General features: G+C 35.3%; 4 protein-coding genes across 5 annotated transcripts; 1 reads left to right on the top strand and 3 right to left on the bottom strand.

The window, feature by feature from the left end:
- Positions 1-5,258: 5,258 nt before the first annotated feature.
- Positions 5,259-12,272, bottom strand: LOC111509828 (endocuticle structural glycoprotein SgAbd-2). 2 transcript variants are annotated; one of them, XM_023165658.2, is made up of 3 exons: positions 11,946-12,272; positions 8,118-8,245; positions 5,259-6,153 (listed from the first exon to the last, which is right to left on the bottom strand). In XM_023165658.2, exons 1-3 carry the CDS (start codon positions 11,955-11,957, stop codon positions 5,868-5,870), a joined length of 426 nt encoding a protein of 141 aa, XP_023021426.2. In that variant the 5' UTR covers positions 11,958-12,272; the 3' UTR covers positions 5,259-5,867. The 2 variants fall into 2 exon arrangements, with proteins under 2 accessions (XP_023021426.2, XP_023021427.2); XM_023165659.2 differs by having other exon boundaries at positions 11,949-12,037.
- A 13,812-nt stretch (positions 12,273-26,084) lies between these two features.
- On the bottom strand, positions 26,085-33,762 carry LOC111509827 (endocuticle structural glycoprotein SgAbd-4). The gene is made up of 3 exons (XM_023165657.2): positions 33,513-33,762; positions 28,753-28,886; positions 26,085-26,439 (listed from the first exon to the last, which is right to left on the bottom strand). Exons 1-3 carry the CDS (start codon positions 33,522-33,524, stop codon positions 26,172-26,174), a joined length of 414 nt encoding a protein of 137 aa, XP_023021425.1. The 5' UTR covers positions 33,525-33,762; the 3' UTR covers positions 26,085-26,171.
- A 26,841-nt stretch (positions 33,763-60,603) lies between these two features.
- LOC111509826 (endocuticle structural glycoprotein SgAbd-2) lies at positions 60,604-65,376 on the top strand. Its single transcript, XM_023165655.2, has 2 exons — positions 60,604-60,762; positions 64,704-65,376. Exons 1-2 carry the CDS (start codon positions 60,751-60,753, stop codon positions 65,127-65,129), a joined length of 438 nt encoding a protein of 145 aa, XP_023021423.1. The 5' UTR covers positions 60,604-60,750; the 3' UTR covers positions 65,130-65,376.
- Positions 65,377-69,863: 4,487 nt separating this feature from the next.
- LOC141481890 (zinc finger MYM-type protein 1-like) lies at positions 69,864-71,615 on the bottom strand. The gene has a single exon (XM_074174234.1). It carries the CDS (start codon positions 71,613-71,615, stop codon positions 69,864-69,866), a length of 1,752 nt encoding a protein of 583 aa, XP_074030335.1.
- Between the last annotated feature and the right edge of the window lie 474 nt (positions 71,616-72,089).

The raw sequence follows: 72,089 nt of genomic DNA on the forward strand, positions 1-72,089 counted from the left end.
GCAAATGCAAGTTTGAACAAAATAAAGTTGAGTTTAATTCATGAGTTTTTCAAATTCACTTCGAAAAGTATTCAAATTGATGTTTCAAATGTTGGATTTTAATTTTTAAAGGGATTTGTTTCTGATTCACATATTGGCAACAGCGCCTATAACAAATTGAAATAATTTATACGTACCTAGATATTCTACTTTAAAAAAGGAATATTATCGTTATAAATCAACAATTAAGGCAAAATATAAATTATAGTTCAATACCACCTCCACAAGCCACATAAACGACAGTTGTTTTGTTATTCATTCACATAGAGGTTAGGTGCACAAAATGTCATATGTCACAGAATGTCTCGGAACAATAGTAAACAGAACAGCACGCTTCTGAAATATGTCATCTTTGTTTGTAACAGATTCATTGTCCTTTATTAGGTATAACTGATGTTGCCAAATGGTGAAATAGAAACTAGTGTTGCCCAAATTCAGTCTTGGTCTTGCAGTCTTGGTCTTGTTCTTGCGTTTTTGCAAGACCAAGACCAAGAACAAGACCGCGTATTTTTAGCAAGACCAAGACCAAGACTGACCGTGCAAGACTTGAGCAAGAACAAGACATAGCCTGCAAGACTCTTGCGTCTTGCAGCTAGGACTTAGCGCTATTTCACTGAGTAGTTAGGTGTAACAGTTCGGTGTATAGGTAGGTACGCTTAGAAATTCTATGAGACGCAAAAAACTGTATCAAAGAATAGGTATGAAAAACTGGACCTATCTATTAAAATCAAACTGAGTGCATGCATAGTTATGTTTTAACCATCGGCACTTTGATAATGCGGCTTCAAAGGTTTTGTACTTACTTCTCAAAGAAATTTGCCGCTTTTCGGAAGTACATGGTTACGATACACGCGCCGGCGGCTTCTTTTGAAATCTAAAACAATCGTTGCCGCCACGCCGAAATCATAACATTTGACACTATTTGATTGCCGCCATAGGGCGTAGGCGTAGGTATACTCGTGTAAAATAATTTCGAATTTTAAGAGTACCTACAGGTGTTCCAAAGAATAAATAAGTTTCAGAGTGCTTAGAATGAAAATGAATACATTATACTGATCACGCAAGTAGTATTATGATTGGGATAAAATGGTAAGGATAGGTAGTAGATGTCAAATTAATTCATTCTAGTAAGTATATATTATAATATTGATTACTTATATGGTTTTAAACTAATTACTTAGGTACTATTATTGTACATTTAGTCATTATATTTCTTAAGTTTTTACAAGAAAAAATAGCAAAAAAGTGTTCAAATATCACCCCGCACCCGTTTAATAAATATTGTAGCCACTTTTAAATATACTTGAAACGTGTAAAAAAATTCTACAAAACTAATAAAATAATATAAAAAGCGTAGGTACTTACCTACTAATAAAATAAAAAGCCTGCGATAAGAGTTTTGTATTACTTACCAGCCCGAATATCTCTGAGAGAGATGATGAGAGTAAGTATTTACTAGCTGTGCCCGCGACTTCGTCCACTAGGAATAGTAACTTTGGAGGTATAGTGACGTTCAGGACTTATTTATTTATTTTAAAACTTCTGTCATCAAACATACAAACGAACTCTTCAGCTTTATAATATTAGTATAGATGTACGCCAAAACATTCACTTATATGTAAAGAATAGTGATTTTCACTAATTCTTTTCTATATATTTTATTCACGCGTCGCGTCTGTACAAGTAGGTAATATTTAGTGTGTGTTTGTACGCCGCACGCGGCATTATTTGATTTGCGGCGGCATCCTTTTCATAGAGCCGGCACGTGGCGAGGCGGCGCGGTAGAAAGCAAGGAAACGTACTATAAATAAAGGAATTATTTTAATTCCAGTCATTTCCAATTGAGCTGTGCTTCGAGTCTAACTTAATAATTGTTTTTACTAATTCTTGTTGTTTTCTAAAAACGTATCACGTGTACAATTTAATATGAGTGACGAAGATTCAAATTATTCGAGTCCGAGTAACGAGAGTTTGAGTCACAGATCTAAAAGACCCAAAAGCAAATTTGAAGAGTTTTTCGAAATAATTCATGCATCCCAAACTGCCTTCTGTAAATTGTGCCAACATAAAAAGATTGAAATAAAAATGAAAAACAGAAACACTTCAGGCTTAAGGAAACATCTAATATCTTTCCACAAAAAGGAATCAGAAATATTTCTTCCTGTTAAACCAAAATTAAGTGGAGATATCACAAGCTTTTTAGTAACCGCTGGAAGAAGTGGACAGGTAAGAATATTTTTTCAACTCTGCATAGCTATTCATGCGATACTTTCAAAAACGCCATTAACTTACGTAAGTATTTTTGAGTTAGTAGTGTTTTCATCTAGGGGTGCGACATATTAAGTATGTAATTATCGTCTTAAATATTTTTTATAAACACCCATATTTTCATTTAATCGGCCAGTAACAACTAAGTACTTTATTTTGGTAAATTACAGTACAGTGCAACCTTAATATAACAAATATCAATTTAACGATTTTCTCGATTTAACAACAACATACCTCCTCCTCTTATATGCTCAAACCTTGTATGTTTTAAATAATAACACAAGATTTATTGTTTTGTTTCAGTCGGAAAACAGCAGTGACAACATCACGACAGCTACAGTTGATTGGGTGGTGAAAAAATATCTTCCCTTCTCATTTTTCGATGACGAAGCTACACAAGTATATTTTCGACGTATTTGCATTTGCCCTAATATGGTGTTTCCTAAAAGGTCTACACTTAGAAGGAAAGTCAAAGAGCGATTTGAAGAGCTCCAATTGAATCTCAAGGAACGACTTCAACAATTATCATCTAAAATGTCTTTTACCATTGATGGGTGGACGTCAATTGCTGGTAGGAGTTACTACGGGGTTACTATTCATTATATAGACAACGAATGGAAGTATCAATCTGTAGTTCTTGATTTTATACCATCACGCGGTCGACATACTGGGGAAGATATTGCAACGATTTTCCATGAATGTTTATTGGAATATGGCATAATTGATAAAATACAAGGTATCACGGTCGACAACGCAACTGCAAATACCAAATTTATGTATGAACTGGGCAAACAGCTGCCGCCACACTTTGATTCAGACAATCAACATTTCCGGTGCTTTGCTCACATTTTAAACCTTGGTGTACAAGATTTATTAAAGACCTTAGCATTACACTGTGAGTCTGACACTAACGCGCAAGATCAGCAGTACGAAGACTATGCAGACGAAACTGAGGATGAGGAAGATGAAGAATCTGCACCAAATATTGCTGACTCGCGTACATCTGTAACAAAGTTACGCAGTGTTTCCAGTAAAATAAAAAGAAGTGAGATAGTGAAGAAGAAGTTTCAGTCTGCTTGTGAAGCAGCTGGCGTGCCATCAAATCTAAATGCCATTCTTGACTGTCCAACGAGATGGAATTCCACACATGATATGATTGGATTTGGTTTAAAAGTGAGAGCGGGCATTGACATATTGTGCAGTTCTGTCACCGAATTAAATGATTTTCAAATCACAGCTAATGAATGGCAGGTACTCGAAAAATTACATAAATTTCTAATAAACTTTAAACTTTTAAGTACAAAACTTGGTGGAGACAAATATGTTACATTACCGCTAGTCATTGTATCATTCAATCTTTTGCTAGATAAAATTGAATCTATGGTAAAACAGTTAGATGAGAAACCTAATCGATCTGAAGTGGATGAAAGGCTCATTCTAGCTTTCCAAGCAGCTCGAGACAAAATGCTTAAACATTACAAAAAGAGCAACTGGATTTATTGTACTTCTTTAATTTTAGACCCAAGGCATAAGGCTCAGACTTTTGACCTGACAATGTGGGGGAAGCAACTTAAAACAGAAAGTCTGCGCAAGTTCAATGAACTTTATGAAGAATATAAAAATCTACACTCACTGAACAAATCTCTGGAATTACCAGAAAAAGAAAATAAAGTATGTGATGAAGATGAAGACGTAATAGACTTTGATAAACTCTATGAATGTCCCTCGACGTCATCTGGATCTTGTCTTCAAGGCTTAGTGATAGACGAGTTGGAGGAGTACCTGAGAAAACCAAGAACTGCCAGCTCGGAAGACATTTTAGATTGGTGGAGGACGCATGAGACAGAGTATCCGATTTTATCGAAAATGGCCCGTGATTTTCTCTCAATACCTGCAACTTCAGTACCTGCTGAGAGGTTATTTTCTAAAGCATCATTAGTAATTAGAAAACATAGAAATAGGTTAAATGATGAGTCAGCCAGATGGTTACTTTGTATTAATTGTTGGTCAAAAAAATTGATATAAAGTATCATAACCTAATGATAAAGCTGTTGATTAGTGTTGTATTTTATTTTTTGTTCAAATAAATGATAAATCGTAAAACTCTTTTATTAAATTTCTTATAAGTTGAGGGTTCAATCTCTTTTTAGACAGATAAGTATTGTTCTTTAAAATACAGTCAAGTTATTGTAATTAATTTGTTTTTTTACATGTTTTAGCAAATGTAAGCTTATAAATCATAAATGTTTATTAAGAAACAGTTACTTCCATGGAAAACGACATATAGGTCAGTTAATTTTTCGAATTTCTTATTAAATCTTCAGTTATTTGTTAATCTGCTTGATCTTTACTATGGCTATGTTAATTCAAGCTCACAATGTTCCAATTCTAATACGTTTTTTTAAGATTTAAAGTAAACTTTAATAAATAGTAATAGACTAATAGGTAATTGCAAGACTTGCAAGACTCTTGCTGCAAGACCAAGACCAAGACCAAGACTGGGAGCGCAAGACCAAGACCAAGACCAAGACCAGGTGTATTGGCGCAAGACCAAGACCAAGACTGGCTAAGTCTCGTCTTGTTCTTGCATTTGGGCAACACTAATAGAAACGAATACCTTTAAATGTTGAATGTATTATTTTATTCCTCTTTTTAAGGTATTTAAATAAAAATGGCAGGTCAGACAATTCCGCGCTATCTGCTTTGATAAGTTTGTTGGGGGCTGAAATGGACTCCAATATGTCTTGGCACAATCATGTCGATGGAACTGAAACGGCTACTTCTAAAAAGCTTGGAACACTGTTCCGAACCAGAAAACTGTACACACCTCATTAAAATAGACGAAAGGTTTGAAACAACCTAATAGCAAAATTTCCTCATAACGTCATTTTAATGTAGCAAGAATCAATGAAGTGATACTCTGATGCAATATTTTGAAATGAAACTATGAATTTTCCATGCTCTTAAAAATATTTTATTGGAATTATTTTGTACATTTGAAACTGGTAATTTCTAATTAGACAACAATTCAATTTATTTAAAGTGAAAAAAGCGGTGGCAACACGTTAATTAGTAGCAATGCGTTTCCAATACCTTCCAATTTATGTTCATGAACCTCAAAGCATATACAGTAATTTACCTCTTGATATAAAACTATTTAGTAAATTTGAAGGTATAAACGATCTAGTATTATGTTACATTGAAAATCCTTCTTGAGACAAAGCGTACTTTACAAACAAACGATAATAGTTTTATTGTCGTTCAATAAATAACGTACTCTTACTCCCAGGTATTTTTATTTTTCCCATAAGAGGTCTATGGTTCTCATGGAAGGTCAATCAATCACAATTTTTTCTTCCATTTGATTGAAGTATACCTTTTCCCTATATGATGTTGATATAAAACTCATTGAAGGAATTATTTAACATTTTTGAAATATTTTATTCAGCAAGACTGCAAAATTGAACCAGTTTTTAATAAGAATGAATGAATATACGATTTCATTAGAATATTTTTTCAAATTTCAGATATCGTTTTCAATCCATCACAAACATTCCATTTTAGTATCTGTCTTGATATCTTTCTGGCTGATACCTAGGATCCGGATTACTTCTTATCCAGTCCAGAGCCCTTTGAATGGCTACAGGAATTGGTGGAGGAGTTGGTAGATGAGCACCAGTAGGCTGAAATCCATTTTCGTCAGCAACGTACGTTAAAGAAATTGGAGTGTTATCTGGAGCAGTATATCTAAAGCCGCCTCTTGCTTCGTTTGCTTCTAATTGCGGACTACCAAAGTTCTTCACTCGACCTGCTTCTTCTGCTGATATGCCGTTCTCAGTGTCATAACTGAAAATTCGTAATGAATGAAAATGTGAAATGACTATCAATATTTGAGATATGTTACTTTTTTTTTAGCAAACCACAAGTTAGATGACGTAGATTATTAGTATTATAATTGTTAATAGGGGGTTGTCCTCAAGGATATGCGCTTTCTGCACGGAATACAACCAAATGAACAAAAGGGTTACTATTTTTTATGTAAGATAATGAAAAAAAAATGTAAGGGGTTCAGAAAATGTATTGACCATATTATAGGGTCTGATTATAAATCCTTTTTGTATGTGCTTACAAACAACACGCAATCAAACCTCAGCCACTGTGTTCACCAGATTTGGCTCCCTGCGACCTTTTTCTGTTCTCATTTTCTACAACGTATAAGTTTCGTTGTTGTTTTTCCCACCTATTTTATGATAGTAGAGTCAATGTTGAGTTGTTCTCTGCAGCTTCGATTTTTTTTCTGCAGCCCTTTTGTTGTTCGGTTTGGATGTTGTGAGTGTGGACGTGTGTGACTGGTCGAGAGTTAGTTGCGTCCCGTGTCTGTTCGTTCTTTGGTTTTATAAGGTTTTGTATAATGTCGTTTATAGCATTTTCTAGTGGTTCATGAATGGTTGTTAGTTATTTGTACCAGCCACTGTAGATGCTGTCAATTCCTGGTGCCTTCCAAATGGGTATTCTCTTGATCAAACTTTGTATTTCTTTTAATCTTTTTGTTATACGAAGTGTTTTGTTTATGTGTTCCGAAACTTGTTATTCTGTTTTTATCCATGATACTGTATGGTTTTGTGTTATAAGTTTGTTCCGGATGTTTTACCAGAATGTTGTTATTTGTTTTCCACCGGATGGAATCATCGTTATTTTGTTTTCCAATATCATGCTATTGTAATATGTTCTCGCTGAAGTTTAATAGGTTACGAGTATTTTGTTGTTTCAGTTCATTTGATTCGTCGTATTTCTTCAATCTAGTACTCTATACTGCTAATTTTTATTTTGGAGTGCCAAAAACTACTCCTGTTCTCATTATTATCATCATTACCACAATGTTGTGTATTTAGTTTGAAATAGTGGACAATGAAATTTTGAGGCTTTACCCAGTATTTGTTTGAAGGTGGTCGACAATGTTTCGTAGTTTATCTCATCAGTTCGGGCTTCCATTGTCTAATATAATATAAATTGATTTGAAAACTCTGAAAAAAAACAATTAAAAAATTAATAAATTATCAATAACCCAGTTATCACCCGAAGACGATTGTGGATACTAACAATCGAAACGTCGTGACATAACTTGGTTTGAAATCTTTATTTTTTTTTTTCATTTTTTGTTAATAATAGTTTTTAATTTTCATTTTTCGGCTTTTATTGATATTTCATATTTTATTTGTTTGGTTGTTGACTTGTATGTTATTTCTTCTTAATTTCAGTTTTTTGTTTAATGAAATTGTTATTTTCGGTTTATCTTATTAATTTTTTAATTGTTTCTTTAGGATTTTCAAATCAATTAATATTATATTAGACAATGGAAGTCCGAACTGATGAAATACTTCACCCAGTATACTTTTTTTGGGTATATGTTGGCCATTTGACATATAATTATTATTTGAAAAAATCTGTATAAAATCTGTTTTCCTGTTAATCGGGAGCTGTCGCTCCCATTCGAACGACAACTCTCAGAAGTTGAGAAACTTGTGCAAGCTACGGACTAACGAGGTTTCACCTTTCAACGTGTGATTCCTAACACGGTTGCAGAATCCTTCCAGCTTCAACCAGAAAAATTATCTCGAGAAAAATGTCTGGTCGAGGCGGGAATCGAACCCACGACCTTCCGATTGTGAGTCGGGCGCACTACCACCGCGGACAATTCCACAACGTATTAAGAAAAAACTGTCTGTCCTTTTGTAGTACTGTTCCTTATATGAACAGATGAGTTATATTTTTCAGAAGCTTATATAGAGAAGTGTTATTGTATTTCTCACCTCCATCTGTAGGATCCATCTGAATTCGGACCTTCTTGTGTTTGACTGAGAATTCGAATTGAAGCTCCTGGAGAACTGTATGGCCTATACTGAGCGGCCGTTAGTCCAATAATCATCAAATTACAAATCTGTAAGATAAAAATGCAGATATTACTCTCTTACAAATTGATAGTTGTTTTCGAAATATATGAATTATCTGAGACCAGAACTGCGAGTGAACTTCAATTCAAGTTCCCACAATAGGGTTGGGATCAACACTATTATTCATTCGAATAACACGTGTTTCATCAAACAATAGCTCATACTGACTAAATTCCACGTGTTTTATATGATATTGTATAATTAAATAAAGAATAGGGTATGATCATATATTTATTGTTTCAAGGCGAATGTGCCTTTTAGCTATTTCCGAACATTTTCAGTCATATGACCTTCATCAGGGGAATTCTGAAAAGTGAAGAGCATTAATTGTGAAACTAAAAATAAAAAATAAAAATTGAAAGAAGTTTCACTGATAAAAATACGACATAGAAAGTTATAGATAGTATTATAAAGGTCACTCACTTGTCAGAATTTCTCACAAAAAGTATCGCTCCAAACAGAATGATTTTGTGAACATTGTTGTAGAAATGTTATATATCATATACAGGATGTAACTGAATAAGTGTAAAACATTTAAGGAGGTGATTCCTCATCGAAAAAAAGATTGGATCTGTCATATGAAGAAACTTCATTGAAGCATCCCTTGTTAAGATACAGCCCCTTGAAGGGGGTACATAAAATTTGTATAACATTTTTTTTCACAAGCACTGAAAAAGTTGAAATTAACCTGACGTTTTGTACTACCAAAAATACACTTAGCCAGTAATTTATTTGGTTTACCCTATGGTTGTAAGGGATGGAAAACGCAACCCCTAAAATGAATTTCCAATGTAACTTTTTGTCCTATTATTTGTTAACCATTTGAAAATTTATTTCCAATAGCTTGTCTCATTCTAAACAAAAACTCTCTCTTGGGTTTTTTGCCCAAAATAAACCAGTTCGCAGCAAAAAATTATTTTACAACAACCTGAAGGGCTAATCACCATATAAACGAATCGGCGGCTTTGTCGAGTGTGAATAAGTGTGAGCCACAATAAACCCTTGCAGGAAGCGGTGGAGGGTGCAATACAACCACTCACTTATGACCAAACCTAACCTACCCATAGGATATTTACATCTTTTGGTGAAGCGACCAGTAACATCGTTCGTTATAAAAAGACTTGAACGTGGCTAACAGAACAAATAATAATTCAAAGTAATTCATTAAGAACAATAAAAACAAAACTTCAGTGTCAGAAAGTTCAGAACTATATTGACACGTGGTTCTTGCTCAAAACTTTATATTGGTCAAACGGATGGAACCTATTTCCCAAGAACAAAAGAACATAAAAGTAATTTCTTGAATGCAAAGACCAATTCCACATTTGCAAACCATTTTATGGCAGTGGAGTATGAGCTCAACCACTCCTATGACGTGTTGCATTTATAAGATTTTAAAATCAGTATTTCAGAAAGCTAGGAAATTATCAAACTTGGGAATTGAAAAAAATCACCGAATGACTATTTGAAAACTGGTGATTAGTTCATTACCTGTCCATTTGCTGAGTTGCTGATATTTCTTAGTTTATACTTCAACTCTGGTAAAATGATTGGTTATTCAGTAGGCGGTCATATAATTGAAATTGGCATTTGAAGCACCAATTCAGTCAGCATAAATACGCCTGAGGAAGCTAATGTGATTTATAACACGTGTAACACTTTACTTGAATACGTTAAGGATTTTCATCAAGTTTTGGCAAATTCCATTACATATAAGGAGTATTCAGTAGTAACAGTAGTAACTAAGACGACAGCAACTCGAAGGGTGAGGAATTCAACCAAATCTTACTGAGCTATTCAGTATGAAGATGATTTTCCTACTCAGAATTGGTTAGTCCCCCAATAAAACTAAGTTACTCTTCCAATTCCACAACTAGCTTCTCATGATTATCTAAATCTCTCTGAGTAAGTGTCAAATTATAATAAAAAAATGATTTCGTGTTTCGAAAGTATTTTTCTTTCGTGTAATTCAATGTTTATATGAGAGTAGTTGTTTCAGAAGGGTTTTTTCTTCCAGTTTGTGTCTGGAAGTACCTTCTTTGCATGATCTACATATCTTTGTAGAGTTAATTTCTTGAAATCTATTTTTTTTCCATTCTTTGGAAGATTCCTTCATTTTGTTGTATGGAAATGGAGAAATGGAAAGCCTTTCTTTCCCACAAACATTTTCCTTTTCAGTTTGTAGTCCAAACTTTCGGAAAAGAAATAAATCAGATGAGGATGCTATATAGTGTATGAAAGAGGTTGAATTTCACTTGAATGGAACACTGTTGATGGCGGACATCCGATATTTCAGATGTCCGCCATTTTTTTTTTGTTTTTTTGGTAGTATTTAAAGAAATAAATCGTTAAAATTAATTTGTTCAAAACAAACTGTTTAATAAATGAAGAAAATATTAATTAAAAAACGGCTTTTTTCAGAATATCAAAGAGAAATTAAAATTATTATTTAAAAAAATCGTTCCTTAATATTCATATTCAGTAGCAAAAAAATTGTCAATCAACAAATGCGTTTTCAAGCCATAAAAAAATGTTCAAACAACGATTTTATTTTTAAAAATTATTATACTCATCACTGATGAAACTGCCCCCAAAATAATTCCAAATATCTTATAAACAATACATGTGTTTATAACAAATTTTTAAACAAATAGAGCTGAAAATTATGAAAAATAATTTTTATGTAACTTTGAATAATGAGAATACGAATAAATCTGAATAAACATTTTTTTTTCGTTGCTTTAATTGAATTTTTCACTTTTTAACGTTTTTTTTTTCATTTTCAAGGAAAGCTTCAAGAAGTGAACCAGATTTGAAGTTTTTAGTTTAAAAATTATCAGGGTTTGTATGTAAATTCAAAACTTGTAAAAATTTGTTGATTGACTATAATATGTCTAATAAAATAATCACGGAAAACATTTTTTTCCATGGATTTCCGTTTATTCAAGTGTCTGGAAGGTATGTGAATTTTGTTTTATTATTAATGTTATTTAATGGGTTAAAATAATCTTTATTGTTCAAATGTCTGTATCGGTCAGCGCGGCCGGGCATGGCCCGCTTTTAGCGCTATTTTCGCTTCCAAATTAAAATTATAAATATTTGTGATAGAGTTCCAGAAGGCCAGACTTTTTTTCAGGAAATTTCCTCTTCTTTAATGATCTTTTCTTAAATTTCAGATATCTTCAATATTTTCCAATATATGTGCAAAAAACCAAACCCACCTTTTTTTATCTAAACTGTTTATGACTTCTGCAATTCTTTCAAGCCCCTCTTGAAATTTTTCGAAAAGATGCTAGAGGTCATTTCGAATCAAATGAGCTCTGAATCATAATTTTCGGTGCCCTTGGACAGAAGTTCCAAAAAAAGGACCTTGTGACCCAGACTATTATTGTCTCTCCAGTACCAATATGGATAACATTATGAGATGAAGCACTCAAGTCATCTATGAAATTAGGTACGACGTCATGTCACGAATGAGTTGAAGATAACTGAGACTCAAACATATATCGATGATGCTATCTCGGCTAGCCAAGTTCTCGTTGAGAGACAGCAATTTTGTTCTGGTGAGGGAAAAGTGTTTCCAATATAATCCAAAATATTGATAGAACTCCTGAAGCCACCAGTTATGAACATATACTTGCAAAATATTTGTGGAAATATATTTTCATTTGATGTTGAGGAACTCACCACCGTTTTCATATTGGATTATCTGCACTGGTCACTGATGCACTAATTGAAATTGGTTCAATGAGTCTGGTTTATATATCAAGGCGTTCTCAGGAACTGCAACAATCATCTTTCCGTAACGGTAATATGAATTTTTCGACGATATTTTTCTAGATCTATTCCACCTCGTTCTGAAAAGGTCAAACCACGCAAGGGAAAGGTGCGTCTTCATATTTTACATAATTTAAACATTTTATGGTAATGAGTCCATCTTGTCTTCAATTATAATGTTAATTTGGTTGGGTTGATGAGAATGTGCAATACATGTCGATGCAATAATTGACATTTCAATGTTTCTAATTCGTCTGTAAGTGCTAGTAACGCCATTTGCATATGATGTTACGTGTGTAAGCCACTGTATTTTTATATTCGAAACGATTCTGCTGCTGAACTTTTGTTGCAGCCAGGAAGTTACTGGTTTTTGAAAATTTCAGGTTGAAATAGAAAGTGGATTGGACGCTCCAAGGAGGATTCTACCGATAAAAACATCAAAAAAACTAAAAATATCATTTTGAATGACCGCAAAATGAAGTTGATAGAGATAGCTGAACCTCTGAAGATATCAAAAGACTATGTTGGACACATCGTGCGTTAATATCTGGGTACGCGAAAGCTCAGTTTGAAGAAATTCAAAAAAAGAGAATATTTGCAGAGATTTTCTCGATACGACTATGCCACGACAATAGATAGGAAAAAATGATCCTATGAAATGGCCATCGTGTTCAACCGACCTGAACCTCGTGCACTCTTCATTGTGGAGCCTCATTAAAGACAATGTTATAGGCTCAACTTTTGACAATATTGACGAATTGAAAGAAATAATAAAGATGGTTATTACTCCACATATGCCAAAAAACTGACATTGCAGTTGTATTGCCAATTGCATAGGCAGGGAATTTTCTGTGAAAATTCCTGCACTGACGCCAGTCGGATATAATCCAACGCCCTTAGTGGTATTAGCCAGGGGAGTAGTTGTTTTCTGATAGGCGTCAGTCCATTAAACCTATTGTGTAGCTATATAGAGACTGGCTTGAAAGTTTTGAAGTTCATTTGCTTTTGATTTATTCCAGAAACATTTCAGACTATTCCTGAATATTTATAAATTTTACAGGATATTCTGAAATGTTGAATAATGTTGAAGATTAATCTTCAAAAAAATGCAGGCATAACTAACAGTATATTCGTTGAAATAAATAGTCATAGAGACGTCAACGCTAGATTTCTATCAACTCCACTATCATTCTAATCAAGTTTTATAGCAACAGTTCACATAAAAGTGTAATGTAAAGTTGTTGCTGACGAAACAATTTTCATCATTTGCTGAATTATTACGAGTGTAAAGCCCTTTTAATCCACTGTCAGATGACCGCCACCTTCACCAAAATCATTGTTGATTGATTGAAATTTTCAGAAAATTTTGAATTTCCACATCAAAAGCTAATTCTATGACGTATTTGAAAGAGGCCCGATCATGAACTCATGAATAATTTGCATCAGAATAACCAATATAAATGTAAGAAACCTATTAGTATTTCACTTCTCCTTCGTTCATAGACAGGAAGAAACTTTTAAAGAAATTGAGGAAAAAATTAACATTGATGTAAACATCATGCACACAATTTTCTTCTGAATTAAAAAGGAAAGAAGTCTATCTGAATCAATTATTTACTAAATAAATACATTCAGTTAGGTATACGTGAAGTGTAGTAGAGAAAAAGTGATTTTTATATAACTCAATATTCAAATTGGAAAGTAGTTGATTCGGATGCTTTTTTTATTCATTTCTGAAAAAAGGTTCCGCCATTGTGAATAGATCTTAGCGATAGAAACATATAAACAAACAAATACACCTGGCATATTTTTCGTTGAAACTTGTTTATGGACACAGACACATACTCACGAAGCAGACGAAAACAACTCTCTGTGATGCACTGGTTTTATCACGCTTCAACTACTCGGATACTCTATATGGGCCATGTTTAACCAAACAGTATGCTCAGAAAATACAAAAAGTACAAAACTCGTGTCTACGGTTTATTCACGGAATTAGGAAATATCAAAGAATATCCCATAAGTTACGGGATACGGGGTGGATCACAATGGAAAATAGAAGGACATTGAATGCTGCTAATTTATATAACAGAATTATACAAACCAAAACGCCGCCTTATCTGTAAGAAAAATCACTTTCCGTACTGATGTTCACAATCTGAACATCAGATTTAAGGGTACTCTTACCCCACCTAGTTTTAAAACTGAATTTTTCAAGCGATCTTTCAGGTAAAATATTTGCCAAGTGATCAACTTGTTACCAAAAGAAATAAGAAATTCAGAACTTTCTGTTTTACGGAAAAGATTCAAACTACCTCTGTTCGAAAACCAATTTTAAATATAAACTGCCCAACCCTATACACTTTTCATCATTATGAGACAATAATAAGTCTTAGTAATGGACGTCCTCTTCAGCATCCCAATAGATATTGGAACAATCCCAATTTTTTTTATTTCATATATTACTTTTTTTTTGTTTCAGCTTAGGTAGAATCTTTTTGAGGTTGAGTGGAAGAATAACTCAGTAGCACTTGTACTAACTGAGGTAAACTTCGCCTTTTGTTATGTCAGCAACTAGCTCTAATTTATTTAAATATCTGTATGTAACTACAGCTGGGTATTATTATTATTATTATTATTATTTTTTCACCGTAGTGTGCGCTGGTCAGGCCCTATCCCCCGAAGCCCCGATACATTCGGGAGGGCGCGCCAGCATAATCAACCAATGACCACTCCCCACACCGTGGGGTAAGTGATCATTGGGTCCGAGAATCATGTGCCCTGAGCAAACGCAGTGAGCCAAGAATGACAGCCTTCTGCATCAATGCGGCTAAGATTTCTGCCTTAGTGCGGCAAGCCGGTATGATTTTGAGATTCGAGAGTAGAGAAGACATCATTCCACCAAGGACTCCAATAATCAGAACGACCATCTTGACAGAGTGATCTGGATAGAGCGGAGTTCGAAGAGAAAATCTCGACATTTTATCCGTTTTTCCTCCTCTTTTCTGACGATATTCGTCTCGCCAGGAGCTGAAAACTCCACGACAAATATCGTTTTGGTCTGGTGGTCGAGAAGGACTACATCAGGCTTATTAGCTTGTATGAGCCTGAGGGTGGGGAACGAATAGTTCCAATAAATTCGGCACTTCTCGTTCCCCACAACGGATTCAATATCCCTCGGAGCGTAGGGCAACACCGGTGTCTCGTCAATACCGTAAGAGTGCCGTAGATGGTAATATAGCACTCTTAGGGCCGCGTTATGTCGATGGATATAGGCCGAGACCGCATATGCTGGACATGCTGATAGCAAGTGCATTAGGGTCTCGGGCGCCTCGCGGCAGGCCCTGCACCTTGTGTCAGGAACCTCTATACCCATCACGTGACTGCGGTAGACTAAGGTGTTGAAGACACCATCCTGGCAAGCCATGATGAACCCCTCAGTTTCCGACTTCAGCCCACTCGACCTGAGAAAAGCGAACGTCAGGCGCTTTGATAAGCCAAGGTCTTCAATATTATTGAAGAAGACACCATGCATTGGCTTATCCCTGTGTTTCCGCAGAAGCAAGGTGATCTCTGCGGCTTTTATCTGAGCTTTTTGCTGAACGGGTTCCAACTCGGTGACAGAGTTGTAGTCACCTCGTTCAGAGTCGAAAACTATACCGAGTTCATCAGCTGCTCGAGCAGCTGCCCTAAGGAGAAATGCTCCAATTCCTGCTCTCTCATGGTCACGGACCATGCAGAGAAGGGGATCCGAACTCCTGACGACTTTACAGGCTGTATCCAGTACCATTCTGTCATGTAGACACTCCAAACTCAAAAGTCCACGACCTCCCTGTTGTCGGGGGAAGTACAACCGTGGAACGGACGATTTGGGATGCAAACTCCTATAGAGATGCATCATTTTTCGGGTCCTTACGTCGAGTTGATACAGCTCCTCCCGAGTCCACTTCACTACTCCAAACGAGTAGAGTACGATTGGAACGGCAAACATATTTGTTGCAGCAACTTTGTTCTTCCCCGACAGCTCCGATGACCAGATCTGTCGAAGTTTGTGCTGATACTTGCCGCGGAGAGAGTTTTTCACTGCAGTTACCTCTTGTGAGTGGCGTTGTTCCACCCCGAGGTAAGTATACGTCTCTCCGGCATCCAGATGGTGTAGGATGCTTCCATCTACGAGCTGCACATCCTCTCCGTAGTCCCCGCATCGTCCTCTTTTGAGATGAACCATTCCACATTTGTCTATCCCGAATTTCATACCGATAGCATGCGTGTACTCTTCCACCACCCTCAAGGACTGATGGAGATCCTTCTCTCCAGAGGCATAAAGTTTAAGATCATCCATATAAAACAGATAGGTGACCTTGTGCCTCCTGTTTCCGGGGGTGCCACAGTTATACCCTCGAGTGTTTCTGAGCGCAACGGATAATGGCAATAGTGAGATGCAGAATAAAAGGGGACTGAGGGAATCACCCTGAAATACACCCCTTTTGAAAGTGACCCACCCTGTTTGGACTCTTGCTTGACCAGATGTTATGGTGAAGCGAGTTCGCCAAAGTGGCGGGTACCGCAAGGCATCTGAGCAAATGCAAGATGAGCTCATGCGAAATTGTATCAAATGCCTTACGGTAATCGATCCAGGCCATAGAGAGGTTACGCTTATATTGTATCGAGTCCTGCGTTACACATCTATCGATGAGCAGGTTCTTTTTACATCCAGCGACTCCTCTCTTCGACCCTCTCTGCTCATATATCCGTTCGAACACTCGGTCAGCTGCGGTGAGTATTCGTGTGTATAAGATGCTTGTAAACAACTTATAACACGAATTCAAGCATGTTATCGGTCTGTAATTCTTAGGAATCGACAAATTTCCGTTTTTGGGGATGAGAACGGTCCGCCCCTCGACAAACCAATCCGGAATCGGCTGCTCTCCGTCCATCCATAAGTTGAAAACTCTGGCCAGATGGCGGTGGGTACTTGGTAGTTTTTTCCACCAATAAGTGTTCAGCCCATCTGGGCCTGGAGCAGCAAAGTTCTTGGAACCAACAAGGGCCCTTCGAACGTCATCCGGGGTTATCGGGTTGCGCAGTTCATTGAGCTCAGGCTGTCGAAGCTCTCTGTTGAAAGCTTCGAACTGCGCTAGGGCTGGAGTGTCTAAGCTGAGTGGCTGCGGGTGTTCATAGATATCCTTCCAGAAGGATTCCACCTGATCAGCAGTCGGCGGATTATCCACAACACGTGGAGGCTCTTGGAACCTAAGATTTTCCGCGATACTTCTCGCTCGCCTCACTAGTGACTTCTTAGCAGCCACTAGCATTCGTATCCTATCAAGGCAATGCTGTTTGGTAGTCAACAGCACGCCTTGGCTTAGAGTATGATGGATACGTCGTAAATTGGCGGCTATTCGCCGCACTGCGGGCGTGAAAGGCTTATTGGCCGCCCTGTAGTCCATCACACATTGGATACGAGACGCATGTTGTCTCGCCGACGTGATCTTAGCCTCCATCTTGTGTACACGCCGTTCTTATTATTAATATTTTTTTTTTCACCGTAGTGTGCGCTGGTCAGGCCCTATCCCCCGAAGCCCCGATACATTCGGGAGGGCGCGCCAGCATAATCAACCAATGACCACTCCCCACACCGTGGGGTAAGTGATCATTGGGTCCGAGAATCATGTGCCCTGAGCAAACGCAGTGAGCCAAGAATGACAGCCTTCTGCATCTGTGCGGCTAAGATTTCTGCCTTAGTGCGGCAAGCCGGTATGATTTTGAGATTCGAGAGTAGAGAAGACATCATTCCACCAAGGACTCCAATAATCAGAATGACCATCTTGACAGAGTGATCTGTTATTATTATTATTATATGAGGTTTTTACCTTTCTTTGAGAGTTTCCCAACTTTCTATTTAATGACGAGTAAATGTAAAGTAAGAACATATTTCCTTCTACAATTAAATGTGATTTCGTCCTGTTTCTGCTCACTCATAGTTTAGTAACAAGATTTCGAAGGAATTTCATGCATACTCCAATTTTTGTACTCATGTTCAATAGTAATAATTCAGTATTTTTATTCATTCATTTCAAGGGTGGGGATGCAAAACCCTAGCAAAACTCTAAAGAAAACCGTTTTCCTCGTTTAATTGGTATTTTTGAAGTATCTCCTCTGGTGTAACTGAGTTTGTCTACAGTAAAAAGTGTTGCAGAGGGGTACAGTAATTCTAAAGATGGCGTTCGAATAAGAGCTGTTGATTTGGAAACCCTTTTCAGCCCTTGCCTCCACAAATCGAGATCTAGTCATTCCAACTGGGCACATGTACCGCTTTTTTGCTCTCGATAAAAAAATAAATGAAGAAACTTAATACCTATCATAAACATTACAGAAAGTAGCTATGAAGATCAAATAAAATCAGCATCTATCAGCAACATGGCTTTCGGAAACTAAGATGAAAAAGCGACTTTCTATTCTATGTCACCCATATTTGGAATAACGCAATCGAGAAAGATGGATAGTCAAGGGTTATTGAGCCTGATATTTCTGAGGCCTTTGACCGTGTATGGCATGAGTGTTTGCTGGCCAAACTTCGATGCTATGGTTTGTCGGATCATTTTTGTGTATGGATCTCCAGTTTCCTGAAAGAACGTTTCCTGCAAGTGGAAGTGGATGAATTGATTAATTTTATCATCAACGCTGATGCTCCCCAGGGACTCATTGGAAAAAACTAAGCAGCAGGAGGTTGCATATCTTAATCAGGATCTAGAAGTAATTTCGACTTAGGGTGAAAGTAACCAGTTCCATTTCAATGCCACAAAAACGCAGGCATCGGTTTTTTCACGAAGCTAAATGTCTCCGAGCCGGATATGATAATGTCAGGACAGACAATTCCGCTTTCTGCTTCTATAAGTTTCTTGGGGCTCAAATGGACACCAATTTGTCTTGACACAATCATGTCGCTGGAATTGCAAAGGCTGCTTCTCAAACCAGGAAACTGTACACACCTCAGCAACTGCTGATGCTTCACAAAGCTCAGATCAGACCTAGTTTGGAGTATTATAGAATAGAAATTTAGAATAGAAATTACTGAACAACAAACAGAATGGTTTCCACTTACATGATGTACAGTTTTTTTTAAAGTTCCTTACATATGTTATTTATTGAGTACCATTGATACAATTGAAATCGATATAAAATATAACAATATAAAACAACATCATCTGAAGATCTTGATCCAACAATGTTCTCTCTCTTATAAAACAAAATGTAGGGTGTCTCCAGAGGCTCCAATAAATTCAATGCATCGCCAGAATACTTCGTGACACGACTATCGTCAAACTCAAACCAGTCCGTTTCTTCTTTGACCAAGGCGTAATAATGACCACATTCAACGCCAGAACCACAGTGGACAATGACTGCATGAATATTATAACAGTGGTCTGCTAGGTTGAAATGTTCATCTATTTCGAACCTTCTAAAGAGTTTCTTGCTTCCGTTAGAGGTTGAGTCTTGTTTGAAAATCATCAGTGTTATTATTAGATTGACTGGTGCCTCAGCTATACTTGTTTCCTTATAACAGTCAGTTAGTTTGGCGCATGTTTGACAATACAGTCGATCATCACCTGTTAAAAATTCCATTTTCAGATGATTTAACAATAAGCTTTGTACGGACTGGTAATTAGTCGTATTAGGAAAAGCTAGATGAAGTTCCAGAAATTCACATAGGTTTTCAGTACTTCTTGAACATTTACCACAAAGTAAACAAGTGAGGATTTTTCCAGCAAAAGATTAACAAACACAAGACGAGATGGGTTGTACGGAATTATTCAGTCCAGAACGGCTGCGAATATTGATTTTGCTATTGTTTTGCTCAAGAAGAGTATTCAACAAGAACCCCAAGAATTTGGAACAATCCTCTTGTTGTCCTAACGAGTATTTAGTGGACTTCAAAGACTCCAGGAAATCGGTTGGAGGGAAAGATGATACCTTCTTACGAAACTGCAGCTGCATGAACAGTTATTTGAGTTTGATGAATAAGCAGGAAACATTCCCGTTCTCGTTCGTCATTAAAACTTCGTTCTTGAAATTCTTCGTCATGAACAACACTTGTAAAATGCTATTCATGTAGCAAGTGTTTCCTAAATTATCCAATCCAATTTTCTTCTCTAGATTTTTAGGACAACTCTCTACTGATTCGTATGGAAGAACACGTTTCACAGAATCTCCATAAGAACCATTTCTCAAGCTACGATCGATCCTTCCAAGTGAAAAAGGGTTTCGTAGAGGGATCGATTCGGCTCTTGCTTCAAGAAGCGCTTCCACTGAAATGGTACCAATTCTACGAGGAATGCAACTCATTTTTGGGGCCAAGAATGACCTGAGTCCACTGACCGCAATGAAAAAGAAGAAAGTGGATCAATCACTTGTGAATTAACCTTGATAGGAGACTGATAAATATCCACATATCTCGGCTTGTTTCGAAGAGGTTTCAGTTCCGTACTGAAATTAGGGCAATGCATGATCTCATCAAAATTATGTGAAGGAGGAATAGTTCCAAGTACTGAAGCAGCATTGCCACGTTGAATAGCAATACTAATTCTTTCTATCAAAAAAGAGGTAGAACGGTGATCTTTCGTTGCTTGGCCTATTCTCCTTCCGAGTTCATGAACGAATAACAGAGACTCCGGGCCATAAACACCAAACGTTTCAACCGCTACTGGATGAAACAGATAGTTGTTTGCAGGTTTTTCCGGGTTTTCCTGCAACTGAAAAAGCAAATGCGCCACTGGAATCAATGAAGTCGCCCCGGAGCGCCAATTAATTTTTAATGTTGTATTTATTTTATTTTTATCGTTGTCTTAACATATTATAATATAAAACAATAAATACTAAAATGACCGTAAAAAGATTCAGAAACATTTGAGCATTTGGAGGAGTTGTCCCTCTGTAATACTGAATATATCCAGTTCACAGTTCCTCACCATTTTGTTAACTGTTTCAAGATATTGTTGAAGAGGAGACACATTCTTTGAGATACGAAATAAATTGTCTCATTTTCTCAGTCTTACGTCAGCTACAATAAAATCAATAGTATAGAGATTTTCAGTTACTTCCAGTTTTCTACTCTAAGAATGTTAAAACAAAAATCACTTCCGAGGACTGACGGCGGCCTATCAATGGTTGCTTATTAAATTCTTGTAATTGGCTTGAATACGATATGAATAAAGACCAAACATTGTGTTTTCTGAAAAAGAGTGTTCTCAATGATCATTTCTGGACTTTTTCTATAGTGTCAGAAAATAAAAAGGTCTTTGGATTCCAAATGGAACAACCATATTCCAGCTTAGAACGAACAATGGAGTTGAAGAGTAACAAACAAGTATCGTGATTAAATTCACGGCTAGATCTTAAGACAAAGCTCATTTTTCTATAACATTCAGATACTAAGTATTCAATGTGCCGAGAGAAACTGAACACAGCAATAAAAATGATCCCGGGATCTTTCATCTCATTGATTCTCTGTAAATTGGTATGATCAATAGTAGTAATATGATTAATAGTAACGTTAATAGTAGACGACTTCTTTCGTGTGAAACTCATTATTTTACATTTAGCTTCATTGAGACATAGGTCAGATACCGAAAAGATCATTTTGAGATCATTTTGAAGCATATCAGGATCTTTTTCGCTTTCGATTCTTCTAAACAGCTTGAGATCATCGGCGTATTGGAGAAATTGAGAATGCCCGATAAACCGAGAAACATCATTAACAAATAACACAGAAAGGAAAGGTCCCAAAATCGAGCCCTGCGGAACTCCCGAAGTAGCGGTGAATTTGAAGGAAGATACGTTGTTGAACTGTACAAACTGTATTCTTTTAGATAGCTAGCGGTGTGTTGTTTGTGAAACCGAATGCTTTCAATTTCTGGATCAAAACCTCATGGTTAACTCTGTCGAATGCCTTGGCCAAGTCAGTGTTTATAACGTCTATCTGATAGCCATTTGTTATTCCATCCGTAACAAAGCTACTAAAGGCGCATAAATTGGTAGATTTATTACGAATAAAGCCATGCTGTTGGTCGATTATTAGAGTCCACGTGATTGTATACTCAATTATACAGGGCTTTTCATGATGAGCGGTAATAAGCCTTCCCTGACAAACTATTTATCGAATCAACCTGAAAATTTCACGGTATGCATACATCCATATGACCTACACGCCTAAAATATTTCAGACGAAGCGGCATTGTCGCTTCTACTATAAAGTAGCGGCTTCTTTGATTTTTCAAATGGAACACCCCGTATATAATATCATATTATGATTCATTATCACTTTGTCAATAAATTCATATACTATTTCCCTATACCTATCTATTACCGTTTAGAAGATATAAATTAATTTCGATATTTTTTTTACCAAACATGAACGTTTATAAATGCTGATAATCTTGAACTCTCTTGCATTAAAACGATCAAATTTGAAATGAAGTGGAGTGATACTTTGAGGATCTTCACTTCGAGTCATATTTTCATTTGCCTCATACAGAGTCTTCAAAAAATGCAGATACTTTGATCTCGTGAAAAAATGAGTGGAACTCAATTTTTTCGAATGGAAAACCCTGTATATTTCAACATTTTTGAGCTCTACATCCAATTTTAGATTAACTTTGTTCAGATAATACTATTTCTATTTTGAACCGTTTTCGAGATAAACTGTTTTAAACGGAAACTGACGTGGTTTTCTTGTTCGTTTTTTTGAATTCATCACTTATTTTGGATATTCAACATTTTTTTCATACTAAGGAATATTTCTTTTTGATCCAGTTTTTTAACTGTCTCAGATCAGTCAATTCGAAATTGGTATGTATCTACCTTAGAAAAAGTTACAATTTGTATACATTGAGGTATTGGTCTCTAACGTACAACAGTACACATTGATATTTTTTAATAGTGTGCTTTGGAAAAATAAATAAACCAATTATTTAACGTCAGACTTTCGTTGGTGGTTTTGACTGATTGTGATAGCTACCAATTATAATAGAATAATGTCAAGATAAGGTTACAGTAATGAAGATTTCTTAAATTTATTAATAATTTATGGTGAGTGCAATAGAATTGCAAGTATAACATGCCGAGTATTTCATGAAAGATATCCACAACTTCCGAAGCCGAATAATAATGTGATAAATCGACTACTAAAAAACTGTAGGTTGAATGGAACCTTCCGTCCAAAAATTATTCGTAAGAAGACTAAAGTGGATGATGATGACAATGGTATAACAGTTTTGGGATACTTTCATGCATTTCCAAATGCTTCTCTGCACGAGGCTGAAAGGGAGATAGGTATACCCTACGTGACAATTTGTCGAATTCTTAATAAGCATAAATGGCATCCCTATAAGTTCTACTGTGTCCAACATTTGAAAGAGACTGATTTACCTCGTAGAGTGGAATTCTTTGAATGGTTACTTGTCAAGACTCAAGAGGATGAACATTTCCTCGACAATATCATATGGACAGATGAGGCCAAGTTCACAAAAAATGAAGTTTTCAATAAACACAACAGTCATTATTGGGCGCCAGAAAATCCCCTTGTTGTCCGCCAAAGGGGTTTTCAAGAAAGATGGCAATTCAATATATTTTGTGCCATAAAGAATGAGTCAATTTTTTATATCGAGTTTTATGATGATAATTTGAATGCATCAAAATATGAAGATTTACTGAAGAATGGAATTCAAATGATTTTAAATAATAGACCAGGAAGAGAACGTGTATGGTACCAATTGGATGGTGCTCCACCCCATAATTCTCATCCAGTCAGCGAAGCTTTAACCGAAATATTCGAAGACAGATGGATTGGTAATAATGGACCTTTTCGTTGGCCTCCTAGAACACCAGATGGCAATCCATTAGATTATTTCGTGTGGGGTTTCATTGAAAATATGGTTTACTCTACTCCAATCACAACAATGGCAGATATGAAATCGAGAGTTACAACTGCTTTCAATAGTTTGACTCCAGACTTGATCAGAAGCGCTACACATGACAATCTTTTGAAGATATTACATGTTTGTTTAAGTAGAGGTGGAGATGTGTTTGAACATATTCTGAAATGCACTGACGATTAAATTAACTCATTAATTTATGGGTTTATTATTTTCAATTCGTGTTTCAGCGTTAATAAAACTATTGTTTGAAGAGAAGTTTCATTCGATGGTTGAGGAGTATTTTAATAATTATCTTCTCATTGTATTATCTCTGACTAATTGAGAAACATCAAACGAAATCTGTTTTACAAAAATGAGTCATAACAAGGAAACCATGTCGATTTCCGTTTGAAACAGTTTATCTCGAAAACGGTTCAAAATAGAAATAGTATTATCTGAACAAAGTTAATCTAAAATTGGATGTAGAGCTCAATAATGTTGAAATGAATCTCATGACAAAAATGGGGTTCCACTCATTTTTTCATGAGATCAAAAGATCTGCATTTTTTGAAGACCCTGTATGAGGCAAATGAAAATATGACTCGGAGTGAAGATAGTGGAGTGATACTCATAGTATCACTCCACTCCATTTCAAATTTGATCGTTTTGGTGCAAGAGAGTTCAAGATTATCAGCATTTATAAAAGTTCATGTTTGGAAAAAAAAATATAGAAATTAATTTATATCTTCTAAACGGTAATAGATAGGTATAGGGAAATAGTATATGAATTTGTTGACAAAGTGATAATGAATCATAATATGATATTATATACGGGGTGTTCCATTTGAAAAATCAAAGAAGCCGCTACTTTATAGTAGAAGCGACAACGCGGCTTCGTCTAAAATATTTTAGGCGTGTAGGTCATATTGACTTATGCATCCTGTGGAATTTTCAGGCTGATCCGTTGAATAGTTTGCCAGAAACGGCTAATTAACGCTCATCATGAAAAGCCTTTCATGATGAGCCCTTTCAAATATCTTCGACAAAGCTGGTAAGACTGTTATTTGTCTATAGTGTCTTACTTTGTTCTTATAACCGCTTTTGTGTATTGGGGGCAACTGTGCCAATTCCAGGGATTCAGAAAACTGTTCATATACCGTTGAATTCGCTCCCGATGTTATGTACACACAACAGATCGTGACGTCGAGATCTTTCATAGAGATTTTGAGAGATAACCACTCAAAATCGATATTCATACTCTTAGAGATAAGTACTGGTTTGAATTTTGCTTTAATACAGCATGAGACACCTCCACCGCGGTTCACACTGGAGATACTGTAGTTTTTGTCATTTCGAAATATCAGGTAGCGTGAATCACTCAGTTCGTTATCAAAAAAAATATCATTCATCCATGTTTCTGATATACATATCACATTCCAGTTATCAGAAATTATGCTATGGGAAAATTCATTATGCTTCGTGCGGAAGCCTCTCACTTTCTGGTAGTGAACTGATATATTTTCAGTTTCAGTTCCCGGTATTGGTCGCATGTATGAGGCTCCGCCCCTCAACATACCCTGAAGCTGCTGGATTCCATCCAGAAAAAAGCTATTCGCCTTATTGCAACCTTGATATTCTGGAATAACGGAGAAATGTTGGAGAATTGTTTCCCTTAATAGATACTTCTACGGGAGGTTTTCAAGTGACTTTGTATTTGCTTACACCAGGAGCGGTACATATCAGAAATATGCGACGGACTGTGACTGATCATCGTTTTGAGGTTCAACTCACTACACCTCGAACTCCACTATTCGAAAACTCTTTCATTTGGAGAACTGTGGTAATGTGGAATTAACTTCCTGAGAACGAATGAATTTATCCTCCAGCTATTCAAATCCAATGTAAATCGCTACTTTCACACAGCCACCGCTCTTAGAGTGCTCTAAGGATTTTCCTGTAGTGTTTGTGTTTTGCCCTTGGAAAAAAGTATTCATAATGAAGAAATGTGGAAACTACCGTTCTCTTGAGAAAAAAACTCTCGATTTTTTATATTTTGTCATTATATTATTTCGATGGAATCCACTATTCTTTCGAACTCCACTGAAATAACTCTCATTAAATACACTTCTGAGAATTATACACAATTCAAAATAGTATATTACATAAAAGATCACATTTATAAATTATCAAACAACACAGCATTTGGAGACATGAATCACAATCAAGGTCGGCGGTAAGCAGGTCTTTCTTGATCCTCTTCAGGATGGGCGGCGTTGTATTCCAAGGATCTTAAAATAGCTGCTGGAATTGGTGGTGGAGTTGGGAGATGTGCTCCTTGGGGTTGGAACCCGTTTTCATCAGCAAGGTAGGTTACCTGAATAGGAGTACCGTCAAGAGCGGTAAACTTGAATTCGCCTTGAGCTTCAAGAATATCAGCTGCTTTCGGGCGACCCTGCTCCCTAGCTGCAATACCATTTTCGGCCTCGTAACTGAAATGCCATATATGTCAGTTTTATATATTTTCAGAAACATTTTCAAACATTTTCAGAAACATTTTTTGTGAAACAGTTCGGTGACATGAATATTTGAAAAAAAATGATAGAACTGACCTAAACTTGATGAAAATCCATTAAAACGTATTTTGAAAAACACTTCGATGTGAGACACGTGTTTCGCCATACGAAAGCATCTTTATATCATAGCATCTTTATATCGGACAAACCGCAAAAACTTTTTCCAAAAGAATAAAAGATCATAGACGATTTTTTGAATGGGAAGAACAATTCAACATTTGCGAATCATCTCTTGACAGAGGGGCATGAGTTCAATTACGATTATCACGTATTGCATTTGGAAAAGGTAGATACATAACTCAAACTTTTTGAAATTAATCTAATGGAGGCAACTTTGAATTTTCAAGCCCGTCACAAACACAGAAAATTTCCTGCATATGCGATTAGGCATACAACTGAAAGAGTCGATCTTCAATTTTGGAACGGGCACACTTGCAGACCGGTTTCGGGCTCATTACCCACTCATCAGTGCAAGTTTTTCTTCCTTATTCAGAGGAATCGGGCAAATTACGGATATGCAGTTGGTTAGTACCTCGCCACTAGATGGAGTGACATTTTTGATGCTCGCTCCAACTTAATACGAGGAATGAAATACTCTGAAAAAATTTCAATTTTCAATTATGGAATATCATTGACTTTAGGTCGATGATGGTCACTATCTTGCACTGATGAGTGGCTAAGGAGCCCGAAACGGGTCTGCAAGTGTGCTTGTTCCAAAATTGAACTCGACTCTTTCAGTTGTATTGCCAATTGCATATGCAGGAAATTTTCTGTGAAGATTCCTGCACTGACGCCTGTCGGATATAATCAAACGATGTTCGTGGTATTAGCCAGTGGAGTAGTTGTTTTTTGATAGGCATCAGTCCGTTCAACCTACTATGTAGATAAATTAGAGATGGCTTGAACACTTAAAGTTCATTTCTTGAGATTTGTTTGCTGCCCGTCTTCAAGCATAGTCCACTGACTAATAAGAAACATTTTTGAAATGTTTAGAAATCAATAGATGTGAAAATTCGGGATTACTGCTCAATGATTAAATAGTCGAATTGTTCCTTTTTATTGAATTTAGTTTGCAACTGGGAAATTGGAAATCAGGACAGATTTTGAAAGTAGGTGAAAAATAGCTCAGATAAAATTTGTTATTCATTATTCTTCAGTCTTATGGGTTGTTCCTGAATATGTGAATAGTCCGAGTAATTAATTTACCGTGTAGAAATTTGACAGGTAGTATAGATAATGTATTTTTATTCAGGAATTTTTATTGGCAAAAATTTCAATAGGATATCCCTGTAGACTGATCTAACCGAAGTTTTGAAAGTGATTCTAGTTTTTTTTTCTCAAAAAGAATTTCGATTCACCCCCGAGTTGTTCGAACAAACATCACAATTTTTTTTGTTAGGCATGAAAATTATTGAGAAAAGTATCAGAATATTGAATTGAACAAAATTACATTTTATGCAAACTGATATGTTCAAAAGGGTACAGGATTTTGACTATTTTTGAATGTAAAAATTATAATTCCAAAGGGAAATATTCTTTTTATGACAAAAAAGTTTTGGCTGTCTACTTTTTTATCTTCACACAGAAAAACATTGAAAATTTTCCAAAAGAAGGGAGAAAGCGAATAATTTCAAATTTAAATCTTCACAAAGATGTGCGGATCATGCAAAAAAGTTAATTTCAGACACAAAATCCCTCTCAATTTTAACAAGTTTCCTATGACTACCCGATGTGAGGTAAAGCTGAGTTTTCTCCGCTGAAAAAAGTAAAATTTCATACGTTTGGTTAACATTGTAATTAAATGAGAATTAAAAATACTCTGTTAGGATTCAGCAGTAAGTCAAAGCTGATATAATAAGTTTTATTACCTCATTACCGTCTGATAAATTTGACCATTTCCACTTTTCCACTTTTGAGAACAAAAGCATACGTTTCTCCCCAGAATATGATAGATTCGTCCTTCAATAAATATTATTGAATAGTATTAACTGACTTTTTTGCACTACACATCCTTGTGAAAGGTCCAATTTTCAATCGATTGCTTTCTTTTTATCTTCGGAAGATCCTCAGATTTTTTTCGTAGGTCCTTACTATTTTTCGTATGAAGATAAGAAAGCAGAAAGCCAAAACCTTACATTTCCAATAATGATTATATGCCAATGGCATCAAGAACTTTTGTGTGAAAAAAATTACTTCAAATGAATGAAAAATATTGACATTACAACCTACCTCCATGCATATGACCCATCCGGATTTGGCCCGTCTTGAGTTTGACTGATTATACGGATAACCTGTCCTGGACTAGGAACTACCCCTGGTCTGTATTGTCCTATAGCGCATCCAATAACGGTTAAAAAGACCACCTGAAATCAGTTCAAATTGAAATGGTATATTTTCAGGAGAGAATTATATGAAAAACACTTGTAATCCAAACATCAGTAATGGAATCAAATCAGATATAATTTACAGGATTTCTGCACAATATAATTATTGAAAGAAGTAAACTTTCACTAACAGGGAACAATGTCATCCTCACTACTAGACATCGGATGTTTAGCCGTAAGACACTTGCCTTATCGGCTCTTCAATAGCAACTACGGATAACATTATAAGAAGAAACATTCAATTCGTTCATAATTACGACTTTTTGCCACGGAACGGGTCGAATCCACCCATGTCATCGATGACAGTACCAAAATATCATTCATTCGCTTATTTGAATAAATCCCAGCCACAGGATTCTTGTTTAAATTGAAAGATTCCCATATTTTTTGTATCAACATGGAGAAGTTGAAGACTAAAAACTTCCTTTTTCAAAAATTAATCTCTCCCGAAGATTTTACCTTTCAATTCATTATTAACAAAAAAATCACAATCCCCACCACCCAAAATGTATTATAATGACTCTCGGCGAAAAAAGCAATGATATTGTAAATCTTTCTGCACACTATTTCTCATCTGTCTATAGTGATGAAACAGTTGATCAAATTCCAGAATATAAATTCAGTGAGATGTAGTTATAGCGTTGATGTTGAAGAAATTATTGGACTGGTCGTGTCATTACCCTGGCAGTTATCTGCAGGTTCCGATGGAATCCCGGTATTCTCAATTGAAACGCATTTCTATCCTGGCTCAAATGATATTCAGCATTTCTTTGAGATCTTCCATCTTTCCAGATTATTGGAAAAATAGTTTTCCGAAACCTATTTATAAAAGTGGATCACATAATGACATTAAAAATTATCAATCTGTAATCCGCTAGGACTATACACATCCATCTTCCAGGCGAAGGTGACTTCAAAACTGGTCTGGGAATGTTATAAAGAACAGAAAAGAACTTGTAAACAGGAACAAATTAACTTTGTACTGGGTGCCAGGACATTCAGGAATCACAGGTAATGATAAAGCTGATGAATGCGCTAGACACGGATCATCAACTTCATATATAGGTCCTGAACCAGCTCTGAGGGTACCAAAATCATTGATACGAAACCAGATTAGGACATGGATCAATAAGAAGCACACAGAGTACTGGACAAAAGTACCTGACAACAAACACAGTAGAACCTTATTAGGGAATCGTCCGAGAAAGGAACCGAAGTACTACTTCAATATAGTAGGGACCGGCTCAGAATAATTACAGGGCTACTAACCGGTCATTGTCCGCTTAGAGGACACCTGAATAAAATGAGGCTGTACAACGGAGACCTCAGGTGCAGATTATGCATCGAAGGGAGAGAAACAGCTCTACATATTTTATGCGAATGTGAGGCTCTGAATCACAGGAGGCAGGCAATATATGGACGTACAAAATTACGTCCAGAAGAATATTACGAACATCCAACAGAGAACCTGTACAAACTAGTACAGGGAACGAGACTGATGGAATGGGTGGCATGGGAAGATGGGAGAATAAACGCAATAAGCCCAAGAGGCTGCAATGTTTTCTGGAGACTTGGACTAAATGGACAAGTCAGACAGCTCCCAAAGGACCAAAAAAAAAATAAATCTGAATTACCCAAATCGTTAGATAGTGTAATAACAAAAAAGCTGTCATGAGATTCTAGACATACAATAATAAATCAGCAACATTGATTCAGTCGTGGTAGATCTACCAGTACAAATCTGCCCATTTATCAACACTTCATAATAAATGCTTTCAAAAATAGACACTAGGTTGATTTTCTTCACACAGATTTGTCAAAGGCATTCGACCGTGTAAATCACATAAACTAAACATAAAAATGCATAAAATAAACGCTGTAGGTATTCAGGAAAACATTTTGAAATGGATTGAAAATTATCTTGTCTACAGAGTCCAATATGTGAAATATGGTAACTCAGTATCTTCCTCAATCACATTTCCATCTGGTGTACCGCAGGGATCTCATTTAGGACCATTATTTTTCAACCTATTTGTAAACAATTCGAAAGATGTTATTCCCTATAGTTTCTGTTTGTTGATGATCTGAAGATGTTTAAAGTTATTCATGACTCATCTGATCCTCAATCATTACAGTGCGATTTATCTAACGCTGATGTAATATAAACTCATTGCAACTGAATATAGGCAGATGTTATAAATTGACTTTTTTCCGAAACAAAAAAACATAATTTATCTATATAAATTCAAGCAATCGGAACTGGAATCAACAAATACAATCAAAGATTTAGGAATCACTCCCAACCTAAAAATGTCATTCGTACCCTATATTGCCATTTTTTGCTTCCAGAGCACTAAAAATGTTAGGTTTTACTCTCAGATCAGCAGAGAAATTATCTCTCTCTTCCTTAAAAATCATGTATTGCTCAATTGTTAGATCAATAATCGGATACAACTCCACAATTTGGTGCCCTTCATATAATGTGGATATTGATATGCTTGAAAATGTTCAAACCAAGGGATATCATATTGATGAATCCCTACTTCCCTACTAATTTTATAAATGCGAATGTGAGTCTGTTTGTTACGGTTTCACGCGAAAACTACTCAACCAATCATGAAATTTTGTACACATATTTTTGGAGGTATCAGAAGTAACAAGAATAGAAAAAAATATATTTTATATGTAAGATAAAACAATTGTTTGTCAAAAAAAATCTCAAAATCTATCCAGCTACTCTAACGTCATCTAGCATTCCAGTAATGAAGTTCCCACCCTTAGTATAGTAATACCGTCGCACTGTATCAGTCACAGTCACGACAATATCCAATCCAATCCAATTGACTATATAATAGGGGAGCCCAAGCGGGGATTTCGGGATTTACTAAAGCGCGGCACATTCATATACAGGGGGATACCTTGTACCCGGTTAAGTACCTCCACCGCCTGTGAGGAAAAAAGGATCAGATTAGTAAATAAAATTATTCATCAGAAATTCTCGAGCGCATCAGATTGAGGTAGGGTGAGTTAATTACCTGCTAAAAAGTGTATATTCCAGTAATCTGACAATTTGAGAGTGACGCAAAGAAAGGGGAGGATAGCAAAGTTGTAAAAAATAACTTCATTTCGACATTCCCAGGCGTAGCTGATTTTTTTTCTATTTTGAAGTAAATAATTCAAGGATAACAAAAAATATATAATCTGACGATTTACGCAACCCGAAATATCAAAAATTCGTCGATAAAGTTTATTGCGTGCAGCTGTGTGATACCTATATTTCCCTCTCCGAGTTTCTATTCTTCTATCCTCTATTCACTTTTTCTCTATCTCACTCCATCCCCACTCTGAATTCTGTTGCCATGACGCCATCACAGCTGATTACAGAGACTCGTTCGTGATGAAGATGAAGATGATTAATTAATCAATTAATTGATTGTAGGAAATCATTATGAAGAAAAGAGAAATTGAACTTTCTATGTTTTTTACCACTTTTATTCGTAACTAACGTTACTGCAGTTTCGTCCTATAAAGACATTTTCAAACTTATACAAATAAAAGTGGTAAAAAACATAGAAAGTTTCATTTCTCTTCTCTTCATTTCCTGAGCTTTTCAATCAATTCAGTTCAATGAATAAAAAAAAAATAAAAAAATATTGTTTTTGTCAGATTGAGCGAATGTCTGTAGATAATCGTCAGATTATGAGACGGCACGTCTAAAACATAAAGATGAACCATATATATCTGACGCGCTTCAGTATTTCAAAATGACGAATTTTTTTGCACATTATAATAATGGCCGCGAGTTTGCATCAGATTGAAATCGTTAGATTATTGAATGAGAGCTTTTTTTTGTTTCACTCAACCCCCCTTAGAAAATCTGACGCGCTTGATTAAATTTTGCATCGTGGACTCTCCTGCTAATAGTTTCAGCTGTTTGGAATTTTTCTATATTTATCGTTATATTCTTCTATCATTTTTATTTTTAGGTTAGGTGTCATTTTTGTGGTTAGATGCCACTTAATTACTTTAACTTTGTTGTTGCAATTCAATAAAGCATATTTTAAATTTTCGAAACTTCATCATTTATAATAATTCTCAAAAATTGATAATTCCAGCCAAGCATTAAAATATAGTTATCGCATTGATTCATTTCTATGGTACTGACACTTATTTAACGGCATAAATGCGAGCGGAGCCGCGGGAAAAAGCTAGTATAACTATTAAAATATACTAGACCTTCTTAACTTGAATACTCTAGCTCATGGAAGATTAGAATCAGATCTTTCTTTAATTTACAAAATAATAATCAACGGTAGCATTAACTTCCCGGAACTTGTCGAACTCATAACTTTAAATGTCAATCTAAAGAGAACAAGAAATACAGAAATCTACCAAGAATGGCCAGAATGAGTCTATAGGTAGAATTTTGAGCTGATAGTTCTAGCTGCTGGTTGTAGTACATACGTGTGAATTTGTAAATTAGTTTTTGAAAATTTGCAATGCCGTAACTGAATAAATAACTGAAAATAATTAGGTGATCAATTGAACAAGTCTGTACATGATATGAGGCACTACCCCCGATATGCCTGTCACTAACTCACTCACCAGTGATATCATGATTAGGCCGCTGTGATCACTTGTACACTAAACACAAATCGTTGCATTCAGGAATCTAATTTATATATATATACTGGACCGCCACTCGAGATCATGTAATCATCACAGTTCTCCCCTCAAATCTTTCGCACATTTTTTTTTATGCATTTATTTAAGTTTAATGCATCTGCTGGTAAAAGGTCACGAGGATTGTGAAGATGATGTACCGTAATAAATTGAAAGGTGTGGTGAGGATTAGAATGCTTTACAATACATTAATTTTACAGGGTGTTAAAATCGTGGTGTTATGACTCACTGCATTCCTAGAACAGCGGATATTGACTTCATAGGCACAGTTGGCAATCACACCTTTGAGATGTCAACATATGCGTTTGAAATATTGTTCAATGGAAACGGCCTCAGACACTATGCGTGGAATGAAAAACTGAAATGTATTGAATGATTGTGAGTGTTGGCAGGAAAATACAAACATCTCATTTATTAGAACTACTCGAACACTTAAATTCAGACTATATGAAAGAATATCGAGCATTATTTAGAAAAGTTTTACCAAATTGAAATTGAACATGGAATACAATTTTTTCTGTGTGTCGATAGAGAAAAACTGGCATAATAAATGTAACTGATGTTCGAGCTTGTTCATTAAATGAATCCGGGAAATCACTTATCGCGCCCATAATATATCTGTTATCTGTTTTTATGAGTCTATGATGGACTGTTTGGAATTTTTGGTGTAGTAATGAATATTATTGGAGTTTTTTCCCAACACCAAATCGTTATTTTAAACACCTCGACACGTGTTTCGATCACCAAGTGATCATCTTCAAAGAGGAAGATTAAAACTATAAACTAATGTGAGCTATCCCTATTTATGTTTTAAAGGTAACCCATACAGGTAAACCATCCAGGCGTATCAACCATACAGGTATTCCAACCTAAATTAATTTTACAATTTTGACTTATCTATTATTTCACAATATATGTTTATTTAAAACAATTTTCAGCTATATAAAAATTAATTTCACAATATTGCCTATCCAAATTTATTTTTGCAATGTGTCCTTATGTAGAAATCAATAACCCAACAACATCATTTTATTTTAACAAGCTATATAGTATGCTCTTTGGTATAGGTCCGTCATCGTTATTCATAATATTATTGTGTTTATTTTTTTCCACACTCTCATAGGCCTGTAGTTGTTAGTTGTTAGTTGTAGTTGTTAACTTGTCTAACTAATCTTAATGAACTGAAGTCTATGGAATGGTTTTGTTGCAAAATATGATGGGCGAATGCTGCATTTTCAGTTTTAGGTGTGCTAAGTGTTCCTTATATCTTACTTCAATAGATCTTTTTGTCTGTCCATAATATTTTGACTCGCAGTTCTTACATTCAATTTCGTAAATTCCAGACTTTTCCTAATTCTCTATCCAAAGAAACGAATGACCCAAGAGCTACCTCTTTCTTGATTCAAAAAATTAGCATTCTGATTCAAAGAGGAAATGCAGCTTCATGTTTAGGTACAATTCCTCAATTAAAAACCCTAAATGAATTATCAATGTTTCCCATGAACAAAATATATCGGCATGTACAGACAGTGCAAGAACTGGAGATGTGCAGTTTGGTGGAAGACTCGCAGCAAAACCGTCAAGCTCTGACAGAAAAGGAAGTGGGAACTCTAAATGAGGCTGAGTTTGGTCCTCTGGCTGAGCCCTCAAAAGAACTAATATCTAATTCAGTTTTGATCAGTTTTGCTTCGAATTCCTTATCCTACCAGTCCAATGAAGGGGTGAATCATTCTATCCGTGTTTACTCAGAAGAAGATAGTAGTGGCAAACGTAGTTGTAACAATAGATCGGTGATACGTTCCACAATCAAAACTCTTGGGTTCAATGGTTTAAAAAATCTTGGAAACACCTGTTTCATGAACAGTATAATCCAATGTTCATCAAACACGGGATAGTTGCTGGAATACCTAAAAAATAATGCATACATGGAAGATATCAATACTAGTATTTCTAGTATGAAAGGGGTTTTAATCAAATCGTTCGCAGAAGTTATTAAGGAATTATGGTCAGAAGATTCATCTGATAGAGTAATTAATACAGTCTACTTCAAAAATCAGATTCAAAAATTTGCCCCTCGATACATGGGTTCTGCCCATCAAGACGCCCACGAATTCCTTCGATATCTTTTAGAAGGTTTACATGAGGACTTCAACAAAATTACTGAGAAACCTGAACCGATCCTAACTGAGATTGACGAAAAATTGAGCGATAACGGAAAAGCACAAGAGTCCTGGCAGCGATATTTGAATATGAACAACTCCAAGATTGTAGACTATTTCGTTGGTCAATTAAAATACACTGTGGACACTCATCAGTAACCTTTGATCCTTTCTGGGATTTGTCCCTTCCCATACCACAAAGATCTGGCCAAGTGAGTTTGTCACATTGCTTAGATTCTTTCACAAGAGAGGAAACTCTGGATGGAGATGAAAAACCAATGTGTTCGAGGTGCAAACAAAGGAGAAAATGTACAAAGTCCTTATCAATCTATAAGTTTCCCCGTATTTTAGTAATTCATTTGAAAAGATTCTCTCCGACGGTAAGGTTCAGAGGCAAATTGAATGTTTCCATTGACTTTTCTCCAGATGGATTAGATATGAGCAGTTATGCAGCAGACAATGTGGATCCTTGTCGTTATAATCTATATGCACTTTCAAATCACAGTGGGACTACTTACAACGGACATTACACAGCATATTGCAGACACCCATATAGTAGCACGTGGCATGAATACAACGATTTACACGTGTTCTCAATTTCGCCAAAATCACTTGTGAGCAATGAGGCATCTGTATCTGTCTGTATCTGTAGAGTAGGGAGGGTGAGTGTAAGCCCACGCACTTAGGCCACATGTGACCCATTGTACATCCTCCCGAGAAGTTGTCCTCCTAGGTCGTCGTCCATCCTGTCCTTTCCAGGAAGGTGGACAGGTCGCTGGGAGACATCTCCTTTATATCGGCAGGTGTAGGCCAAGACTCGCCGAACACACACTCTCTTATTGACGATAACTCCGGGCACTCGCACAGGATATGCCTGACAGTCTCATCTTCCTGCTCACACATCCTGCATAGAGGTGTGTCCACTAGCCCCATATTATGTAGGTGTTTCCTTAGCTGACAGTGGCCAGTCAGAAATCCTACTGTAAGGCGTAGATTTTTCCTGGTCATCGCCAGATATTTCTTCGGCGCCAGCTTCCCAGGGTCGCCCAAGGTGATCCTGGCATGATTACATCCTTTGATTTCATCCCATCTCTTTAAAGATTGAGCATGGGTGTAACATTTGACTAGTTCCGCAATTGTCGATGTCATCAGGCCGTGGGTGCCACTTGGTCCTAAAATTCTTAGTCCAGCCGCTTCCTTGGCTAAAGAGTCGGCAATGCGATTACCTTTACTCCATTCGTGCCCTTTAACCCACCTCAGGATAATGTTATTATCTACCGAGGCTTTGGCTAAATCTTGGTGGCACTCTAGTGCTAGCCCTGAAGTAACACGGTGTCTGTTCAAGGCTAATAGTGCTTGTCTGCTATCAGTGCAGATTGTTATGTTTTTGCCAGAAATTCTTTTCTTGGTTATTTCTTTTGTGGCGATTGAGATACCAGCCAGTTCTGTTTGGACCACGCTGGTATTTCTTCCCATTTCCCATTTAATCCTTAGGCTTAGTGATCTGGAGTACACTCCACATCCTGAACCTTCTTTGGTTTTTGAGCCATCTGTATAAATCCGTATTGCATTTGTAGCATCTGACTCTGTGTTCTGCTTAATTTGTATTTTGTAGGGTTTATTAAACACAAACCTGGGTTCAATTGCATCACTTGTTGCCTGCAGCAGAGGTTGTGCAGTAAGCGCTTCCCGCCATAGGCCCAGCCTCAATCGACCCATTCCTACTTCTAGGTTTACACCAGCCGTGTGCAATCGTATCATGGCCATTAACGCAACCTCCTTAACGTACAGATCCAGAGGGGTCAGACCCGTGATTAATTCCATTGCCGCGGTTGGTGTTGCTCTCATGGCTCCTGTGATGTTTAAACAAGCCAGTCGCTGTATTTGATATAATTTTTGGATGGCCGTTGCTTGTAGAACTTTCGGTCCCCATGCAATGGCTCCATACGTTAACATAGGTCTTATTATTGCAGTGTAGATCCAGGCGACTACACGGGGTGAAAGACCCCATGCGCGTCCCACTGTCCTCCGACATTGCTCATAAGCCACGTATGCTCTTTTTGCTCTACTCTGTAGATGAGAGTTCCATGTAAGCTTCTTGTCGAGGATAATACCAAGGTATTTCACCTCTTCAGAGAAGTTCAGTTGGCTTTTGAAGATTTCGGGAGGTTTTAATCCCGTTAAACTTCTTTTCCTGGTGAAAAGGACCATCTCAGTCTTCTTGGGATTGATCGACAGTGAGTGTTCCTTAAACCATGTTTTTATCAATTTGAGCCCATCCTGCGCTCTATAGCACAGCGTGTTTACAAATTTGCCGGTCTGCAAGACCAGATAGTATGTCTCTTATACCATGGATATACGGTAAACCTGTGGTATGGGACGTCACTTGCGTTGACACGGTCGCGGCTTCCCGTCTAGTCAAAAGTTCCAAGTCTGCTGGAACTGCAGCATTGTCTGGCGAGAAATTGAAAAGAAAAAAATACCACAATCTTGGAAACAACTATCTGTTTCATCCAGTAGCGGTTGAAACTTTTGGTGTTTATGGCCCGGAGTCTCTGTTATTCGTTCATGAACTCGGAAGGAGAATAGGCCAAACAACGAAAGATCACCGTTCTACCTCTTTTTTGATAGAAAGAATAAGTATTGCTATTCAACGTGGCAATGCTGCTTCAGTACTTGGAACTATTCCTCCTTCACATAATCTTGATGAGATCATGCATTGCCTTAATTTCAGTACGGAACTGAAATCTCTTCGAAACAAGCCGAGATATGTGGATATTCATCAGCCTCCTATCAAGGTTGATTCACAAGTGATTGATCCATCTTCTTCTTTTTCAGTGCGGTCAGTGGACTCAGGTCATTCTTGCCCCCCAAATATGAGTTGCAGTCCTCATAGAACTGGTTCCCTTTCAGTGGAAGAGCTTCATGAAGCAAGAGCCGAATCGATCCCTCTACAAAACCCTTCTTCACTTGGAAGGATCGATCGCAGCTTGAGATATGGTTCTTATGGAGTTCTGCGAAACATGTTCTTCATTACGAATCAGTAGATAGTTGTCCTGAAAATCTAGAGAAGAAAATTGGATTGGATAATTTATGAAACACTTGCTACATGAATAGCATTTTACAAGTGTTGTTCATGACGAAGAATTTCGAAAACGAAGTTTTAATGATGAACGAGAACGGGAATGTTTCCTACTTATTCATCAAACTCAAACACCTGTTCATGCAGCTGCAGTTTCGTAAGAAGGTATCATCTTTCCCTCCAACCGATTTCCTGGAATCTTTGAAGTCCACTATGTACTCGTTAGGACAACAAGAGGATTGTTCCGAATTCTTGGAGTTCTTGTTGAGTACTCTTCGTGAGCGAAACAATAGCAAAATCAATACTCCTGACCGCTCTGGACTAAATGATTCCGTACAACTCATCTCGTCTTGTGTTTGTAAATCTTTTGCTGGAAAAATCCTCACTTGTTTACTTTGTGGTGAATGTTCAAGGAGTACCGAAAACTTATATGAATTTCTGGAACTTCATCTAGCTTTTCCTAATATGACTAATAACCAGTCAGTGCAAAGTCAGTTGAATCATCTGAAAAATGGAATTTTCAATAGGTGATGATCGACTGTATTGTCAACCATGCGCCAAACTAACTGACTGTTATAAGGAAACAAGTATAGCTGAGGCACCCGTCGATCTAATAATAACAGTGATGATATTCAAACAAGACTCAACCTCTAACGGAAGCAAGAAACTCTTTGGAAGGTTCGAAATAGATGAACATTTCAACCTAGCAGACCACTATTATAATATTCATGCAATCATTGTTCACTGTGGTTCTGGCGTTGAATTTGGTCATTATTACGCCTTGGTCAAAGAAGTAACGGACTGGTTTAAGTTTAACGATAGTCGTGTCACGAAGTGTTCTGGCGATGCATTGAATTTATTGGAGCCTCTGGAGACACCCTACATTTTGTTTTATAAGAGAGAGGACATTGTTAGACCAAGATCTTCAGATGATGTGGTGCTGTAGGTTTTTCCGGGTTTTCCTGCAGCTGAAAAAGCAAATGCGCCACTGGAATCAATGAAGTCGCCCCGGAGCGCCAATTAATTTTTATTGTTGCTTTTATTTTATTTTTATCGTTGTTTTAATTTAATAAAATTAATTTAATAAAAATAAAAAGAGTGTCTAGAAAGTATGTGAATTTTTTTCTTAATAATGATATTTAATGGGTTAAAATAATGAATCTTTTAAGTAACTGTAAACAACACAAATAGCGAGCGTATGTCAAAACATTCTGAGTACGTATAAACTCAAAAATGTCCAACTTTACCATAGAGCTGTCAGTTGCCAGATTGCAACACTAGGGTTGCCAAATCCCGAAACATAAAAGGCAACCTTATAAACTGCGTTCCAAGCTCATAAAAGTGCTACGCATACTGATATCTACAGTTAGTTTCAAGGTTTTCATGCAATTTTCGGATATAATTTCTGAAACCGATTCTGTGAATTTCTGTAAGCCTTTAAATTCAATGATGAATGAGTTCGTGTTCAGAGGTTCGAACAAGAAGAAACTTTGTGGTTGGGGTTTCCCAATCGACAAATATGATTTTACTTTCCGTAGGTACTGATCTTTTATTAGCAGTAATAGTTATTTAATGAATTATTCATTCTACAATGGATATTTTTAAGAGGATAATGAATGCATAATTACGAGTATCAACGTGATAACTCGAAAACTGAATCTTAAGTCATTTTCGAAGACAAAACAATTTGATAGTTAATATAATCCATGAAAACCTCCAAGATGGGGATAGAATTCGATACATTGATGAAGGTAGCCACTAAGTTGTAGGAGATAATGGAAAATAATAAATGAAACTTTCTATGTTTATGCCACTTATATTCATAACTAACGTTACTGCAGACATTTTCAAACGAATACAATTAATATAGTTTAAAAAACTAAAAAACACGCTTTCAAAGAACATCGAAGTGAAAAGTTATTTTTTTTAAACAAGCTTACAACAATAACGAACGATAAATACTAGTATTATTGTGAAAAAAAGCGACTGACGTTTGATATACAAAAAATATGGCGCTTCTTCACAAAAATACTAGTATTTTTCTTTCGTTATTGTTTTGAGCGTATTTAAAAAAATAATTTCAACCTTTTAGTTTGATGTTCTTCAAAAGCGGGTTTTCTAGTTTTTTAAACTATATTTATTTTTCATTTTTTTTGTTTCGTATGCTATGAAAGCATGTTATTTCACATTTCACCAGTTCGGACTTCCATTGTCTAATATGATATAAATTGATTTGAAATCCCGGAAAGAATCTGTAAAAAATTAAAAAGATTAGCTGAAAAGACAATTTTTTGAAGAAAAAACTGAAATTACAATGGAATAACATACAAGCAACAACCAAAACCTTGGGATGAATCAATATTTTGAGTCAATATTGTTCCATGACGAGAGTTCCCCAGTAGTAATATCGTGATCAAAACGGCCTATAGCCACGTATTGATATATTTACTCGAAACGTTTGTTTTAGTACTAAGTTCTTTTATTAGGTTATTTAAACTTTATGCTTATACAGTGTCACCACTGAAGTGCGCACCATATGGGAAACTTTTTTTTCGAAAAGTTTCAATGAAGTTTAACTTCGGCACTTGTTTGTGCTTTAAATTTAACTTAAAATGATGCGGCCAACTGCGACCCACTGACGTTCAGTGTTTGTCACATTCAACTTTTTTTTTGAAAAAAATTGAAAAAGTGCATTTCTAGATCGAATTTAACAAAAAGTTACTTGAAAGAGTTGTGTCTACGGCAATTTTATATCCATATGCCAAATTTTAGGATGAAGTTAACGTTTTGCTTATTTTTGACAGATATCCCCTTTATTTTAAAAAACAAGTTCGGTTATTATCATCAATTCATGTATACATAACAAACTCATCATGGAGTTTAACTTTTCTGATAAATTTTCACTTATACGGACATTTTTAGAGAGAAATTAAAAATGTGCTATAAAAATTTTAACATGACTGGTGCAAAGTTTCAATCACTTGGCTATTTTCTTAAACAAACGTCAGTACCTTCAATTTTGAAGAAGCAGACACAACTCAAAAACTGTAATAAGGATTAATAAAATTACTAGAGTTGAAATTACATTAAAATTTCAATATTCAGTATTTACAGATTATTTATAAACACTAACTAGGGCGGTAAGGATGCTTAATCACGTTGAATAAAATTTTTAAGTAGGTCTTGACAAACAAAATGCATGCTATGGTAGTGTCAAGTTATTAATTTACTTGTCAAATTTTTAACGGTTATTGTTGCAATATTGTTGTCTCTTCAGGAAAGAATAGAAATAGTTTTAATATGTGGTGAGAAAACACCATACCGGTAAGTAGCTAACATTTTCAATGAACGGCATCCAGGTAAAAATGTACAACATACTACTGTCGGATAATGTCGAAATTCAGAGAAACAGGGTCCGTAGCAAATCAATATAAGAAAAATCACACTCCAAGTAAATATGATGAGGAGGCCCAACTTAACATTTGTTTAAAAGTTATTGAACACGGGCAAACGACCATAACCGATATTATAAAAAATACCGATTACAAGAGAGAAAGTGTAAGAAAAATTTTATTGAAGAATAAATTTTGGCCTTACAAGCCAAAATTTATCAACACATTAAAAGAACGATATTTTGATGTCCGTTTGGGGTTTTCATTCTGGTTTCAAGGAGAGAGACAAGAAAATGTAAAGTTTCCGTATAAAATTTTATGGACAGATGAGGCAACGTTCCCAAAATTGCTGATGGTGGGCCCAAGAAAATCCCAATTTCACAGTTGAATGTGGTGATCAGTATTCCTTTAAAACTAATGTATGGTGTGGGATACTTGACGACCAAATAATTGGGCCATTTTTCTTTAGGGAAAATTTATCATCCCTCGGTTATCTCGAACTTTTAAATAATGAGGTTAGTGAAGTTTTAGATAATACGGGTTCAAATATTAAATACGACCCTATGGTATCAGCTCGATGGCGCACCAATACTTCACACGATTGCTGTAAAACAGTCCCTCCAACAAATGTTCAGAGACAAGGTTATTGGACGTAACTGGGAACATTATTGGCCACCTAGATCACCCGACTTGACGCCTTTTTAGACTTTTTCTTGTGGTGTTACCTGAAACAAAAAGTGTACCGAAGTAGAACATTTACTGACCTACAACATCTGGAGTGCTGTGCAAATATAAATCCCCGATTCATCAAAAATGCAGTTACAGATGTCAATAGAAGGACCATGATATGTATTGAACGTGGAGGACGACATACTGAAATATAGGCTATAAGTGTTTGACAACCTCATTTAGATCAATATGTAATTTTTTTGTAGCTATAGTTGTATTTTCTATAATATTATTATTGTTTAAAATTTTTAATAGTAATAATAGTTGTATCGAAATTATATGCATTTTTTTAGTTGCCTCTGCTTTTTCGAAATCAAAGGTTTGTTAAAAAAAATAGCCAAGTGATTGAAACTTTGCACCAGTCATGTTAAAATTTTTATAGCAAATTTTCAATTTCTCTGTAAAAATGTCCGTATGAGTGAAAATGTATCAGAAAAGTCAAACTCCATGATGAGTTTGTTATGTATACATGAATTGATGACAATTAACCGAACTTGTTTTTTAAAATAAAGGGGATATCTGTCAAAAATAAGCAAAACGATAACTTTATCCTAGTTACATAAAATTTGGCATATGGATATAACATTGCCGTAGACACAACTTTTTCAAGTAACTTTTTGTTAAATTCGATCTAGAAATGCACTTTTTCAATTTTTTTCAAAAGAAAAGTTGAATTTGACAAACACTGAACGTCAGTGGGTCGCAGTTGGCCGCATCATTTTAAGTTAAATTCAAAGCACAAACAAGTGCCGAAGGTAAACTTCATTGAAACCTTTCGAAAAAAAGTTTCCCATATGGTGCGCACTTTAATGGTGACATTGCATAAGTATTGGGATACTGTTTTGAAAATGATCATTCGATTGTTTTCAACAAACTGTTTCTGCTGAAGAGAGAAGTATCTGAAAGAATGTTTTCCAGTTGTATTCATCAGAGAACCGATTTCATTTTATATCGGTGAAATAATGATTATTATTCCTTGATGCGCCACTTTCATGAATATCTAGAAATAGTTAATAGTGATCATTATTTCTGTTTTTAACAAAAACATTTCTGAAAATTGCGCAGGTGTACAAACATGTTGCATAAGATATATCAAGCAACAATTTCAGAGTATCCACATCATTACCGTCTCTCATCGTTTTCAAATAGAATAATTTATTGTCTACTGAATCGACAATATTATTACCCGTGCAATCGAATGCCTCATAGGAAACATACTTGAAAAAAGTAAATTAACATACTGACATCGTTTATTTCGCAATAAAATTCTAACTTGTTATAACCAATGTACAATCATAGTAAAACCGTTACTCATTTACATGAAGACTGTTGCAATATGTCATTCTCGAGAAATATAGTATTATTTTTAAGAATGGAGAACTTTAACTTCTCCATTGATGATTCTATATAATAAAGAAGAAATTATGTACAATTATTTATATCACAGACAGAAGAGTTAGGTGTTCACCTTTTTAAAATTGCCTGATGAGCAAAGAAGAGTGGTAGAATAACGCAGAACGGCATTGTTCATACTTACGAGATCTGTTCAAAAAATAAGGTGAATATTCAAATTTCGCGGGCAAAATACATTCGATTGGCAATTTTTTATGCTGGTAGTCTAGTCTCGAATATATGATAACAGTTTTAGCTGTCAGCTGCTAGCTGAAAAAATGGATTACAGAATTTGCATCAAACTTTGTGTGAAAAATAGAATTAAGTACTCAAAAGTACCAGAAAATTTTCACGAATGGTACAAGCTTTCCACAAAAGGTCGAGAAGATGTAAGTCGTCCGTCCTGGACGCACCAGCACATCATCAACCGATGAAAATGTTGGGAAAGTGAAGAAAATTGTTATGAAAAATCGTCGAATCACTATTAGAGAAGTTGCTGAAGATATCGGTATATCAGTTGGTTCATGCCAATCAATTTTTTCGTAAATTTCGGGCATGAAGCGTGTGACAAAAAAACCGCCGCATGACTATTGCTCAGGAATTTTTGAATGACGACGACTATGAACCAGATTTGCTTAAAACTAGTGACGAACCATTGGTGTATGTAGTAGTTGTAGTAGTATTTCTTTATTTCTTCAGGTTTCTACGAATAATGCGTCAGATGCGTCATAAAAATACGCATTACAAAGGTTCTCATGAAGAAATAACATCAAATTAAATAACAATGAAAGAAATAAAAAAGCGAATTGTTCACACATACAGATTGAAATGCATATTAAAAACTACATTGGATATAAAAGTATGCTGTGGATATAGATCGATTAGTGTAGGTTAAAGTACCTACTCCTTGATAAAATAAAATGGATTTTTGAATAAATACAATTTTGCCTCATTTTTCAATGAATTCAGACTTGTGAGGTTTCTTATGTCGCTAGTAAGATTATTATATAATTTCATTGACATAATCTGAGGACCTCTTGAAACAATAGATGAGTAAATAATATTACTGAAGTTTCTTCCCAACACTAAATTGTTATTTTTAACACCTCGACACGTGTTTCGATCACCAAGTAGTCTTCTTCAAAGATGAATATTAAAACTAGAAACTAATGCGAAGCTAACCCTATTTATGCTATATAGGTATCCCATTCAGGTAAACCATTCAGGTGTACCACCCAAACAGGTATACCAAGCTTAATTAATTTTATAATTTTGCCTTATCTATTATTTTACAATATATGTTTATATAAAACAATTTTCAGCTATATAAAAATTAATTTCACAATATTGCCCATCCAAATTTATTTTTGCAATGTGTCCTTATGTAGTAATCAGTAAACCCAACAATATTATTTTATTTTAACAAGCTATATAGTATGCTCTTTGGTATAGGTCCGTCATCGTTATTCATGATATTATTATGTTTACTTATTTCTACACTCTCATCGGCATCTAGTTGTCTGCTGTTGTTAACTTGTCTAACTAATCTCAATGAACTGAAGTCTATGGAATGGTTTTGTTGCAAAATATGATGGGCGACTGCTGATTTTTCAGGTCTTCCATATTTTAAGTGTGCTATGTGTTTCTTATATCTTACTTCAATAGATCTTTTTGTCTGTCCATAATATTTTGCATAGCAGTCCTTACATTCAATTCCGTAAATTCCAGACTTTTCCGAATTCTCGACTTTGTCTTTTGGACTTCCCAAACGGCTCTATAGTGTATAACTTGTTTTAAAAACCACCTGCATACCTAGTTCCTTGAAAATCTTTCCAAAGTTCCTCGTAAATTGGTGGTATGGAACTGAGATGTAATCATCTTGGTTTTTTTCCTTTCTGAAAGTCGAGATTTCGTTTATTCTTAACCTAAACTTCTTCTTCCATATTATATCATCTACAATACCCCTCGACAAACCGTTAGTAACTGCTATTTCCTGTATTGTACGTCTTTCTTTTGTGAACCTATCATATGTTAGAGGGAAAGTCAAAAGACGATGCACTGAAAAATTTAACCCAGCACGTTTGTGCTGTCCACAGTGATGTGAACTGTCAGAAATATACCTGTACGTGCTTGTTTCTTTTCTAAATATATTGTATTCTAACCCTCCATATTGGCTCCTCATTACCAAAACGTCAAGAAATGGTAGGTGTCCCTTATTTTCTAACTCATACGTGAATTTTATTGATGGACATCTATTATTTGACAGTATTCGATTTTTTGGTATCGAATATCGCGAAAATATCATTCACATACCTTAGCCAAATCCTAGGAAAATACTTCGACTTTTCTTTGGTTTCCATTTCGAATCTGCTCATGAACAGGTCTGCCAGGTAGGGGGACAAGGGGGGCCGTTTCTTCCTGTTGTTCATAAAAGCAACCTTCTACCTGGAACCGATTTTGTTTCATACACAAAATAGTAAAAGAAACGAATTCATCGATTTCGTTATTATTGAAATTATTTTTCTCTAGTAATTCCCTGAGGTATTGCAAGGTCTGTGGAATTGGGACGCTAGGAAATAAGGAACTAACATCAAAAGAAACCAAAATCTCACCTTTTTGTAGAACCAGGTTTTTTGTATGTTGTATACAAAAAAAGTACTTCGGCCTTCTATTAGACCGCAGGCTCACTTGGAACCCGCACATCATGTGCGTTAAGTCTAAGATCGAGGGTCGGATATCCAGTCTGTACCCTCTGATCAACAGAAAATCAAAAATGAGCACGAAGAACAAAATCATGGAATGGTTGCAAAATAAGTTAATTAGGATGATTGTGAATGCTCCTTGGGTCGTGCGGAATGAAGCCATCCGCAGAGATTTGCAGCTGCCTTCCATTCGACAGTCCATCCAGTCGAGGAATGAGAGAGTTTTCGAAAAAACGGAAACTCATGAAAACCCGTTAGTTAGGGAAGCCACAGATTATGCTGTAGACGACACCTCCCGATATAGAAGGCCCCGACACTCTGTCGAATGAGGCCCTCATGTCCCCCGTTAACGGACGAATAACTTTTTCATCCACTCCATCCCAGCCAGGTAGGGGTATCCCGTGAAGGGCAGCACTGATGTCTTAGAACTTCATGCCGTCATCTATCAGTTGTGTACCCATTGGTACACAACTGGTACACAATAATCAGCCAAAAGGGTAGGGGAGCTGGTCTCCAAACCTGGAAGAAGTGACGATGATGGCATTCTCACCGTTTTGAACCTTTGGTGTAGTAATGAATATTACTGGAGTTTTTTCCCAACACCAAATCGTTATTTTTAACACCTCGACACGTGTTTCGATCACCAAGTGATCATCTCCAAGAGGAAGATGACCCCTTCTTTTTGGTATCATCAGCATCGACTGCATTGGTCATTAACCTCGTGTCATGGGTAGGCAATGTGAATAACCCCCCGAGCCACCTAGGGAGCATCATGGCTATTCGCAGTCCATCAGCCATGTAAAGTTGCAGAAGAATCATCCCAATTTCAACTGGATAAAATCTCTCGAGAAAAATATCTGGTTGATGTTGGGATCGAGCTCACTTGGTGATCGAAATACATGTAGAGGTGTTCGTGATGAGGAAAAATTCCAGTGATAGTCATGCGAATAGTCCTGTCGGTAGGACGATTATGGCGACCGTAAAATGGACGAAGTGCGCGGTACGTTGCCCGGACAGGTTTATTTCATCACTTGCACGTGTTTTTCAATGCTGTACCAATCCATGGTGATTTGGCAGAACACACTGAAGAAATGACAACTAATTTGACAGATGATGCTTCAACAAGATGATCGTTATCAACTGTCAAAATTGGTATATAAATATTAATTTATCTTGAATGCTTTGTACTACATCATAATACAGTAGTTAAATAATCAAATGTACTAATGTTATTCTGGTTGATATACAGGGCTTTTCATGATGAGCGTTAATTAGCCGTTTATCCAACGGATCAACCTGAAAATTCCCGAGTATGCATGAGTCAATATGACCTACACGCCTAAAATATTTTAGACGAAGCGGCGTTGTCGCTTCTACTATAAAGTAGCGGCTTCTTTGATTTTTCAAATGGAACAACCCGTATATAATATCATATTATGATTCATTATCACTTTGTCAACAAATTCATATACTATTTCCCTATACCTATCCATTACCGTTTAGAAGATATAAATTAATTTCGATATTTTTTTTAACAAACATGAACTTTTATAAATGCTGATAATCTTGAACTCTCTTGCACTAAAACGATCAAACTTGAAATGGAGTGGAGTGATACTATGAGGATCTTCACTCCGAGTCATATTTTCATTTGCCTCATACAGGGTCTTCAAAAAATGCAGATACTTTGATCTCATGAAAAAATTAGTGGAACTCAATTTTTTCAAATGGAACACCCTGTATATTTCAACATTTTTGAGCTCTATATCCAATTTTAGATTAACTTTGTTCAGATAATACTATTTCTATTTTGAACCGTTTTCGAGATGAACTGTTTCAAACGGAAACTGACGTGGTTTTCTTGTTCATCACTCATTTTTGTAAAACAGATTTCGTTTGATGTTTCTCAATTAGTCACAGATAATACAATGAAAAGATAATTATTAAAATACTCCTCAGCCATTGAATGAAACTTCTCTTCAAACAATAGTTTTATTAACGCTGAAACACGAACTGAAAATAATAAACCCATAAATTAATGAGTTAATTTAATCGTCACTGTATTTCAGAATATGTTCAAACACATCTCCACCTTCACTTAAATAAACATGTAATCTCTTCAAAGGATTGCCATGTGTAGCGCTTCTGTTCAAGTCTGGAGTCAAACTAGTGAAAGCAGTTGTAACTCTCGATTTCATATCTTCCATTGTTGTTATTGGAGTAGAGTAAACCATATTTTTGATGAAACCCCACACAAAATAATCTAATGGATTGCCATCTGGTGTTCTAGGAGGCCAACGAAAAGGTCCATTATTACCAATCCATCTGTCATCGAAGATTTCGGTTGAAGCTTCGCTGATTGAATGAGAATTATGGGGTGGAGCACCATCCATTTGGTACCATACACGTTCTCTTCCTGGTTTATTATTTAAAAAAACCCTTTGGCGGACAACATGGGGATTTTCTGGCGCCCAATAATGACTGTTGCGTCTATTAAAAACTTCATTTTTTGTGAACGTGGCCACATGGGTCCATATGATATTGTCAAGGAAATGTTCATCCTCTTGAGTTTTGACAAGTAACCTTTCAAAGAATTCCACTCTACGAGGTAAATCAGTCTCTTTCAAATGTTGGACACAGTAGAACTTATAGGGATGCCATTTATGCTTATTAAGAATTCGACAAATTGTCATGTAGGGTATACCTATCTTCCTTTCAGCCTCGTGCAGAGAAGCATTTGGAAATGCATGAAAGTATCCCAAAACTGTTATACCATTGTCATCATCATTCTTACGAATGATTTTTGGACGGAAGGTTCCATTCAACCTACAGTTTTTTAGTAGTCGATTTATCACATCATTACTCGGCTTCGGAAGTTGTGGATATCTTTCATACTCGGCATGTTCTACTTGCAATTCTCTTGCACTCACCATAAATTATTAATAAATTCAAGAAATCTTCATTACTGTAACCTAATCTTGACATTATTCTAATATAATTGGTAGCTATCACAATCAGTCAAAACCACCAACGAAAGTCTGACGTTAAATAATTGGTTTATTTATTTTTCCAAAGCACGCTCTTAAAAAATATTAATGTGTACTGTTTGTTGTACAATGTATACAAATTGTAACTTTTTCTAAGGTAGGTACATTCCAATTTCGAATTGACTGATCTGAGACAGTTAAAAAATTGGATCAAAAAGAAATATAACTAAGTATAAAAAAAAAGTTGAATATCCAAAATAAGTGATGAATTCAAAAAAAACGAGCAAGAAAACCACGTCAGTTTCCGTTTGAAACAGTTTATCTCGAAAACGGTTCAAAATAGAAATAGTATTATCTGGACAAAGTTAATATAAAATTGGATGTAGAGCTCAAAAATGTTGAAATATACAGGGTGTTCTATTTGAAAAAATTGAGTTCCACTCATTTTTTCATGAGATCAAAGTATCTGCATTTTTGAAGACCCTGTATGAGGCAAATGAAAATATGACTCGAAGTGAAGATCCTCATAGTATCACTCCACTTCATTTCAATTTTGATTGTTTTAGTGCAAGAGAGTTCAAGATTATCAGCATTCATGAAAGTTCATGTTTGGTAAAAAAAATATCGAAATTAATTTATATCTTCTAAACGGTAATAGATAGGTATAGGGAAATAGTATATCAATTTGTTGACAAAGTGATAATGGATCATAATATGATATTATATACGGGGTATTCCATTTGAAAAATCAAAGAAGCCGCTACTTTATAGTAGAAGCGACAACGCCGCTTCGTCTGAAATATTTTAGGCGTGTAGGTCATATTGATTTATGCATACTGTGAAATTTTCAGGTTGATCCGTTAAATGGTTTGTCAGAAACGGCTAATTAACGCTCATCATGAAAAGCCCTGTAGAAGGTATTTCTTCAAAAATAATACAGGCAGAACTGAATTCATTATATAAATTTCATATGCAATATGAATAATTTTGAACATATAGTTATAAATAACCAATCTTGGACTTTCTTTTTCTGACAATTTTATGATCCTCAGTTCGTCCTCCAAAAAGTTTTTTATGCTTCATCTCCGACATGAACAACATTCTCAATAACATCATCCGAATAGTCTGAACCATCTGATGCCGAATTATACAAAAATGTCTTTTTGGAATCTTTCTTTTTTCAAACCAGTTGTTGCCTTCTCATGGAAGAAAACCCTCAGAAATCGAAACACCTGCGAGCTAAGAATTGAATCACGGATACTGTATCAAGTGTACAATATGTGTAATCATCGTATTTTCATTTCGAAAATTCATAGTATTCTCTGGTGGAAATAAATTTTTTCAATCGGGGGTATAATAGAACAAGTTTTCCAACTACAAATACAATTTTGGTTCTCTTCATCTCCTGATCCTGAAAACGCCAACTTAGCTGTTGGTACGCGCATTTAAAAGAGTATTCATTCATTTCTGCTGACTGGGAAAAGTGTTTGATTTTGTTATACAGTGTCATCCCCAAAGTGTGCACCAAACTTGTTTATTGATGGTTTTTCGACAAAATGTTATTCTTGATAAAAGTTTGTGCATCCCCTAAAACTAAGCATGCACTAACAAAATATAGTAGTATAGTTCAGCTTTGAAAAATACATCTTGATTTGAAGTCATGTCCATCTAATCAAAGTTTCATTTTCTTATCCATTTTTTTAAATGAGGACCATGAAAAAAATTTACTAAAACGATAAATAGACAGCATCTTGTATAAAACGATTTATTTTAAAAGCCTGTAATATTACGAATTACACAACTATGGTGTTAACCACGGTCAAATTTTTTGAAGAGTTAAATAATTTTCAAAAGTTTTTGGTGCAAAGTTATTTTTATTTTTTGTTAACACCAAAAATTACTCAAAATTAAAAAGTATTGTAACAAGAACTTAATATTCAATAATATCAAATCACAAAACATCAAAATAAAATAGATATTTGAGAACAAACTCATTGATTTTCTGGAGATTTTCTTGTCCAAAATAATTTGATATGCACCATATCGCCATATGGTGCATACTTTGAATAATTTCATTATTATATCATAATCATCTAGTCAATTTTCACTTCCAACATCTCCCTAATATAATGAACACAGAGCACAAGTTATATCAATCTATTGTTCTCATGAGGATAACATTTGCGAGAGATGAAAGTTGCATAATTTCTTCAATGTTCGTCGTCTTACGTAATCGTCACATCACGTAGAGGTTAAGCTCGTGAATAATGGTGTTACGCCTTAAAATCTACACCGCATTCAACCTCTGCACTGAATATTGGGCTAGTTGTTATTGTCGAGAAGTTGTTACATCACTCAGAAGTTTTATCGAATAATTATCGAATAACTTAATTGGATTCTGGTAAATCTGTATATGGCCCAGTCGATTCCACTCAAAAAAGGGCCAGTAACGCAAACATTTCTACTGGTAATTTTCTTTCGATATTCTTTGGGGGTTGCTGGCGATCTAAATTTCCCGGGTTACCGAACCCGTTGCGTCACTCGCCATCTTGAATTCAAGGGTTAACATTTGTTTCTCGAATAACTGGCTTATTTTATATTTAACACGAAAATTGTTCAAAATTAAATTTCCCAAAATTTTGGTTCCCATCAATTCTTTTCTAGGATCTATACTTTCATTTGAGCAATTCGTTTATTGAAGTGTTCAACCTCCATATAGCTTGTTCAACCTCCATATAGCTTGTTTTAACTAAAATTACTTTTTTAATCCTTTTCTGCCGGTTTTCTTCGATAATATTAGATACTTCTTTAATTAATCAGCTCCGTTACCTCCTTTTCAAATTTCCCCAAATCAACTCGATGGGATTGAAAACACAAAAATAGGGGGGAAGTCTCAATATGGTGTGTCCATACTTTTCAGCAATACTATCAAGGACACACACTTTTTCAAATATTTTTGTCTGTAAAATTTCAAGTAGTTGGTTTTTGGTATACTTATCTTCAAAATACAAATTGTTATCCTTTAAAAACTTTGTATTTCATCTTTCCTCGAATTTTTTTTCGGTACTTTAATGACCTGTCGCGAATGATAGGATGCGTTGTCAAGAACTATTACACTATTCGCATCCAAATTTGGAATCAATGTGTTTTCGAACCATTTCTCGAAAAAATTACCTTCCATGTTTTCATGATAGCCAATATTGCGGTCCTCGAATTGTTTCCACATAATTTCAAAGAATTCGGAAACCGTCTTTTCCTTTCTCCTCAATACACAATGCTTCGTCGCGATCCTTTGTTTGCAGGCATGTTGGGCGTACACATTCTCGAACCATCAGTCCACTCTTTCGTAACTGTGTCGAGAGTGTCATACTGAGTTTCGTCCGAATAGAAAATTTGCCGTTGTTCTTGTCTATATTCAGTTATATGTTCTGGGTATTTGTTACGCAATTCCACTATTCTGCTTTCCATAACTGCTTGACGTTTGTTTATTATTTTAAATCTAAATTCTAGTGTATTCATCCAATTCTGAAGAGTTTTGTGACAGCAGCACACGTTATGGCCGGAACTATTCAATTTCTTCTTTATGATTTCAGTTGTAGGAATCTCACTGCTTTTGTAACAGTCGAATATTGTTTTTTCAATGATTTTATTAGATTAACATCTGAAGGTTTTGGTAATCCTGTATCACATCGCATCTTGCGTTCATAAGGTTTGTTTTGTTTTTGCAGTTGAGAAAGGAATTTCTGTCAAATTTGATGTTGCTTGTGATAGTTTGTTTTCCTCAAAGAGAATCTTGAGATGTAGATTTTTATATACAGTGTGACCCATTTTTGATGGAAACACCCCCCTAAAATTTGAAGTTGTAAATCGATTTTGATATATTTTTTTTAAATGTCAAGTACTAAAAGGTCTACCTTGGGACAAAATTTGATATGTTTATTAAAGTTTCAGGGCATACTACGATATTTTTTCTTAGTCGAAAATCGGGATTTTTTATTAGCGATTTTTTCATTGCCACTGGATTCAGAGTGTCTCTAAATAGATGAGACCAGAATTTCATGAAAAAATATTCATTATTGACAAAGTTATGACAACTCAAAAATTCGAAAACAATATATAATTTTTTTATGATTTCAACAATAAAGTGCCGCCAGATGAAAAAAAAAACAAATAGCGTAAATATTTTTAATGAAAATAACGGAATTACATTCACACGATTCAACTAACAATGAAGCAAAAAATTTTAATAAACGTAACTAATAACTAATTATTGAAATGTTTCGATTCAGTGCAAACAAATAATTCTAACTCATATTCTAGTAGCCTCTACTTATCCACCACGTATTTCGATACATGTGTCGTAGCACTTACGAATGTTTCTGATTACGTTCCTTAGTTCTTGAGGGCTAATATCTGCACATACCTGTCGAATTCTTGCACAAAGTTCATTTCTATCTCTTGAGCGGTTTTTGTGCATCTTTTGTGTGGGAAGTCCCAAGAGAAAAAAGTCCAAAACTGTGAGGTCTGGAGATCTGGGTGGCCACTCTATAAACCGACTACCACGGCCTATCCATCGGTTTGGAAAATGTTCGTTAAGCCATTGCCTCACAGCTCTGGCATAATGAACTGAACACCCATCTAACTGGACAATTAAATTTGATCGTTCATTGATTGGCAGCTCGTGAATAGCATCCCAAAACTCTGTGTTTAAAAATTCTAGAAACCTCTGCGCATTAATGTTTTCCTCAAAAGAGAAAGGACCAATAATTCGTTCGTTCAATATCCCACACCAGACGCTGATTTTTTGGGAATACTGGCTTTTACAGTTTATTACCCAGTTAGGATTATTCGCTGCCCAATAGCGACAATTCTGTGATGACACTACTCATTTGTAGTGAAAGTGGCTTCGTCGGTATATAAAATATTTTATAGGAAATTTATATTGTTTAAATATTCCCCTTGGGGAATATTTATTGGTGTTAAACAATATTTATTGGTGTTAAACAATATTTATTGGTGTTAAACAATATTTAAACACCAAAATGTGTAAACATTTTGGTTCGAAAGGTTTAATATTCTTCGCCTTGAGACATCTCCGAATAGTTTCTCGTGGAATATTCAAATCTAAAGTGGCATTCCTTATACTGGCATTAGGATTATTTCAAAAATAATCTAAAATGATTTGATAATTCCTGTCATTCCTGTTTCGTCTTTGTACAGGATTACTTTTTAACATCATTTTTGATACCGCACCAGTTTCATTGAATATTTTATTTATTTTATTTACCATACAGCAGCTAATACGAGGACGATCTGGATGTCTCTCATTAAATACTCTACAAACCTCTCTAGCACTTCTAACGTCATCTCCCAAAAGGGGTACAATTTCAATTTTCTCTCTTACGCTCAATCTTGCAGCCATGACACAAAAAATTCGAAGAACTGTAAGGTGAATATTGTTGACAATAGTACACTTAAATCTTTCACAAGTGTCAAACTGTAATATCATTTCCATGGCAACTAAGATTTGAATTGAAATATTAGGTCTTAGTTTTAGTTAATTTGCGTAAAAACTTGAATGTAATTCCGTTATTTTCATTAAAAATATTTACGCTATTTGTTTTTTTTTTTCATCTGGCGGCACTTTATTGTTGAAATCATAAAAAAATATTCTCATGGGTATATCTGTTGATATAGGGTGTTTTTTGTGACTGTTGTTAGCTGTGTGAGTTTTCGAATTTTTGAGTTGTCATAACATTGTTAATAATGAATATTTTCTCATGAAATTTTGGTCACACCTATTTAAAGGCACTCTGAATCCAGTGGCGTAGTGATTTTTTCAATAAAAAAATCGCTAATAAAAATCTTGATTTTCGACTAAGAAAAAATATCGTAGTATGCCCTGAAACTTCAATAAACATTTAAAATTTTGTCCCAAGGTAGACCTTTTAGTACTTTACATTTCAAAAAAAATTATTAAAATCGGTTTACAGCTTAAAATTTTAGGGGGGGTGTTTCCATTAAAAATGGGTCACATTGTATATTAAAACAAACTCTCTGTGTTTCAATATTCAAATGCATCCGAATCTTATTCAATGGTATCTCTTTTTCGCATTGTTCATCATCGCTATTGGAATCACTACATTAGAAAAAGTCTGCGTTGTTATCACACTCTTTATTACTATTACTACTTATTCAAGAACGCTACATTCTAAACAGAAAACAAAAATTTTGAGTAATTATAACTGCATCAGTATCGAATTTCAACACTCAAATCGCTATCAGTTCCTGAACTAAATTCGAATATGACTTTAATTTTCTTCAATTTTATGACTCTCAAGCCAATCGTAGAACTCGGTTAGTAAAAATTATCCAATACAGACCGCCAAGTCTATAGTCCACGTGGAGTAGCTCGCTGCCGGTTCATTTTTATGTATTGGTTTTTTGGCCTTTGAGAGTGCGGCCACCTTTAAATGTGCACAATATGGTTTACTTCGACTATACCTATCAACAACTCCAGTAGACGATGTGGAAGATTTGAGAAATCGGATAATTGCTGGGTGTAACGCAATCAGAAACGATCCTGCTGTTTTTGAAAGAGTTTGGGAGTCGATGAAGAGATTGGATTCTTCCATTCCAGAGGGGGGTAGTCATTTTCAACAGTTCCTGTAAATTAAGAAACATCACATGTAATTTTTGGTAATACAGTGTGTAACAACGAAAACTTAACAGAGCCGTTTTCGAATATAAAAAGTAAGATTTTCAAAAAGAGCTCGGACACGTCGATTGACACCTTTCAGAATAATCAGATTTTTTGTAGTACGCACCCCCTCGGAGGGGTGCGTCCGACGACCCTTATTTAGATAGTGGTCGAGTGGAACCTTGTTTTAAAGGTCTTTCGAATACCTTTACAACTCTGTTAAAAGAAAATTTTTGTAACGATTAGTTTTTGAGATAATTTGAAGTTAAAATTGCCATCTTGATAATACATTAGACAGACCACTCGGTAACTTGTATGCCTAAATAAAAAATTTTTCGAGCAGTTCTTCTTATCAGTTTTTTGTTAAATAAAATCCCTTTTTTAAAATCAATACCCACTCCTCTTCTTCCACTTTTCATTAGTACATCGTTCGATTGTTTTGTTTAAACGGGTCGTGTATTGTTATTTGTTTAAAAATGCCTTACACTACTGCTGAAAGGGTGTCAGTTACTGCTTTATTTTTTGGCAACGACCAAAATGCTAATAGAACATCAATTTTATTAAACGAGCAAAACCCTGGTAAACACCTAAGCAGAAATCACGTTCTGGATTTGGTCACAAAATTCAGGGAGACAGGTTCGGTTGTATATAAGAAAAGAAATATTCAGAGAAAGGTAGTGAATGGTCAAGTCATCGCCAATCCCAGGAATAAGCCATATGAGCGCATGGATAATTCTTAAAAACCACAAATTCCATCCTTACAAAATTAAACTTGTTCTTGAACTCAATGAGGATGATTTTGACCGAAGACAGGAGTTTTGTGAGGGCATGGGTGAGAGAATAATGCAAAATCCCGAACTGCTTTATAACATCTGTTTTTCGGACGAAAGCTCATTTTATTTAAATGGTTGCGTGTACCGTCACAATTTCCGTTATTGGTCGGATGAAAACCCAAGACAATACGCAAAAATACATACCCAACATCCCCAAAAGTTGGATGTCTGGGCCGGAATATTAGGCAATCATATTATAGGTCCATTTTTCATTGATGGAAAGTTAACCGGTGATTTACAACTTCTTGAAGAGGCAATACAACCTCGTAAAGTTGAAATGAATGAACAGGATCCAAGACGTCAAGATGAATTTATACATTTTCAACAAGACGGTGCACCACCCTATTATGCCCAGCAGGTTCGAAATTTTTTGAATAATCATTTTGAAGGACAATGGATTGGCAGAAGAGGTCCAATTTAATGGCCAGCCCGATCACCAGATTTAACACCTTTGGATCTCCTGAGATGTTGAATAATGTAAGAGCAAAATTCGAACAAAATCTTTATTGTTGCATGAATGTAGAAGCAGTTTACTTAGATTTGAAAAGAGCCTTTGAGACAGTAAATAGGAAAAGACTCCTGCTTAAATTGAGAAATTATGGAATATCCCGTACAGTCTATAAATGGTTTAAAGATTACCTAAATAGTAGAAGACAAGTAACAAAATAATGTAACGTCCTGTGAAATTGTCAATAACAACGGAGTACCTCAGGGCAGTACACTAGGACCACTCTTATTTCTAATATATATAAATGATATTGTTAATGAGGTAGACAAGTGTAAAATTCATCTCTTTGCTGATGACACACTTGTATTTATATATTACTGTGCACATGATGTGGAACATTTGATAGATACAATGTATAGTGAACTACAAAAAAATAAGTCGATGGTGTAGTTATAATGTATTGAAATTAAATGGTAATAAATCAAAATTCATGTTATTTACTAATAAAACGGGATATCATGAACTTGAAAGCAGATATCTAAATATCCATATGAGTAATATAGAAATAGAAACCGTTAGTGCGACGAAATATCTTGGAGTCTTAATTGATAGAGGCTTAACATTCAAAGAACACGTACAAGAAGTAATCAAAACTATCTCAAGAAATATTAGCTTTCTAGGAAGTATTTCGCCAACACTTACAAAATCTACAAAAATTATAAAGTATAACACACTTATATTACCACATTTTACATTTTGTGCATCGATAATATATACTGCCAATAAAATGAAATGGATAGATTACAAAAACAGCAAAACCGAGCCATGAGGATCATATTAAGAAAACCAAGAGAGATACCAATCAAAGCAATGCTGAAGGAATTGCAATGGATGGCTGTGACAGATCTCATATATTACTATACAATGATAATGATATATAAAATGAATAATCACCTATCACCGACATTCCTGAGTAGGCATATTGAATACAATGAAAATCATCATCACTATAATGCAAGAACGCGTAATAACATATATGTAGGAGTTAAAAATAAAAAGTGTACTCAGAAATCCATTTACCATGCAGGAATGTTAGCTTTTAATAGTTTGAACAAAAATATTAAAGAATGTAGCACTCTTGCATTATTCAAAAGAAAGTTGAAGAGTCATCTATTGGGTGAATGAACTAGTCTTTATATAATATAAATTTTGACTGTATAAACTTTTTTTTGTATTCTATATTTGTATTTTGTTTGTGTTTTATATTGACTAACAACTGTGATATTTTAAGTAGATGTTGTATATTTATTGTAGTACTCATACTTTGAAATTTTATTCCTGAGTTTAGTTGACTAACACATTGTGGTGTCGTATTTGATTATATATGTATTGCATTAGCAGTTTCATTGCTAAATAAAGGATTTATATGGAGCAAAATGGCGCACATTTTGAACATTTACTCTAAATTTCCTATGTGAGTTACCCTTATCAGGTGTTACTTTTTTGTGTGTGCTTTAAAAACAATTATTGGGATTCATAAACCCTAAAACAGTTTTTTTAAACTTTTCTGTGTCATCAGCATTCAAGGAAATCAGCAGGTTTTATTCGTTGTGTAGGTAAGTTTTTAGAATGATTCACTTTTTTATCAGAAGCATAAAATATCCACGTCAAAAGGCAACGTTCATAAGGAGGTGCCACTCAATTTACCTAAAATGTAAGGGTGGTAACCAACCCCATCCCATGAAAAAATCTCCTCGTAATAAACAAATAATTCTTATTTTTTTACGAAATCAAATGGACACGTTATAGCAGGTTGTCATAGAAAGCAAAAATTTATTTTTTTAGTGAAAGTTTTGAACGTAAATTGTACCTCAAAAACAATTTGATTTATTTTAAAAAGTGTTGAACTCAATAAATCTTCAAATTATCTCGAAAACTAATCGTTACAAAAATTTTCTTTTGACAGAGTTGTAAAGGTATTCGAAATACCTTTAAAACAAGGTGCCACTCGACCTAATTTCCCTATCTAAATAAGGGTCGTCGGACGCACCCCTCCGAGGGGGTGCGTACTACAAAAAATCTGATTAGTCCGAAAGGTGTCCCCCTTCAATTAGAAATCGACGTGTCCGAGCTTTTTTTAAAAATCTTTCATTTTATATTCAAAAACGGCTCTGTTAAGTTTTTGTTGTTACATGTGTTAATGTGTAAATTCTTTTTCACTTCGTATCTTCGAAACAAAAATCATCAAAGGACGAAATATCCCTAGAATAGTCCAAGAAATAGGCCTTTGAATTTTCGCCGCATGTTTAATAAACACCCTGTATAATTTTGTTTAGTACTCACTTTCCAATTATAAGTAATTTTTTATTCTTCCGTGTCATTAAGAAAGTTATATAACGATGAACTTTATTTGCTTAGCGTTCCAAACCCATCCTTGATATCGTGCATTCCAAGTAGGCCTTTAGGTATATCATTCATAACATCTGAATCGACATTAATTGTAACAGTATGCACTTGAACAGGCAAGCATTTTTTCCAAAGAGCCGATACCCTTGAAGATGTCCAGTTTCCTTTTTCCCGTTCGTGATCCACTCTCTCTATGCCTTTTATTACCCCGGACGAACAATTTTGCAATCCTTTTCAATAAGAGGAGCTAAAAGAACGTGATGTATAAATATAGGTGCAGATAATGTCAACGTCAGTAATCGTCTTCGTTATTCTCTGTGATTCTACAACATGAAAGTAGCCGTAAGTCATAATTGATTATAGTGATTTGAAAAAGTAGAGTTCCGCGAGCTTTTATTAGTCTAGTTAACAAGTGCAAAAGTTATAAACAATCAACTGACAAAAAATATGGTTTGGTAGTTCGCAAATATTTTAAAAACTATTCGACATTTTCAAATTTGAAAAGGAGATTCAAATGATAATATATCTGAAATTTCACGAGTAACTTCCGGTGTCCCACAGGCATCACACCTGGGACCGCTGATGTTCTCAATTTTCATTAATGACATTAGTTCGTGCTTTCAACATAGTCATTATCTACTATACGCCGATGATTTAAAAATTCATTCTCCGATAGAGCAGAAATTACAACAGTATTTCTACACCTAGACATCGTTTATCTGATTATTATCATTCCAATAAGTGACATATCAATCCTAATAAATGCTCTTCTATAACACTTTTTCGAAAAAAGCGGAATCTTGATTACATTTACGAGATAGACGGTTCACCTCTGAAAAAAGTTCAACAAATACTAGATCTAGGCATTATTCTTGATTAAAAATTGTTTTTTGAAAACCATATTGACTATGTAGCACTGAGAAATCTTGTCTTCTCAGTACGAAACTGTAAAAATTTTGAAAACCCCGAAATCTGTATACTCCTATATAATTCCAGTGTTCGAAGCCACCTTGAGTATGCAACAATAGTGTGCAATCCTTTTTATCAAAAATATATAAATAGAATAGAACAGTTTCAAAAGAGGTTCATACGCTTCCTAAACTTCAAATTCAGATTAAGTCAAAGTTTTCCTTTATATACTTCTGGTCTAAAAATATATAAAATTGACGAAATAGAAACCAGACGGAAAATTGCCTACGTCATTTTTCTTAGTAAATTGTTGAATAATAAAATAGATTCAGAATATGTTGTTTGACAAAGATATCGTTCAAGGCAAATGTTTATTCCATGCGCAATGGTGATTTATTCAAGTTGTCTCCAGCAAGTAATAATTATTTCTTAAACGCTCCAATATCACGTATGTAACAAATATACAATTCCACTTTTTCCTCTGTTGATCCATTTCACTTACCCATTTCAAAAGTAAGATTTTCTTGTAGAAACATACTCTACACTAGGAGGGTAACTGTATTTTTATTTCTATTTGTAAATAATTATCTTTAGTTTGATCTAGCTCAACTATTCGAATGTAATGATGAATCTTGTTGATTCTGTGCGACTCTATAATTGAAACTTTTGTTCTGTTAAGCTGTGAATAAATAAAAAAGAGAAGGAAATTGACCAAAAAAATCTTACCTTCCGGAAATGTAATACCAATATTTATAATTTTATCAGAGCATTGAAAATACGTCCAAAATCGAACACTCTAACTTGCACAAGACACCCCACTTTGGACCTTTAAGTAAAAAATATTATTTTTACTTATTAAACATCAAAATCGAGAATTCAAAACTTCAGACACCTACTGGATAAATGAATGAGGAATAATCCACGGTTATCGTTATTTTCCAGTTGACTATGCATTAGTTATTCAAGTTTTTCTTCTGTGTGAAAGCTATTTTCCGGGGTTTAGGCCGTGGTCAGTAGGATTTCATAACTGGCGTTTCGTCTACACAGCATAACTGTTATGCTTGAAGAAGCTATTGTATAGCGAAACACGTGTCGCGGTTTTTGTAAAACCCTTACAGTGAAAATCATAGAATAAACTCTATTGATTAGTTTTTTTTCATATACTTTTAGCCTGCCCTGCTGCGGACCGAATAAGGTTTTCTGAGTTTCCGACCTGAAAGATCACTCACTATATATACAGTGTGGTCCACTAAGTGTGCAACAAATGGGAAACTTTTTATTATCGATTTCTCAGAAAATTTTATTCCTGACAAAAGTTGGTGCATGTTCCAAAACTATACCAAGTGTACCTGAAATGGCTTTATAACAAACACCATACAGGATAGGCGAAAAAATATATAGTTCGTTCAAGAGTAAAGTACCCTTATTTCAAAAAATATAGAAATATGTTGAAGAGAAAAGTTGCTTAGAATCAAAAGTTATGTTCAGATACGAAGTCAGGGCCTGCTATTCGATTCTTTTTTCTTTTGGAAAATTTTGAATTACCCCCGTATGACACATATTTTTACTATTTTGATTTAATATGTATTTGAAGTAGCCACAATCAAATCAGTTTAGAGTATTTTTTATCAAATTGAAGTGTATTTGTAAAATTTACTTGGGTTTGTATTTTTTAGGTGACCGTCAACTTCATGTTTGTTGCAACGATATTTAACAGAACTCTAGAATGAAACAAATACTTTTAATGAGGCAAATACTTTACTAAGTATAATATTCATATGAATAAACTGTCAAAATCTATCGCGGATAGCCATGAACAAAAAAGAACCAATAGGCGATAGTACAGAAAAATACAGGAGGTAACTTAACAACTTAATAGGTGCTAACAAAAAACTTATCGAAGTGTCTCTGTATGTCCACCTTCTCTTTTGATGCATCTAATTGTTCGCTCATAAAATTCGTTTAATGTAGGTCACAACACATTAGCGGGTATATTTCTGCAATGAACTCGTATTGAAGTTTCAAGCTCATCAACAATATTAAAGGGGCGATCTCTGTAGACTTTTTGGTTTAAGTATTCCCATAAGAAATAATCTAGAGGTGTAATATCTAGACAACGAGGAGGCCATCGAGGAACGGTATTTCGTTCTAACGGTATTTCGCCACTGAGAAACATTTCTAGTAGAATGGGCTGGACATCCGTCATGTTGGAACCATAACTTTTGTCGTTCTTCTAATACCATATCATCCAAACACTCTCCTATTTCAGTTTCCAAAAAGTTCAAGTACCTGTCACCATTCAAATTCTCGCGAAAAAAAATCGGACCTAGTAATTTATCATTTAATATACCATACTGAATGTTTGTTTTCTGATAGTATTGATTTTTGTTATGAATAATAAAATTTGGGTTGATACTTGACCACCATCTGCAATTTTGTGATGATAGAACCCCATTTGTTCTGAAAGTAGATTCATCTCCTTACAGAATACATCGATGAAAATCTCGTTGTTCTTCTATTTCACTCTGAATCCACATGAAAAATCATATCTCAAATCATAGTCTCTTTCTTGAAAAGTAGAAATGAATGTAGCTTTGTAAGCATGGTACTTATGTTGTTTTTTAATATCTGTTCTAGTTGAGGCATTGTTGTCAGAATAAAAGAAATTTTATACTTTTATTAACAGTTTATTCATACGAACATTTAGTTAGTGAAGTATTTGCCTCGTTAAAAAGAGTATTTGTTTTATTCTAGAGTTCATTTAAATATCGTTGCAACAAATATACAGTTGACGGTCACCTAAAAAAATACAAATCCAAGTAAATTTTACAAATACACTTTAATTTGATAAAAAATACTCCAAACTGATTTGATTGTGGCTACTTCAAATACATATTGAATCAAAATAGTAAAAATATGTATCATACGGGGGTTAATTCAAAATTTTCAAAAAAAAAAAATCGAATAGCAGGCCATGACTTCGTATCTGAACATAACTTTTAATTCTAAGCAACTTTTTTCCAACATATTTCTATATTTTTTGAAATAAAGGTACTTTACTCTTGAACGAACTTTTAATTTTTTGGCCTATCCTGTATGGTGTTTGTTATAAAGCCATTTCAGGTACACTTGGTATAGTTTTGGAACAGGCACCAACTCTTGTCAAGAATAAAATTTTCTGAGAAATCGATAATAAAAAAGTTTCCTATTTGTTGCAGACTTAATGGACCACACTGTATTTGGTCGGGTTAGAATAGGCTACAATAAACCTTTACGGGTTGCGGTGGGGGGTCGAATAGGCCCACTTTTTTTACCAAACCTAACCCTAACCTGTGATGCATGATGTAGGTATAATGAGTTTGTTTTTGTTTCAGTTATTTCTCTTCGCAATAATCACTAATGGATTAGCGGCTCAACTCACTGGAAAAGAACCCATACCAATCATCAGCCAAGACAGAGAAGTCAACATCGATGGATCATACAGATCATCCTACGAAACTGGAAACGGTATTTTTGCTCAAGAACAAGGGGTGTTGAAAAATGCCGGTGTCAAGGATGCTGAAACGGAAAATGTTCAAGGGGGATTCAGGTATACCGCTCCTGACGGGAGTCCAATTCAAGTGACCTACACGGCTGATGAAAATGGATTCCACGCACAAGGAGACCATCTTCCAGTGCCTCCAATAGACGATAAAACTCCACCGCCGATTCCGGTAGCTATCCTCAGATCTCTAGAGTATAACGCTGCCCATCCAGAGGAAGACGAAGAGAGACCGGCTCCCGCGGCAAGGCGATTTTGAAAGATTTGTATGTTTCCCGTGAAATACTGTTGATTTATATAGAGAAAATGTTGTGCAGAAAAACCTCTTCTGTTTCAACTTCAATTCTTCCATATATCTATTTGTGAGGTACAGATAATATACTGTAATTCCAACTGAATCAGCATATAATAATGATGTATGATGTCTATATCACGATGATATTCAAATGGCAACTTTGTGTCTCATTTCAATGTCAAGAAAGTTAATAAATAAGTTACAATTGAAATATAGTTAATTTTAATATAATTCCAAAATAGTAGGCATTAAATTCTCAGAAATCACTGTGATGCTTTTGCCTTAATCTCTTGCAGTGGCATACGGAAATTATACCAAACAGATGAGAAAAAATTAATTTCAAATGTATATAATAATAATAATCATAATAATAATACGTCTTTATTCACCATAAAAATACAAATGAAATAAACAAAAATAAAATAAAACAGAATACAGGAACAATAAAAAAAAACTTCCAGTATATGGTGAATAGGCGGAGTATCAGCCAAGGCTGTTTTTCAACTCAATCTGGTGTTTCCAAAAGTTTGCATTATATGAGAAACTTTTCTATTATCCAATAGTCAGAAAATTTTATTCCTGAGCATATTGGAGCATTATGGAAAACTTGGATTTGAGTTGTCAAAGTTCCGAATTTCCGGACGTTGTACATGAAAGAACAAACAATTAAAATTTTGATCAAGAGTAAATTATACTCATTTTCGACATTATTAAAAAAGTTTATTTAGAAAAGTCTGAATTTTAAAACGATATTAAGATTTGAAATCACAGCCATCCACGTTACAAAACAAAAAAAAAACATTTTTCATGGTTCTAGCTTTATGAAACTAGTACTACTCACAGATTTGTATTACTTAATTGTTTAGCATTAATCAATCTAGTCAACTATTTCTTGTCATTGAATCATACTGATGGTTATTATGGACATACATACAGAGTGAAATAACAATTTTGCACCAAAAAACTAGTGAAAATTCAAACCATTTTCAACAAACACCGATATACTAGTTCGAATAATAAATTAGACTGAATTTTGCATTGAATTATTATCAAAGTAATATGAGGGGGGCGCCCAAGTTGTTTTGAGATACTTTATGAGGCTAGAACCATAACATTTTTTTTGTTTTGTTACGTAGGTGGCTCTGAATTCAAATCTAAATTTTGTTTTGAAATTCTAACAACTTTTCTAAGAAACTTTTTCAATAATATCGAGGATAAGAGTAGTTTACTCTTGATCAAAATTCCTATTTTTGTTCTTCCCTGTACATCGTTTGGAAATTTAAAATTTTGACAACTCAAAACCAAGTTTACCGCAATGTACCAATTTTTATCATGAATGATTTTTTTGACAAATGGATAATAAAAAAGTTCATCACATGGAGTATATCCACGAATAATAATTCAATTATATCAATTATTTTAATTATATGAAAAAAATATACAGTGTGTCTATGGATAAGGTTGCTGAGAGAAGAAAAATCTTTATTATTCATTTTATAACCAAAAATCTTTCTTCTGAAAAACTTGCATCTTTTAGGAAAGAGATTGACATAAAAAATCTGAGATCGGATGTATGGGAGTACGTGAAAATGTTTCATGAGAAAAGTAGATACCATTATTATTTTACATTCAGATTTGAATGCACAGCCACATACGTAACAAAACAAAAAAATCCATTTCTTTATGGTTCCAGCCTCATAAAGAGTACTAGTATCCCATCTTCTTTGGAAGATTCCCACATTTTCTCGCATCAAGGTGGAGAAAGTAGAAGGCCAAAACCTTGTTTTGAAAATATGCCCTTCCAATTTTTTTTTATTTAATGTCAATTCTTTTCCTAGAATTTTAAGTACCTAATATTGTGACATCGACAACATTATAACTTCTTGTGAATTAATTAAATCTATAGAAAGTCTATTATTACTTTTTATGTTTTTGTAAAATAGGTATTGTACAAATATATCATTATTTATTATATTATTGAAAGAAGAATTTCCAACTTTAAAGTTTTATAACAGAAAGTCTGTGTTGAAGCAGACCTAAACCTTTATAACTAAATCATAATATGGATCAAAGGAAAAAATTAATATTCAATCCACATAGTATTCAACGAATGTTATGCTCATGAATTTCAAATTTATCGCACCTAGCTGATAGGCCAATATTCATATCTCTTTCTATCTTACTAAAAATTAAATCTCAATCACTACTTTCGCACAGACACCGCTCAAGGATTTTTCCGCAGTGCTTGTGTTTTGTTTTTTGAAAAAAAGTCGTGTGGGTTGATTATTTTCTGGAATGAAATCACACGAAATAGGAATTAAAAGGGTTTTCAGACATCTTTCGTAATGATATAGTCTTAATCGTTTCTTTCGAGTTGATAAGAGGAAACAACTGAATGTTATTTTAAATCCATTTATTGGCAAAGAAAGATTGATGGATAATTATGAAATAAAATGAATATCAAAGCAGGGGCTATCGTATAGCGAAACACGTGTCAAAATTTTGTAAACTTTTTATAGTGAATATTTCATAGTGATTTCAAACCCTTGCGGTTAAATCGGACACATGTTGATGATTCACTCGATTTGAAAAAGAGCTGTGAGACAATTCATACAGTAACAGTATCTTTTGACAAGTTTAATGACCGCCGAATTTCTTCATGATGTTTTACTGGCAAGCAAGGTTACTTCTTTCAGAGGTGATTTCATCTCTCACAGAGGTTCATTCGTCGGTGATGGTGAAACAGAACAAAAGATGATGATATAATAGAGGTCACGAAAGCACAACTGTTAATAATATAGTTAATTGAGAAAAGTTACTAATTCTTGGAACTCTGAAATATCTGAAACTGTATACAAAAAATAACACCGAAGTCAATTTGACAATAAGAAGACACTATCACTTCAAAATTCTTATATTAATTCAATTATCATTTACATACACTACCTGGGCTGAAAAGCCTTGGGCCTAACACATATATGGTGCTAGTTGTTGAAATTTTATGATATTCTACACAACAGCTGAACCAATTTATGATATTCATCAATAATCTCAATAGCAACATTCAGTTTACACTCGAAACAGGGGAAGGGGAACAAATAAATTTCTCAGACCCGACCATTACAAACAATCAGAATAAATTTGAGTTCAATGTATTCAGAAAACCTAGCTACACAGACATTACCATTCCAAGCGATTGTTTCCATCCAGACAGTCATAAATTAGCAGCCTGAAAGTCAATGTTGCACAGAGCATTCTGGCTGCATTTATCTGCTAACAATCTAGCTAGGGAAATTAATGTAATTACACAGATAGGCCATGATAATGTCGGATATAATCCAATGCCCTTCGTGCTATTAGCCAGGGGAGTAGTTGTTTTCTGATAGGCGTCAGTCCTTTAAACCTACTGTGTAGGTATATAGAGACTGGCTTGAACGTTTTGAAGTTCATTTGCTTTCGAATTGTTTACTGCCAGTCTTCAAGCATAGCCACTGAATAATAAGAAAGTTTTTCTTTCTTATTCAGAGGAATCGGGCAAATTACGGATATGCAGTTGGTTAGTACCTCGTTCACTAGAAGGAATGACATTTTGTGATGTTCGCTCCAACTTCGGAAGAGGAATGAAATACTCTGAAAGAATTCCGATTTTCATGTGGAATATCATTGACTTTAGGTCGATGATGGTCACTATCTTGCACTGATGAGTGGCTAATAAGCCCGTAACCGGTCTGCAAGTGTGCCTGTTCCATAATTGAAGGTCGACTCTTGCAGTTGTAGTGCCACTTGCATACACAGGAAATTTTCTCTGAAAATTCCTGCCCTGACGCCCGTCAGTGCCAGATTAAGCAATCAGAAATCAAGAAATGGGTAACTCTAACATATTTTGGAAAAAGAACAGAGATAATTGTGGGTTTCTTCAGAAAAACCAATGTGGAAGTGGCATTTAGACCATATGCCAGGTTATCTGATTTCTTTTTCAATGCCAAAGGTAAGGTGGACAAGTTGGAGAAATCTGGAGTTTATAAGTTCCGGAGTGTTTATGTTAGACAATGTGGTCGAAATTTCCAAAAACGGTATGTCGGGTATGCTGAACATGAAAGGTCCTTCAAACTAGATAAAAATGATTTGACGGTTTCAAACCATTCCTTGGCATGCAACCACAAGTTTCCGTATCTAAACCAGGCCCGTGCTGGACCCTTTCTTAGGGCGGTGGACGGCCATAGCCAAAGGGCGCCAACACCCCCCCCCCTCCACCATTCCTAACCTCTGTTTTTTTAGCGTGTTGATCGCTCATGACGCTGGGTTCAATTTGCTATTCTGGCATCTGGTCACCGTACGAGCGAACGATCACACTTACACAATCGTACCAGTATTTGTCAAACAAAATGGCCATTTATTGTTTGCTCAAGAATAACGGTAATTTTAAATATTTGCAATGCGGAATGGGAAAATAACTGTCGTACTTATATCGTTTGAAGAAATGTTTAAGCTTAAGCTTTTAAGCTAAAATAAAATAATTAAAAGAGAAAGTAGGAGTTGAAACGTAATAAGTGTAATTTTCGGTAAACATTTCACATATAACATGCAATATATACATTTAAAAAAAAGTTACCACTTATTACATAATTTTTAAGGAAATAAAAAAATATATATAATTCACAAATGTAGGTCTTCTTTGAGTCAATTTGCAAACTGAATCTAAACCTGAAGAAGTCTTTTAAGTTCGGAGCTGGAGTTGCAAAGATAGTCAATAACGCTGTCTGGATCTATGGAGTTCAAAATATCAGCTTCTGATTGCATCAACAGTAATGATTCTAAATTGTCATTTGTCAAAGACGATCTTAATCTGGTTTTGATAAGTTTCAACTTTGAAAATGCTCGTTCGCAAGAGACTTGAGTCAATGGGATAGTTAGAAGAAACTTATACACTTTTGAAAGTTCTGGGTATTGTAAACAGTACATGTTATATTCTAATATAACTTTATATGCACACTTGATACAGCTATTGCATGATGCCGACTCTTTGCACTGGACCTCGTGGTCTTCATCATCTTCTTCTTCTTGCGCATCGATTTTCTCGTCTGAGACATCTTCATTCTCATAGTCGGCGTTCAAACTTGCATTTGAAATCTGGGGCCATACATTTACGAATGAGATAAGTTCTTCTTTCAGCTTTTCTTCATCAACGTTCAAAACTAATTCTCCTATTTTCTTCAATGCTTTAGGTGGAAGAGATTCTTGGGATTTGAATGTTTTTGGGTCAAAACATGCCAGATCCAAGTATAGCGATTTGTGCTGCACAAAACGGCTTTCCATAGTTTGGACAGCTCTCTCTACAATTACGAAGAAGATCTTTATTTTGAATTCTTCTTCCGGAGAAGTTCCAACACTGTCGTCTTCAGCAAGTTCTCCTGCCATTTTCTTTACTTTCTTCTTTCTTTTCTCAGTTATTGCTTTGCCAATAACAATCTCATTAAGAGTTTCATCGGCCTTTGCTCTTTCTTCGAGTTTCTGCGTCATTTTCAAAACAAAGCGTTGTGCTGCATTCAAAGTCTCATCAAACTTCTCCCTTAGGTGTTTTAGCCTACTAAGAGAAGACTCAATATTCCTCCACGCTTGGGCGTAGTCCAGATTCTTTGTTTGGAGGTAATCCGATAGTGGCGTAGTGATTTTGAACAATTGCAAGAATATCATGCCAACAAGTACTGTTTCAAAATCCAGATACTTCTTAAGTAAAGCAGTTGCTTCATGTCTCACTTTGGCGTTGAAATCAGCTGAATGTGAAATTTTGAACAGAGCCAATACCAACTCCAGATAAATGTGTTTGTTAGGTTTAGCTGTGTTTGAAGACTGTTCTTCAGAAGAGGTCCACATGTCTATTCTGCCGAATATTTTCGTTGCTGCATTGCTGCGGCTTCGCCATCTGGTAGCCCCAATGGCTTCCAACTTGTACTCAGGATTTTGCTTCCTAAACATATCCAGTCTTTTAATTGAATCCTTCAAAAAAACCTGGGTCTCTTGCATTATGCTGAAAAATGAGATTGTTACAGTGAGGCATTGAGCTGTATCAGATATTACGAGATTCAAAACGTGCGCGTAGCACCACGTGTGAATGTGATTTGGGATTTTGCTGGCCATTTGTGCAGTCAAACCATTATACTGACCGCTCATGTTAGACGCACCATCAAACGCATTTGCGACGCAATCACTCAAAGGTATTTCAAGTTCTGTCAATACACCAGAGAGAGTGTCAAATAATGCCTCTCCTGTAGTAGAAACCACACTTTTTAATGCCAGTAGTCTCTCGCACACTTCATGACCTTTAACATACCTGGCAACTATTGCACATTGATCATTGCTACTTATGTCTATCGTCGTGTCCATCAAAACTGAGTATTTGCCGGCCGATTTGATTTCATTTGCCACGACAGATTTGATTTCTTTTGTCATACAGATCATTATTTTTGCTACCGTGTTGTTACTTAGAAATGTCACGGCACTTCCTCTGCCCACCCTTTTGTTTTTGCCTTTTTTTTCGTGTTCCACGTCTGTTTTTTTTTGTTGACCTCTTAGACATGCGCGTATCACTTTCTTCAATAGCCTTTTTCAAGTGTTTCTCTAACTGTGGATCATACTTGGACATTAACATAATAATTTCTAAGAAGTTGCCATGGTTGATTGTGTCATCTTTAAGAGAGTAAGCAGCTTCCTTTGATGCACGAAAAGCCAATCCTTGCTTTCCTATAAGCTTCAAGACATCTATTACAATTTTCACCACATGTCTCCTTTCTAAGACTTCTTGTTTCCTCTTATCTAGTTGATCACAAAAAAGAAGGTCACGAGTACTTTTCTTACGTTTGGCTACCATAAAAGCCTCGACGGATTGAAAATGAGCTTTGGACATTTCATGTTCATTAACTCTTT

The sequence above is a fragment of the Leptinotarsa decemlineata genome, unplaced genomic scaffold (genome assembly GCF_025532065.1).
Source record: "Leptinotarsa decemlineata unplaced genomic scaffold, Ldec_3_MD MMD2_tig00000505_RagTag_RagTag, whole genome shotgun sequence".
Classification (NCBI taxonomy): Eukaryota; Metazoa; Arthropoda; class Insecta; order Coleoptera; family Chrysomelidae; genus Leptinotarsa; species Leptinotarsa decemlineata.

What these genes read in the sequence shown, in the direction of transcription:
- LOC111509828 (XM_023165658.2), bottom strand. An exon ending in GATGGATCCTACAGATGGAG is followed by an intron (nt 6,154 to 8,117) that starts GTGAGAAATACA and finishes ACGAATTTTCAG; the next exon opens with TTATGACACTGAGAACGGCA.
- LOC111509827 (XM_023165657.2), bottom strand. An exon ending in GATGGGTCATATGCATGGAG is followed by an intron (nt 26,440 to 28,752) that starts GTAGGTTGTAAT and finishes ATGGCATTTCAG; the next exon opens with TTACGAGGCCGAAAATGGTA.
- LOC141481890 (XM_074174234.1), bottom strand. Translation starts at nt 71,615, where the DNA reads ATGACAAAAGAAATCAAATCTGTCGTGGCAAATGAAATCAAATCGGCC.